At 33.7% G+C, this 72,089-nt stretch overlaps 2 non-coding genes and 1 pseudogene across 2 annotated transcripts; all 3 read left to right on the forward strand.

Annotated features, from left to right (window-relative positions):
• Window positions 1-22,610: 22,610 nt before the first annotated feature.
• Window positions 22,611-22,716, forward strand: LOC121225967 (small nucleolar RNA R71). Its single transcript, XR_005923870.1, has one exon. It is a non-coding gene; the product is annotated as a small nucleolar RNA R71 (small nucleolar RNA).
• Window positions 22,717-32,537: 9,821 nt separating this feature from the next.
• On the forward strand, window positions 32,538-32,644 carry LOC121225846 (small nucleolar RNA R71). Its single transcript, XR_005923750.1, has one exon. It is a non-coding gene; the product is annotated as a small nucleolar RNA R71 (small nucleolar RNA).
• A 21,272-nt stretch (window positions 32,645-53,916) lies between these two features.
• Window positions 53,917-60,969, forward strand: LOC107920829 (chromatin assembly factor 1 subunit FAS1-like; annotated as a pseudogene).
• Window positions 60,970-72,089: the final 11,120 nt, after the last annotated feature.

Here is a 72,089-nt window from a genome sequence, read left to right on the forward strand (position 1 = left end):
ATAAAAGAAGCCGAGGGAATCTAATAATAGATTCTCAAAACCATCAGAAGGGATCCTTCAAAGCAGAGTGGCAAAAAAGTTACAACTCCTTGAGTGGCAAGTACGAGCAGTGTGCGAAATACCAACTGGACCAAGTGCAAACAATGTGGTCGATGTCATTTTGGAGTATGCAAGGTTAATGACGAGACATGTTTTATTTTTGGATCCTCTCATCACTTTAAAAGGGATTGCTCGAATCAAATTGAGCCTAATAAAGATAATACAAAATCTGTTACTACTCTTACATGGGGTCGGCAACCTGGAAATAGCAATTCGGCTGGAGTTAATCGGAGTGGAGCTAAGGACAAGTTGAATAGACTTGAAGCTAGAGCTCCTATCAGAACTTATGCTATTCATGCACGAGAGGAGGCCTCAGCTCCCAACATTATTGTTGGTACCTTTTTTAAATGTTAGTGCATATGCATTAATTGACCCAGGGTCAACACATTCATATATATGCACTATGTTAGTGACAGAAAAGAATTTACCTGTTGAATCCACTGATTGTGTCGTCAAAGTCATGAATCCTTTAAGTCATAGTGTTATAGTTGACTTAATATGCAAGCAATGTCCACTGGAAATTCAAGGTTACAACTTCCCCGACGATTTAATGCTTTTACCTTTTAATGAGTTTGATGTCATTTTGGGAATGGATTGTTTGAACCTATATGATGTGGTGATTAATTGTCGATGAAAACGGGTTGATTTGAGATGTTCTGATGGTTAGAAAATTTCTTTTAGATTTGATAAAAGTGATGGTATTTCGACTATGATCTCGATAGTGAAAGCGCAAAAACTAGTACAGAAAGGTTGTGATGCATTTTTAGCTTACATTCTAGACACCAAAGTATCAGAGAAGAAGGTGGATCAAGTACCAATAGTATGTGAATTCTCAGACGTATTTCCTGAAGAGTTACTGAGATTGTGCTAGAGTAGGAAGTTGAATTTGCCATTGATCTAATACCTAGTACAACACTGATATTGATTCCGCCATATAGAATGGTACTGACTGAGTTAAAAAAGCATAAAGCACTGTGACACCCCAAACCCGACCGAGAATGGCACCGCATTACATTAGCCACCTAAGTGACTCACCGACTAACAACCACCCAAGACTCACCCTGACCTTATAACACCTCAATCTTATCTAAATATTAGTTATTTATTAACGCAAAAGCAACTTATGAGTCAATTTTAAACTTTTCCTAGGTAATTTAACCTAAAGGCATTTTTTTTCATTTTACCACCTATGGTAAAACTAACCTGATTTTAGATCTAAATGTTTACTGATCTTCTTTTAATCAAAATTATGCAAGCCTAAAAATTTCATCTTAAATTGAGTTCGTTTCCTATGTCTAATTCAAGTTTTACTATTATGGGCTAAATTGTAACAAATACAAACTATCAGAACCTATTCCGAGTTACAAATAAAGTGTGTTCCTATTGATTTTTACCCATTATAAGTCTAATCCTAAAATTTTACCAAGTTTCCTTATCATCTAGAGCTCTAATTAGACTAATCAATTTTCAGGACTAAATCGTAACTTAAACAAATTAGAATACCAATTTAAAAAAACTAAAATTCAAGCCCTAAAAACCCACACGGCCATGTCCCCCAGACTGTGTGTCATTAAAGGCCCATGCTCGTGTGTGATAGCTCCTGTTTCCACACGCCCGTGTTACTTACCCACATGCCCATGTGGATAGGCACACGCCCGTGTGAAAACCACTACACCTATTTTTGCGAAAAACATGTTTTAAATCCCGATTTTGCATATTTTAATGACCAATTAAACCTGATTTAACTATGATTAATTAACATATATATACATACACCCTCAATTGAATTTATAGACATCAATTACGCCTTAATTAAATAGAATTAGGCAATCAATTTCATGCATAAAAAACACCGAATAAATCAAACAAGTGGCGTACCTTAGTCACTAGTAAACCACTCCATGGAAGCTTCATTTAAACAATCGTTAGTATAAATTTCATGCGTCACACACCATGTTATCAAGCAACAAAAACCCGTAAATCATTCATTAATTAAACTCAAAATGCCTCAAAGTTATAATAAAATCATCCAAAATAAATGATCAATGTCCAAAGTCCAATTACAACCAAAATCAACTAATTCTCGAGAGTTCCACGATGCCCGACTATAGCCTTTAAAATGCGTAATAAAGTCTCTACCAAGCCTAGATTTCTTTGAACTCTCTTGCTTGGCTCCTTAGCTCCTCAATCCTGAAGATTATCTACACGAATGTGAGGGTATGAGTTTTAAAATTCTCAGTGAATGTTAATAAAAACAACAAGTAAATTAACATCCAATTCATGCTTAATTGACAACCAACCATTCACCAAATGTTAGCCAAAAATAATTAGACATGTCAATTTAATTTCTATAAGCGTTTTCAATACCAAAAATCAATTATTCATGATTTTCAATCATCAATTAACATAGTAACAATCACACATTAATATATTGGCATACACTTTTCATGGCATAATCGGGTGATCATATATCAGATAAATGGATCTCCAAACTCACACAAATATCAAATACAGTCCAACGAGTTGAGTGGGCTGAAGCACGTGCTCCCTTATAGCACCTCAAATAACCCATCGAGTGGAGACTCATGCTCAACACTCCCTTATCTACTCCCAAAAAATCAGCCCACCTAGAGTCATATGTTCACAATGTCACAAATAATGGTGAGTACCCACAAATTCTATAGCATGCCAACTATACTCAATGGATCCACCATGCATGTTGCCAATATATTTAGTCAAACATAGCATATAAATCAGTATTATTGTACTCAATTTAATAGGACAAAATAATTATGTATAACTTGTAACATAGCCATTTATCATGTAATTAAATCAAGCAATTCATTCATCAATTTCCCATATTCAGTTACCAATTGAAACATCAACATATCATGATAAAAAATTTCAGTACACATGCTTAAAATCATCCTTAAAATTAATTTAATTAAATAGCACTACACCACCCAAAAACTCACTTACCATTTGTTTTCAATACAAATTCAATTCTTTTTCACATTAATACCAATCTTACAAAATCAACCATTCATCCATAATTAATTAATTAACTTTAATCAATAATTAAGGTACTAATTAAACATAATTAAGGGTCAATTTACCAAATCGCCCTTAGAAACACTCACCACACAATTTTATTCTATCACAACAAGTGATCAACTAGGCAATTTCGAGCTTCAATTTCGGTTTTCTCGGTCCTCTTCAAGATTCGAAGCTTCAACATAGGTAAAATAGACATTACCACCTTTCTAAAGCTATATTAAACATAATTTTTAATTAAGTATGCTAATCGAAATTCACTCACAAAGATACCTTATCAAATTTGTAACATCAAGTCAAAAACTCAATTCCTCACAAAATAGATCTCTCTAGCCCTCCTAATCACTTCCAAACATCAATACTAAACCAAATACACATAAATTAAGCATCAATTTCACATTTAAATCAATTTCACAAAAATCTGGAAAATTAATTCAAGAAGATGATGAAATTAAAATTTCTTCAAAGTACCCTACAAATCATGTTTAAACTTGATAAATAAGACCAAAAACCTTTTAATAGATCCATTTTGAGTTGGAACATCCATTGATTTGTGGATTTTCTCTCAAAATTCAAGATCCACCATTAAAGCACCTTAAGCTTTTAAAGAAGATGACATTAATAAAAAAATCCTTTAACTGACTCTCAAATCATGTAAAAATGTTTCTAATTTTCATAAAAAAAAGTTTAGGATTGAATATTACCTTTGATTCGCTCTAAATTCATTGATTGAAAATCTTGATTTAAGAAGCTTAAGAAATTTCAGAATATTTTTGGCTACTTTTGAGAATAATTTTGAGTGAATTGAGAGAGTATTTTGAGAAGGAAATTACTTAGATTTATTCTCTAATGATAGATCTTTAAAACCATGCAAAGAAAAAAAAATTATAGCTCTCTAATCTGATGTAAATGGGGTGAAAAGTAGGCTAGATGTATTATTTTTAAAACTAAAACAACCCACTAGAATTTAAAAATTGGGGAATTTGCCTAATGGGCACTCCCACATTTCCCTTACTTTACCAATTGATCCTTTCCCTCTAGAATTCTGAATTTTAAAGTTTATTTTCAAAATAAATACTCTAAATTTTCCCTTATTTTACAATTAAATCCAATTTAGTTAATATTTAAATTTAGCCCAAATTAACCCACAATAAAAATTATTTTAAAATTATTTTTCGACCTAAATTAATTTTCCAAAAATATTTTATTTTTTTAGATTATTGTTTAATCGGTTTTAGATGAAATTAACCTCCTAAATTAAATTAAAAATTACTAGAAAGCCCATAAATTCCTAGTTTCACACTTGAAACCTGAAAAATATACCCAAAACTACTAGACTCGGTTTAGAGATATTATAAGCACTGTTACAAGAATTATTACACAGAGGTTTCATTCGGCCAAGTATTTCTGCTTGGGGAGCTCCAGTATTATTTGTGAAAAAGAAAGATGGATCGATGAGATTATGTATAGACTATCGAAAGCTGAACAAGGTAACAGTAAAGAAAAAATCCATTTCCTTATATTGATGAATTCTTCGATCAATTGAAAGATGCAACAGTATTTTCAAAGATAGATCTTAGATCTGGATCAGTTGCGGGTAAAAGATTGTGATGTACTGAAGACTGCCTTTCGAACACGATATGGACGCTATGAATTCTTAGTAATACCTTTTAGGTTGACTAATGCCTCAGCAGCTTTCATGGATTTGATGAACAAGTTTTTTAGCTTCAGTTAGAAAGATTTTTGGTGGTGTTTATTGATGATATACTGATTTACTCCAAAACAGAGACTAAACACACTCAACATTTGAGAACAGTATTACAGACCTTGGGTGAAAAGCGGTTGTATGCAAAATTCAATAAATGCAAGTTTTGGCTGCAGAAAGTTGGGTTCCATGGTCACGTGATTTCCACGGAAGGTATACGTGTGATTCTGAATAAGATCTCTGTCATTATTAATTTGAAAGCCACGAAGAATGTTTCTAGGGTACGTAGTTTTTTGGGACTGGCTGGTTACTATTGTCATTTTGTTAAAAAAATTTCTTTAATAGCCTTGCTGATGACTAGTTACTATAGAAGAATGTTCAGTTTGTTTGGTCAAATGAGTGCTAGCGGAGTTTTGATTAGTTAAAAAGAATGTGGACGAAAGCTCCAATTTTGATACAGCCTAAGCCTGGAAAGGAATTTGTTATTTACAGTGATGCTTCGTTTAGTGGATTGGGGTGTGTACTGATGCAAGCTGGAAAAGTATTAGCTTATGTTTCTTGTCAGTTGAAACCTCATGGGAGGAATTACCCGGCGTATGACCTAGAGTTGGCCGCCATTATTTTTGCTCTAAAAAGTTGGTGCCATTACCTCTACGGTGAAAAGTGTCACATATTTATATATTATAAAAGTTTGAAGTATTTGATGACATAGAGGGAACTGAATCTGAGACAGTAACGGTGGTTAGAGCTATTGAAAGATTATGACCTTGTGATTGATTACCATCCTGGGAAGGTAAATGTTGTTGCAAATGCTTTAAGCCACAAATCATTGTTTACTTTAAGAACAATGAACGCACATTTATCCCTAGAGAGTGATGGTTCTATTATAGCTAAGCTTAGGGCTAGGCCGTTATTTCTTCAGTGAATTTGGGAATTACAAAGTGATGACCTGAAGTTAGTAGCCAAACGAGAGCTGATCCAGAGTGATTCGACTATGGGATTCATTATGAGTGACAATGGTATGATGTATTTTCATAATCGACATAGAAGGAACTGAATCTGAGACAGCGACAGTGGTTAGAGCTATTGAAAGATTATGACCTCGTGATTAATTACCATCCTAGGAAGGTAAATGTTGTTGCAGATGATTTAAGCTGTAAATGATTGTTTGCTTTAAGAACAATGAACGCACATTTATCCTTGGAGAGTGATGGTTCTGTTATAGCTAAGCTTAGGGCTAGGTCGTTATTTCTTCAGCGAATTCGAGAATTACGAAGTGATGACCTGAAGTTAGTAGCCAAACGAGAGCTGATCCAGAGTGATTCGACTACGGGATTCATTATGAGTGACAATGGTATGATGTATTTTGATAATCGACTGTGTATTCTAGATAGTTCTGATTTAAAACGAGATATTTTGTCGAAAGCTCATAGCATCACAGTCTCCATTCATCCGGGTAGCACGAAGATGTTTAATGACTTGAAGAAAATGTATTGGTGGCCAGGTATGAAGCGTGACATTTCTGTATTTGTGACTAAATGTTTGGTTTTCCAACAAGTAAAAGTTGAGCATCAAGTACCGTCAGGATTATTACAGCCTGTCACTATTCTTGAATGGAAATAGAATAGGGTTACAATGGATTTTGTATCAGGTTTACTTGTGACACCGAGGAGAAAAGACTCTATCTGGGTTATAGTTGACAGACTTATGAAATCAGCTCATTTCATTTTGGTACGTATTGATTATCCATTAGAGAAGTTAGCAGAGTTGTATGTATCTGAGATTGTCAGATTACACGAGGTGCCATTATTGATCATTTCTGACAGAGATCCGAGATTCAACTCATGATTTTGGCGTAAGATTCATGAGGCTCTTGGTACTAAACTTAATTTTAGTACAGCATATCACCCATAGACAAATGGGCAATCAGAACGGGTAATTCAAATTCTAGATGATATGTTACGTTGTTGTGTTATTGAATTCAAAGGTAGCTGGGAAAGGTTTTTACCGCTGGTAAAATTTACGTATAATAATACCTATCAATCTAGTATTAAGAATGCACCGTTTGAGGCCTTGTATGAAAGAAAATTTAGAACACCATTGTATTGGTCAGAGTTGACTGAATCCAAGCTAGTTGGTACAGACTTAATTCGTGAGACTGAAGACAAAGTCTATGTGATTCAGGATTGTTTAAAGGCAGCATCGGATCATTAAAAGTCATATGCTGATCTGAAATGAAAAGATATAGAGTTTTTTGTTAGGGATCGATTATTCTTAAAAATCTCACCATGGAATAAGGTGCTTCATCTCGACAAAAAGGGAAAGTTGCGCCCGAGGTTTATCGGATCTTATGAAATAATAGAAAAAGTCGGTCCTATAGCTTACAAGTTAGCTTTACCCTCAGAGCTTGAAAAGATTCATAATGTTTTTCATGTTTTGATGTTGAGACAATAGAGATCAAATCCTTCACATATAATAGCTCCTTGTGAGGAGGATATTCAGCCTGATCTGTCATATTCTGATGAACCGGTCATGATTTTAGCACATGAAGTAAAGGAACTCTGAAACAAAAGAGTACGTTGGTTAAAGTCTTGTGGAATCATCATAGGGTTGAAGAGGCTATGTGGGAGACAGAAGAATTGATGAGTTCAAAATACCCAAATCAATTTTCTGGTAAGATTTTCAAGGACGAAAATTTCTTTAGGGGAAGAGTTGTAACAGCTCATTTTTAGTGGTGTCAAAAGAAGTGGTTTTGGGACCATAATTCTGACTAGTGAATTATTATTTTATTATTTATTTAGTGTCTATGGTATTATATTAAGGTCAAATTAAAATTTCGTTAAGAAATTTTTAAGTTTACATGGTTAATTAGGTAAAATAGACTAAATCGTAAAAGGTGTAAACCTTGGTTTTATTAGTTAAAAAGGCTAAATGTCTATGAAAATGAAAGTAAATGGACTTAAATTGTAAATAAACCATTTAATGGGTTAGTGGATAGTCATGGACATGGTTTAAGTGAAATTTTGATAGTTTTTAAAGGTTAAAATGGTAATTGAATATCTAAAACCAAAATTAAATAAAAAATTGATCTATCTTTTCTAGTCTTCTTCTCCACCGATTTTTGAAGAGAAAAATAGCCATTTTTGGGCTTTGAAGTTTCGGTCAAGCTAGTTTCTTGCATGTAAGTGATTTTGAGTCCCGTTTTTAATGATTTTATGTTTTTGAATATGTTTTAGCTTAATCTAGCTAGCCCGGGGGTTAATTTGTAGAACTTTTAAAGGTTGAGGGACTTGACATGGATTTTTGAATGTGTTTTGATGTTATTTTATAGATTATTAATCTTTGTTGTAAGATAAACATGTTTTGTTACGTGATATTTTATGAATTTTAGAAATAGGGATTCAATTGTTAAAAGTGTAAATCCATGGTTTTGTTGTGAAATGTGGGTAATAATGGATTGTTTCAAGGTTCTTTGTATCATTTTTTAAATTGGATTTTAGTTAAAATGGTTAAATTCCAAGTTATTAGTTTAAGGACTAAAGTGTGAAAAATTAAAATGTTAGGGGTAATCTCGTAATTTTGTATAAATATGAATTATGGATTAAATTGAAGTTTATAAGTACTCAACTGAATGAAACTATTGTTTTATATCACAAGCATGTTGACGATCATGGAAAAGAAAAGATTTCAGGTTAGCCCATGTACTTTCGCGATTACTGCAAACTAGTCCTATAGTTCGTTTTATGTTTATGTATAGTTGAATTCAATTCCTTGTTAGTGATTTAGTCTTTAAATTTTGTTATGTATTGATGTTTAAATATTGAATCGTATTGTTATTCAGGCTTAGTGCCTAGCAGGCTTAGTGCCAGTGTTATTCAGGCTTAGTGCCTAGCAGGCTTAGTGCCGATGTTATTCAGGCTTATTGTCGGTTTAATATATGTTAACATCCTTAGGAAATTTGGAAATTGATAGAAAATGGTTTGACTTATCGAACTTACTAAGCTTCTTCGTGCTTATTCGTTTAATTTTGATCTTGTAGGACTCTTGGAATCGTTGCATTGATTGGATCGGCTTGAAAGCTCACACATTATCATCTATACCTTGGTAGTCATTTTGTACTTGTTTCAATTTGGTTAAAGTGGCATGTAATAGGAGAATTCCTTAGTATTATGATGTTTTGTGATTGTGTAAATGGTGAATTAGTATGATCATACTTGTGAAGTTTAAGTTTGAACTTGATGAACTTTTAATGCTTGTTTAAAGTTTGGTCATTTTGACCATCCTTAAATACTTGTATATATGGATCTTTTGGTAAGTAAATGATGGTTTGGAATTGGTCTTTTATGGTCATGTAATGGTCAATTATGATATGTTTTGGTAGGTAATTGAACTAAGTTATATGCTTAAAAGAAGGAATTGTTGACTAGTTTTGATATGTAATGTTTTGGTATAATTGTGGTGCCTTTGAATGGCATATTGGTTAGGTGATTTAGGATGTTTGAAATGGCTCGTTTGTGCTTGTTTGAAACGCTTGATTGTATGCTTAAATAGGTGAATGGTTATGCATGAATTAGGTATGAAATGGTTTAATTTTAGGTAAAATTTTAGGTTCACACGGCTTTAGACATGGAACGACGGAAATGTGCAAGTGTACACAATCACAACAAGTAATAAAGTGACAAGTAAATGTCAAGTTATTGTACCCACAGGAACTGTGGAAAGAAATATTTATGTATGCTATTTAAAACACTTTGGTGAAGCAAATATTTTGTTTGAAGAGGGTGATTAAAAACTAAGATTTTAAACTAAGTAAACTAAATAAATAAATCTCAAATGCACGATTTCAAAATACAATTTTAATCATGTTTATATTGTTACAAATAAGTTCACGGCAACTCGATAATTTGCTAACTTATGAACATACTCACCTACCAAAATCCATTTTATCTCTTGACTATATCCCTATGTCAATTCAACCGATTAAACAAACCTTAATAGGTAAATATGTTATTCCACATACATACTTATTAAATCGAAATAATCTCTTGTACATATCCCTATGTCAATTCAAACAATTAACTCAATTTAATAAGCACATAAAATACTATGAGAGGTAACAAAGTATCCTTACCTTGAAACAGTTTAATCACAATAATCTTGCAAGTTATGCAAGGCAAATGTATCGTCAGATACCGTTGCTAATCTAACCCTCAGCTACCTTAGATGATTAAACTTGCATTGATTAAGTACTGTGCCCACTAATTACAAGTTCAATCGTTTAAATAATTAATTCACTAGTTACCTAACAATTGTAATGCAAGAATAACTTAGTCATGATTTTACTTAATCAAGCATCTTACCGAGGCCTATAACAACATAAACACAATTTTAATAATTTTAACAAACGAAATACAATCAACCTAACATGAATTAAATTCAAGCTAAATTGATTGAATTAACCATTCCAACAACATAAATATTCATAGATATGTTCAGCATAACATCAACAAAAATTAAAGAGATAGGGAACAAGAATCAAATCCGGTGTTTTTCTGTGGCTTGACTAGTTGCTCCGTTCTTCCTTCTCTGTTGTCCTTGTCGACCAAGACTGGTATGAACACTTAATTACTGCTCCAAATAGCTGATGAATGCCCTTTTCCCAAGAGGAGAAATTGGCAAGAGAGTAAGGGAATTTCGAATGGAAAAGAAGAGAGAAAGTGGAGAGAAGAGAGGAAAGATGTGAATGCTTGAGGTGTGTTTTTTAAGCCTAAGGGGGTTTTTATAGCTGAGGAGGGCTGCTAAAAATAGCTAAAATTATCAGCCAAAGAGCCCTCCCTTGGCCGGCCACACATGTGGCAAGGTTGATAGTTTCAACTTTGCTAATTTAGGCTTGGGGCAAATCTATAAAGCCACCAATTGTGGAGGGGTTTGAATGCAACCTGAACAAGTCTTCAAGGGCCTCTTTGCAAGCTTAAATAATCAGCTAATAAACTGATTTCGATCAGCTCTTGGGACGGTTTTTGGGCTGTCCATTTCTTGGTCGGTTTGGTTCACTCGGTTCAGTTCTACTGGACCACTTTTTTATAATTAATTAATAATAATTTATTAACCCAAATTAAATTGGATATAAATTAAAATTAATTATATTATGAATTAATAATATAATTTTGGACCGTCTTAGGCTGAAGTTTAGTTCGCCTCGATTTAAAATTGCTTCTCGATTTTGAGCTTCTAGTAGTGTCTATCTAGCCATTTTTTGCCCTTTGTGCAAATCTGTCGAAAATAACCAAAATTCATCAAAATTAATTATAACTAAAATTCAACATGTTCATATTTTAAGTGCACTTTAGTTATTTTGTAAAAATTAATTATTTTTTCGACAAAAATTTTATCGAAACTGTATGATTTTAAGTTAAAAAAGGTCTGTAAAAACGTGTAAATTTTTGTGTTTCCAAACCCCCAAGCTTGATTCATTGCTCATCCCGAGTAATGTACAAATTAAATAGAATTACTCAGAAAACACCTTTTGAAAAATTCCTTTAGAATAACATTCTTCCTAGAATTATGAATTTAATATACTTATGCTCAAAAACAAGAAATTTGATAGTTAAGCTACTTAAGTATTCATATCGTTCAAATTAATCTCAACAACTATTATGATAGCACAATTAGACTAAATGCTACCTTAACAAGACATGTTAACCTTTACCAATTTGATTTTATTTCCTTATTCAAGATTAAGTTAAAATCATTAAGTTTAACTTATGCCTTCATATGTTGAGCATAGCAATTTCTCTCCACTAATGTAGGTAGCATAGAAAACTTGAATCAATAGATCTTTAAAAAGGTTGTAACGTAGCTAGGCTAGAGGTAGGTAAAAGATAGATAAATTTAGGCTTTTAAACCCTAGACTCAGCTTCAATCAGACCTTTGGAATAATTTCCCTCAATACACCAACTTACTTTGCTTTCACATGCTCCTTTGTACATCTATTTTCTTTCAAGTACATGTGTTATTTTTTTTAAGCATTTTACTGTATGTACTACAATTTTTAGAGAATTTGATACTTCTTTCAACTCCCCCAAACTTATTTTCAAAGAATATTCTGAATAGTACTGAGTCTAGTGTGTGGGACAATTTAAAGATAATTAAGAGAGAAGTGATGACTAAATATTGCAGGGGTTCAAATAAAATTAGGCCATATAGTCTCAAAGTTGGGTTTCAAAGGATAAAATTTCATCAAGGTTGGCTTGAAAGGCTCAAACGGTCCAAACAAGAGTTGCCTAAATCATTTTCAACATTCCATGCTTCCTAGGATTTCTCCTCAAGAAAATACTAAGTCAATTCTAGAGACTTAAACTTTCATGCATGCCTACCTTTCTTAAAGAATTAAAAACTTTATGGTACGATTTGCATGCTTTATTAAAAATACATTTATATCATTATTTAGCTAACATAACAATTTATTGAAATAATATAACTTTATTTATACTGAAGCTTAGCATACTTAACAAAATTTCAAATTATTGAACAAAATATATCCTAATCATAATTAAAAGAACTATTTATTCTGAGTGGAAAAAATTTTAATTCGGTCCTCCTACCTAAAATGAACAATGTCCTCATTGTTTAAAGTGAATAGATACTATACATCAGGTAGGATTCTAGAAAAAAGGAGGTGAGTCAATTTAACTGCTTAAGTACCAAGCTCTTTCTAAATCCAATCCTAGACATGTATATATTTATTGCCACACTTTATACTTCGCGACTTGTTCAATTTTCTTAATGATTTCCATCTCTTGTTTTATTATGCAAAAATTCCTAATTAACTTTATCTTAAAATAACCTAAGAACATAAATAAAATAAAATCGAGATCCCCCTTTTATTTATTTGTAGATCCTTCCGAATTCGACTCATCTTTTGCTCCATCATTATTGTCTTTGCATGAATTGCTTCGCTCTTTTTTCAATAATGGGCTCCATGGTTCAAATGTAATCTAGAAACTTAGGCACAAAAATAAATGGGTCATTGTAAATATTCGTAAGAGCACTTCTCATCGAGTCATCCCTTATTTTTAAGTATTTCCAGTAAGCTTGTTGCTGCCACTACATATGTTGCATTATGTCCATTAACTTTGACAACTCATCTCGAAGATCTGGGCGAGGCGGTTGAGCTCTGAACATTGAAGTCTCGATATCAGGTTCAACTTCTGGTTCCATTGGTTCCACCTTATCAGAGACTTCAGCCGATTGCACTGGCTCGATCTCTGTGGGATCTTCTTCTTCTTCTTTTTCGGGATCCTCACTTTCTTCAACTCATTGCTGTAGAACAGAGTCTCCAGCTATTCGATAGAGGTCTCAATCTATGATTGTGCCCTGGCTATAGCCTGTCTTCTTTACGTTTGCAAGAATTTTAGCTTTCAAGCACAGAATTGTTATCGTAAAGGGAAAGTAAGTTGGGCCAGAATGTGAACGTCTAACGGCACAATTCTGCATTTCCCTCAAGATGATTTTTCCCACATCAATGGTCTTTCCCGTTATAATCGAGTATAATAAGACCATTCGTTCTAATGAGATTGTAGTCTCATGTGAGCTAGGCATAAGGCTAAATTAGATGAAGTAAAACCATACCTTTGCGAGTGGTGTCAAATATTCTCTTCGACAAGTGTGGATTCCTTGCTTTGACACAGTCCACTTAAAACTTGGAACTGTAAGTTCCTTGAGAATTTCTTTTAAATTTTCAAACTCTATATTGCTCATCAATGAGGAATATTCATCGTTTTTGAGATCAGGCAATTCAAAGAACTTATTAATAGCTTTTGAAGTTATTGGTACCTTGATTCCGCGAACTGGAACTTCTATCAACTCGCTTGAGGTTAAATTCGCATAGAATTCGCGCACAACTCCTCATCCACACTAGGTCTCTTCTCACAAAACAACTCTCAATTGAGAGTTTCAGTAACCTGACGAATACGCGCCATAAAACCAATATAGTTGCTTTCTTTCAATGTGAAACCTTTCTCTGGATGCATCTATTGATTCTTGAAGATACTCTCGTATCTTGCTTTATCTTCTTCATAGTGGAACTTGTTTCGTGATTTGTCAATTTGGGTAGATGCACGAGTTCTCTTACGAGGCATGATTAGCCTGATCATAAGATGGTAACAATTATTTTCTCAAAATTTTAATTAATATACAATATTAATAATTCAATAAATTGAAAATTTAGATAATTAAATTAAAATTTAGGAGAAAATTTGGTCTTACCACCTTTTTTGCAAAATTTAAGAGCTCTTAAGAAAAATAATTTTGAATCAAAAGATGGAAAATTAAAATAGGTTAAGGTGTTTTTGGCTAAGGATGGGTGAAAGGGTGGTGTGTCACTCAGGTATGCAAGGCAGCAGCGCGCAGCAAGGGATGGATGTGAGCAGTGTGTGGATCGTTGAGCAGGCCTGGTGTGGGCGCGCGCGGGGTGCTGCTGACTGATCAACTGGTCAATGCTGTGGCTAGGGAATTGTTAGGAGGTTTCGGCACTTAAGGGTTTTGGTATTTTTGGAGGGAATGGTATATGAATGAAAAAAATAAGAATAGATGGATAGAATTTATAGTGAAATGAGTAGGAGCTAGAGTAGTATTCTTAAAAATTCTAAGTTCTAATTCTACTCAAAGTAAATAACAATTAATAATTAATATAATGCATATTAAATTGTTATTCACTATTAATTTATTAAGATAAAACTTATCGAACAAAATATGATTAAATTAAAACTAATCCTAACTCTAAATAAAGTTGATAATAATTAATATATATTATAATGGATATAATTATATATTAATAATTATCATCTTTTTTTTCTTTTTTTATTGAACTAAAAACTTTTATTCTATATGCTTTTTGAAAATATTTAAAAAAAGAGGCATCTAATTTTTAATATTTACGAAAAAGAGCAACCAAAATTTTAAAAATAATTCAATTAAGTTCCTAGACTTAATGAAAATTCAAAATTAAGTTGCAACAGAAAACTTGGATCAAAATTGACCCTTTTATTTGAAAAACTAAAAATTTATTTTGTCATTTAGAGAATAATTTCTTGGGAAATTATGTTAAAATCAATTCCCAAGAAAGATTAGAGAGGTCACAAGCGGTCCCACTTAAGTTCCAATCTCCTAGATAAAATTTATTTAAACATACTAATCCCGAAAATATACCCTAAATCATTTATTCAAACAGAAGAACAAGAAAAATTAAATATCTGATAAAATGAACGAGATTTGATTCCGTTCAATTTTATCTCCCCAGTAATGTTTCAAGCGCTGAGCATTAACTCAAAAATTACCTCCCTTACCTTGAAGTTCAACAACTCCGTATGGATAGACTCGATGAATCATAAATGGACTGGACCAACGTGATTTTAACTTACCTGCAAAGAACCTTAATCTGGAGTTGAATAACAAGACTTGTTGACCTGCTTTAAATTCTCGAACTTGAATGTGCTTGTCATGCCATTTCTTGAGTCTCTCCTTAAGTAATTTGGCATTCTCATATGAAGACATTCGAAATTCTTCTAACTCGTTAAGTTGGAGCATCCATTTCTCTTTGGCACTTTTAAGATCCAAGTTGAGTCCTTGGAGAGCCCATTAAGCTTTGTGTTCTAACTCCAAAGGTAGATGGCAGGCTTTCCCAAAGACTAACCTATAGGGTGACATCCCTAAAGGTGTCTTGTATGTTGTCCTGTAAGCCCATAAAGCATCATCCAGTCTTTTGGACCAATCTCGTCGGTTCGGGCAAACTACCTTCTCAAGTATGCCTTCGATCTCCTTGTTTGCCAGTTCAGCTTGCCCATTCGTCTGTGGATGGTAACCTATAGCAACCTTGTGTTTCACTCCATATTTATCTAATAACCATTTCAACCACTTGTTCACAAAATGGGACCCTTCATCACTGATGATGGCTTTTAGGGTTCCAAACCTTGTGAACACATGTTTCTGTAAAAACTTTATTATAACCTTAGCATCATTTGTCGGATATGCCTCTGCCTCAACCCACTTAAGACATAGTCTATTGCTACTAATATGTACTTGTGACCAAAAAACGGAGGGAAAGGACCGAGAAATTCAATACCCCAAACATCGAATAATTCTACCTCAATGATGTTTGTTCGAAGCATCTCATTTCTGTTGGCGAAATTTCCAACCCTTTGACATCGATCACAACTCTTTATGTAAGCATATGCATCTTTGAATAATGTTGGCCAAAAGAATTAGTCTTGCAATACCATACCTATAGTACGTGTACCTCCAAAGTGTCCCCCACTTGGAGTTGAGTGACAATGGTATAAACACTTATGTACTTCATCTTCTGCCACGCATCTCCTGATCATTTGATCTGCACACTTTTTAAACAAATACAATTCTTCCCAAAAATAGTACTTCACATCGGGAAGAAACTTTTTCTTTTGATGATACATCTTATCAATCGGCATCAAACCACAAGCTAAAAAGTTAGCAATATCAGCAAACCAAGGTGTATTACGAACATGATTTACCTTCAGTATGTGCTCATCTGGAAACGTCTCTTGAATTGGTAGAAGAGGAGAGTTCCCTTCTTACGGCTCCAATCTGGACAAGTGGTCTACTACTTGGCTTTTCACTCCCTTTCGATCTTGAATTTCTAGATTGAACTCTTGAAGTAAAAGTACCCATCGGATCAGTCTAGGCTTAACATCTTTCTTGGCAAGTAAATACTTAATTGACGAGTGGTCCGTATAAACAATCACTTTGGTACCTATAAGATAAGATCGAAACTTGTCAAAAGCAAACACAATAGCAAGTAACTCTTTTTCTGTTACAGTGTAATTCAGTTGAGCTCCCGTCAGAGTCCGACTCGCATAGTAGATGGGATGAAAAAATTTGTTCCTTTGCTGACCCATGGCAGCTCCGATTGTAAAGTCACTTGCGTCACACATCAATTCAAATGGCAAATCCCAGTATGTGTGACTATTATGGGTGCCGAGACTAACCGACACTTCAAATCGTTGAAAGCTCTTAAGCACTCCTCATCAAATTTAAACGTCGTGTCCTTCTTTAATAATTTGCATAAGGGTTTGGAGAAGTCCTTGATGAATCTTCGATAAAAACTCGCATGGCCCAAAAAGCTCCTAACACCCTTTACAGGTATTGGAGGTGGGAGTTTCTCAATAAAATCTACCTTTGCTTTATCTACCTCGATTCCATGTCTTATTGTTCGATGTCCTAGAACAATACCTTATCGTACCATGAAATGGCACTTTTCCCAGTTAAGCTCAAAGTTTGTTTCTTCGCATCGTCTTAGTACCTTGGCTAGATTGGCTAGGCAATCATTATATGTATCTCCAAATACTAAAAAATCATCCATAAAAACTTCCAAATAATTCTCAACCATGTCAGTAAAAATAGACATCGTACATCTTTGAAATGTAGCAGGTGCATTACATAAACCAAATGGCATGCGCCTAAATGCAAATGTACCATACGGGCAGGTGAATGTTGTCTTGTGCTAATCTTCTGGTGTTACTGTAATCTGATTATACCCAAGGTATCCATCAAGAAAACAGTAATAGTTTCGCCCTGCGAGTTTATCCAGCATCTGGTCCAAAAACGGCAAAGGAAAGTGATCTTTCCTAGTTGCCTTGTTCAGCTTCAGGTAATCGATGCAAATTCTACATCCCATAACCGTTCTAGTCTGTATCAACTCGTTGTTCTCATTTTCAATGACCGTGATACCTCCTTTCTTTGGCACGCAGTGGACCAAACTTACCCATGAACTATTTGAGATGGGGTAAATTATACCTACATCTAACCACTTGATGATTTTTTCTTGACTACGCCTTTCATGATGGGGTTTAGTCTACATTGTCCATCAATCGTCCCTTTTTCGCCATCTTCTAAGATTGTAATGGCCCAAATTTAAGGTTATTGGAATAGTGGTTTCGTAATCACAAATTTGATTTAAAGAGAAATTATTATTAATTTTTATGATTTATCAAGTGATTAGATATAAGTATTAGGGTATTGATAAGAAATTTTATTGATTGCATGTCTAAATTGCCTATTAAGACTTAATTACAAAAGTGGGTAAATATGAGTTTTAGATGATAAAGGATTTATTTGAAGTGCATAATCAAAGTAGAGGTCCTTAAATAGTAATTAGACCATAAAACTTCCATGGACAAAAATAGGCATGCATAGATAAAAATAACTAAAGTTTTAATGAAGGGTATTTTAGTCATTGAATAATAAAAAGAATAAAAAGGGAAAAAGATGGCAAAAATATCATCTTCTCCAAAAAGCTTGCTGCCAAAATTTGAAAGACATCATAGCTAGGTTTTTAACACTTTCTCAAGCTCATAGTAAGTGATTCCAAGCCCCGTTTTTAATGTTCTTTACGTTTTTGAGATCCTGGTAGCTTAATCTAGCTTATTCTAGCAATAATTTAACCTATTTTATATTTGGAAAAATACCCATAGGTGAAAATTTGTTTATTTTGATGTTTTAAGGTATGATATGAAGCTAGAAATTATGTTAAACAACTTTTGCTAGTCAATTTTATGCAAAAACAATTAAAAGCCCATAATCGGTAAAATACCTAATGTTCATAAGTAGATGTTAGAGTGAGAATTTGATGTTGTCATAGAAGAGAAAATTTTCAGCATGTTGTAAAACATAAGAATAAGAGATGAAGTTTAATTTCCGACCTTTGGGCCAAAAGTGTAATTATGTAAAAGTTTAGGGGTAAAATTGTAATTTTTCAAAGTTAGAGTCAAGGGCTGTTTTAATGAATGTGAGTATTAAATAAATTAAATTTGCTATTATAGATCAAGAAGAACGGAATTTGACGTTAGATCAAGGAAAGAATAAGATTGAAGACTAAGTGGTAGATTTGGCTATATTTGGTACCGAGGTAAGTTTACGGTAAATAAATGCAATATTTTAATAATTATTATTAATGTTGTTATTTTCCAGCAATTATATATTTATTTCATGAATTTATCTAATGTTGAGTCAAGTATGAGATGACAGAGAATTAGTGATATAAGCCTCGTTGAAACATTAGGAATGTACTGGATACAAATGTCATGACATTTGGGTAAAGAGATCCCATGTAAGACCATGTATGGGACATGGCATTGGCTCCGAGACGAGAGGTCCCATGTAAGACCATGTCTAGGACATGGCGTTGGCACCAAGATGAGAGGTCCCCCGTAAGACCATGTCTGGGACATGGCATGGGCACCGATATGAGAACTCCCATGTAAGTCCATATCTGGGATATGGCATTGGCAGTACATGAAACATCCCATGTAAAACCATGTCTGGGACATGGATTTGGCATGTTATTATCAGAAAGAGACCCAAGTATCCTTATTATTCCAATGTGACTCAACGGGCTAGTAAATAACTTATGTTTATGAAAGTTCAGTTAAAAGCATAAATGGCAAGTTCAAGTGAGTTATAAGAGTCAAGTGTATATTATGTTACCCATTGAAAATCAATGTTTTAGCAAGAGAAAATTAAGTCATAATTATGAGTTATCTAAGTAAACAAGCAAGAGAACAAGTAAGGAAGTAAGTAAAGAGGAAATTAAAGATTATGTCAGTTGAGTATTGTTAATTGTGTTAAATGTTGTTATTTATTTACTTGTAAACTTACAAAGCATTATGCTTACTTTGTTTATTTTCTTTTTATATATCATTATTATTCAAAGTCGAGGATCCTAAAGACGTCAGAGATTTCCACACTATCAACAACAACAACTCGGTATTTTATGATGAACTATGTTTGAACTATGGCATGTATAGGGACTTAGTCATTTTGAATGTTTGTATTTATAATATTTCTAAAGAATGATGTGAAAATATTTTATGATGAATAGTTATTAAAATGGCTAAGTATGAAGGTGTTTGCTGTTATAAATGTTTAGGTGATAAATCATGCATAGAAATCATGAAAGAGTAAAAATTTGCAATGAAACAGATTTCAAATAGCAGCAGTGACGTGAGTTTGAAAAATCACCAAGGATAATATAAAGTGAATTAGAAGGTGAATGATATATAGAATGAAAGCTTATTGAGTCTACTTTCATAGAAAAATAACAATGTAACAAAAGAAATTTTATATTTTTAGATATGTAAATTTTGGTTAGACAGGGTCAGAACTATTTTTAGAATCCCCTGTTCTAAGTTTAGAAAATCATTAAAAATTATAAAAAAATGGTTCTAAGTTGTAATTTATATTTATATATTCCTTATTTAGTATATTTTCTGTAGAAACAAGTGAGAACACCATACGAAGTTTGTACAATGAGATAACTGAATTTTAGTGACAAGAGGTCAGGACAGCGAAGTAGTGAAACAGGGGAGACTTTAACTATTAAACTGTACTAATTGGTCAAACCAAAAATTCTGAAAAATTTATGGTAAAAAGATATATGAGTCTAGTTTTAGGTAAAATTACGAATTTAAATTTTGAGTTCCGTAGATTGAGTTATAAATAATTTAGTAACTACTGCGCGATTGGACAGATTTATTGTAAATAGTGAGATTAGTTTCAAAAGCAAATTTTTATGCCTCAAACTAGTAAGACAAGTAACGCCTCGTGCTAGACTCCGACAATGGTCTTGAGTAAGGGGTGTTACACAGATAATCTTGTGCATGAATACAAATGGACTAATTCTGTGAATATCGACTATGGTCTATCCGATAGCCTTCTTGAATTATTTCAACACCAGGATGAGTTTCTCTTCTTGCTCAGTAGTTTATTCTGCTGAAACAATCACAGGCAGAGTAGAAGAGTTACCTAAATAAACATATTTCAAATGTGAGGGAAGTACCTTCAGTTCTAATTTAGGTGGCTCCTCGATTGACACTTTTGGTTGGGCATAATCCCGTTTCTCTAACTCCAAAGATTCAAAGAGGGATTTCGGATTAAATCCCCTTTGATTAGCTTCTAAAAAAGCTAAGTATTTATCCTCCTCTTCATCATTTGGAGGATCTGATGTCAAAATTTGCTCCAATGGGTCCTCAACATGATTGAGTTCCTTCTCCACAATTAAATCCTCTAAATCAAACACTGCAGAACAATCATCAATTGTGTCAGGAAATCGCATGGACTTAAAAATGTTAAATGTTACCTGATCATCCTGAACACGCATAGTAAGCTCACCCTTCTGCACATCAATAAGGGTCCTTCCGGTTGCTAAGAATGGTCTTCCTAGGATGATTGGCACCTCTTTGTCTGCTTCAAAGTCTAGAATCACAAAGCCAATAGGAAAGATAAATTTGTTTACACATACCAATATGTCCTCGATTTTTACTTCTGGATATGCTAATGATCGATCTGCTAATTGAAGTGTAACCGTAGTAGGTCTAACCTCACCTATCCCCAACTTCCTAAATATCACCCAAGTCATATAGTGTCTTACCACAATATGTTGCTCCAATATTGCAAGGTATGGTAAAACATCTAGGATCCTTCAATTTTGGAGGTAGTTTATCTTGAAGATATGCACTGCATTCCTTCGTTAGGGCTACCGTCTCAAAATTCTCCAAGCCATCATTTTTTAGACAGGATATCCTTCATGAATTTGACGTAGTTCGGCATTTTTTCAAGTGCTTCAACCAACGGGATGTTGATATGAAGTTGCTTGAGTACGTCTAGGAACTTCTTGAATTGAATTTTCTACTTCTGCTTCTGAAGTCTTTGAGGGTAGGGTGGTGGAGGTTTCTTTACTGGAACTAGTTGATTCATTTTCTGTGGCAATTCTGCATCTAACAGAGTTATTAGTTTATCAGAATTAGCTGGTTCAGAAGTTACTTTGTCGAATTTTGTAGATTCAATTTCCAGTGAAACTGGAATTTCAACACTCGGTTGAACTTCCTCTGAGTCTTGAGCGTCAGCTGGCTCCTTCTTAACTTCGACGAAATTGGGCTCTAAAGTCTTTTCTCTCCTCAATGTTAACGCTTTACAATGCTCCTTTCCTAGATTCCTCAGATTCTCCGTATTACTAGGTAAAGCACCTTGTGATTAGTTTCTGAGTTCAGTTGCAAGCTGGCCCACTTGATTCTCTAAATTCCTTAGAGAGGCATCATTTTTCGCAATGTATGCCTCCAATAGATTGTATAAGCTATTGGATAGTTCAGCTTGGGTTGGTTTTTGAGCTTGTTGGGAAAAACTAGGTGGCTAGGTCGATCTAGGTTGGACATAATTGTTACTGGTTCCTGCTCCTTGGTTACTCCAGGAAAAATCCAGGTGGTTTCACCATGATGGGTTATAGAAATTGGATTGCAGCCCTTGCTTTCCTCGATTTTGGTTCTAGTTACCCATGTAATACACAGATTCTGGGTTTGATGGACATTCTTCGAACAAATGTCCTTCCCCACAATAAACACATGCTACATTTTCATATTGATTCAGTGGCTGTGCTGCAAAACTATTACACCCATTAGTAAAAATATTTTTTAACATTGAGGATATTGATGATACTTGAGATGCGAGTGAAGTAAAAGCGTCTACTTCATGTATTCCAGTGACTCGTCTTCCTGACACTACTTGATTGGTTGGCCATTGATAATTGTTGCTGGAAATCCTCTCAATGATTTCATAAGCCTCATTATAAAACTTAGAAAGGAGAGCGCCATTAGCAGAAGGGTCCACTACCATCCTTGTGTGAGCATTGAGACCATTATAAAATGTCTCAAGTTGTATGCAATGCAGGATTCCATTATGAGGGCACTTCCGTCATAATTCTTTGTACCTTTCCCATGCCTCATACAATGACTCATCATCCATTTGTTGAAAGCAGTGATCTCGTTCCTCAACTTAGCATTCTTGCTAGGCGAGAAATACTTCATAAGGAATTTTTCTACTAACTCTTGCCATGTTGAAATTGAGTTTGGTGGTAATGAGTTCAATCAAGCTCGAGCTCTGTCCCTTAGTGAATATGGGAACAGCTTCAATCGTAATGCATCTTCAGGTACTCCGGCTAACTTGAAAGAATTGCTCACCTCCATAAATAGTCTTAAGTGTAGGTAAGGATCTTTGGTAGGCATTCCACTAAATTGACCCACTGTCTGAAGCATCTGGAACATGACTGGCTTCAACTCGAACTGTTGTGCCTCAATTTCGGGTCTCCTAATACCCGACTTAAGATCATGAAATACTGGCATGACATACTATCTCAAAGCTCTATCTCTATCATCAGCAATATGGATAGGATTTTGAGCAAGGTTTGCATCATTTCCTTGATTCAGATTTTCGAAGTTTATCTCTTCAGTCCTTCTCTGACTTGCTTGTCTTCCTCGCTGTCAAAAAGTTCGTTCAATCTCAGGGTCTACAGGGAATAATTTGATGATTCGGTTAATACTCATAAACACTTGAAATGATCACAGAAAAATTAACTAAGTTAAAATTTGAACAGAAAAATAAACAAAAATGCAAAATTAACAACTTCACAAATAATGACTTTTTTAAAACACAGTCCCCGGCAACGGCGCCAAAAACTTGGAACGACATAAATGTGCAAGTGTAAACAATCACAACAAGTAATAAAGTGACAAGTAAATGTCGAGTTATCATACCTATAGGGACTGTGAAAAGAATTATTTATGAATACTATTTAAAACACTTTGGCGAAGAAAAATATTTTGTTTGAAGAGGGTGATTAAAAACTAAGATTTTAAACTAAGTAAACTAAATAAATAAATCTCAAGTGCACGATTTCAAAATGCGATTTTAATCAAGATGACATAATTGTGTTAGATTAATTACATTTCTTAACTTAGAATTATTAAACTCATGTTTATATTGTTACGAATAAGTTCACGGCAACTCGGTAATTTGCTAACTTATGAATATACTCACTAACCAAAATCCATTTATCTCTTGACTATATCCTTATGTCAATTCAACCTATTCAACAAACCTTAATAGGTAAATATGTTATTGCACATACATACTTATTAAATTGAAATAATCTCTTGTACATATCCCTATGTCAATTCAAACAATTAACTCAATTTAATAAGCACATAAAAGACTATGAGAGGTAACAAAGTATCCTTACCTTGAAACAGTTTAATCACAATAATCTTGCAAGTTATGCAAGGCAAATGTATCGTTAGATACCGTTGCTAATCTAACCCTCAGCTACCTTAGATGATTAAACTTGCACTGATTAAGTACTGTGCCCACTAATTACAAGTTCAATTCGTTTAAATAATTAATTCATTAGTTACCTAACAATTGTAATGCAAGAATAACTTAGTCATGATTTTACTTAATCAAGCATCTTACCGAGGCCTATAACAACATAAACACAATTTTAATAATTTTAACAAACGAAATACAATCAACCTAACATGAATTAAATTCAAGCTAAATTGATTAAATTAACCATTCCAACAACATAAATATTCATAGATATGTTCAGCATAACATCAACAAAAATTAAAGAGATAGGGAACAAGAATCAAATCCGGTGTTTTTCCGTGGCTTGACTAGTTGCTCCATTCTTCCTTCTCCGTTGTCCTCGTCGACCAAGACTGCTATGAACACTTAATTACTGCTCCAAATAGCTGATGAATGCCCCTTTCCCAATAGGAGAAATCGGCAAGAGAGCAAGGGAATTTTGGAATGGAAAAGAAGAGAGAAAGTGGAGAGAATAGAGGAAAGATGTGAATGCTTGAGGTGTGTTTTTTAAGCCTAAAGGGGTTTTTATAGGTGAGAAGGTCTACTAAAAATAGCTAAAATTATCAGCCAAAGAGCCCTCCCTTGGCCGACCACACAGGTGGCAAGGTTGATAGTTTCAACTTTGCTAATTTACGCTTAGGGCAAATCTATAAAGCCACCAACTGTGGAGGGGTTTGAATGCAACTTGAACAAGTCTTCAAGGGCCTCTTTGCAAGCTTAAATAATCAGCTAATAAGTTGATTTGGGTCAGTTCTTGGGACAGTTTTTGGGCTGTCCATTTCTTGGTCGGTTCAGTTCAATTGGACCACTTTTTCATAATTAATTAATAATAATTTATTAACCCAAATTAAATTGGATATAAATTAAAATTAATAATATTATGAATTAATACATATAATTTTGGGCCATCTTAGGCTGAAATTTAGTTCGCCTCGATACTTCAACTTGCTTCTCGATTTTGTGCTTCTAACAGTGACAGTCGAGCCATTTTTCACCTTGTGTGCAAATCTATCGAAAATAACCAAAATTCATCAAAATTAATTATAAAATTAAATAAAATTCAAAATGTTCATTTTTTAAGTGCACTTTAGTTCTTTTTTAAAAATTAATTATTTTTTTGACAAGAATTTTATCGAAACTGTATGATTTTAAGTTAAAAAGGGTATGTAAAAATGTGCAAATTTCTGTGTTTCCAGGACACGGACATGTGACATAGTCGTGTGAGGCACACAGCCTAGCGATATGACTGTTTGTTATCTGAGAATTTTCTTAGGGTCCAAGTCAGTAAGTTATATGGCCTAACACACGACCTGACACACGAGCGTGTGCCCGTGTGACACGGCCGTGTAACTCTACTCAGTGAGTTACACGAGTAAGGACACGAGCTGGGACACGGCCTCAGAAAATTCCACATGGCCTGGCAACACGGTTGTGTGACCCCTGTTTCCATTTTTTGTAACTTTTTCCTACACTTTCCAAATTGTTTCAAGTTAGTCCTAAATTGCTTCTAAGCTATTTTTAGGATAATGAAGGCTCGATTTAATTATTGAATATTATGTAATTTAATTATATTTTATTGTAAAATAATGCTTCGTAACCCTAATCCGAAGATGGAGACGGCTTAGGGGTGTTACACAATCCTTGGAAATTATGTGTGTCATGGCAAAATGAACATGCTCAACTAAATATCTAATGAATCCTAAATTCTTAACACACCTCCAAACCTAAGGGATGCATTGTCCTCAATGCATGCACAGACTTGAATCATGAATGCAAAAATATGTTTACACTTCGAATGTTATGGCAAAAATATGGATGTTATAACGCAATAAAGGGAAAAGAATTCCCCTGGCTCGAAGCTTGATTATCGTTGCTTCAATTTCGATGCGTGGACTTTCATGTCAAATGCTTATAACATATTTTCCTTTTTAGTGATTGAAGTGGCACGTCCTTTTCGTTGTTGGACTTGGTAATCTCATCAATGATACGATTGATTTTGTAGTCTTGTTCAGTCATTTTATTGGAAGATGTAGGTGAGATAGTTGTAATACTATCCTCTAATGGTGTCGGTGCAGAGGTTGCTTCTTCAATCCCCTCGTCATTAGTCTCTATGTAGACTGATTCAGTCTTTTCAATGTCTTTGTCAGGTGATTTAGTTTCTTTCTCTTCAACAAGAAGGTTGGTGGTTCCTGGCTCTACTTCGGCCATCCCTTCTTCGACAGATTCCTGCAATTCCTTAGGAAATTCAAGGAATGTAGGCATAGGCTTGGTAAAGTTCTTCTGAAGAGGCCTCTTTAGAGTAGCATCTCTCTTCTCCACATAGGCCTAGAAAATTGCCATTCTTTCTTGCGTCTTTGCCAAGTATACAGCAATTCAAAGTTTTTAAGTCCCAAAGAGATGTTGTTTTTGCAACCTCTCAAATGAGCTGAGCACCGACTGCTCAAATAGACTGTTGGAAGTAGAAGTGGTTGCTATGGCAAACATTGGTGTAGAGGATGTAGAAGTTGAGTCAGGTAGTTGTTGCTGTGACAAGGCCTCTCTAGATATCTTGGCTAACCCTTGTGATTTCCCCTTATATGGGGTTACATCCACGCTGGGCTAGACTTGGACATTGACACGCTGGCAAAGTGCAATGATTAGGGATGGAAAGTTGAAACCCCTTGCATTTTTTAGCACACAATAGTGGACTTCATTGAAGATTATTTTGCCCATAGTAATTTTTCTACCCATCATTATGGAGTGGAGTAACAACATCTGCTCTTTAGAGACTGTAGAGTTATGGGTAGAAGGGATTAATCACATATTTAAGAAATGATACCAAACTCTACAATTGGGCTTTAAAGATGCCCTTTTAATTGTGTAACGGTCTTGTCTAGATACTGTTTATTAAGTTCTCTCACCACAAAGGTCGTGCAGGACCTGATTCAACCCATTAGAGGTGACGGTTGTAGAGAATTGAGAATACTTATTTTGTACATCGGAGAGCCCATATTGAGTGTTGATGCTGTCCTCATCAAACAACACCAACGTTCTTTGAACATATATGAAAGCGTTATTGGGCGAAGTGATGTGAACATAAAACTCACAACAAGCTTAGTCAAAACATCCTCAAGATGAAAGCAAAATATTTGCCAACCATGTTTTTCTACCACAGGTAAGATGGAGACGTTATACCCCATAAAAGGTTCATCTTTGAAAAGAAAGCCTTTTTCGAGTCAAAATGATCTCTTGGATATATTGTTCTTATACTTCTCCTCTATTGCAACATTGAAGAACGTTCGTGGTGGTACAACAGCTATTTGGGAGGTAATTCGTCTAGCCATTGTTGCAAGTTATGGACAACGTCGATTTAGAAGAGAAAGGGGAAAAATTGTAGTTGTTGAAGAGGCACAAGTAGTTTTGAGAGATAAAAGAGTTAGGTAACTGTAAGGAAAAAAGATGGGATTAAGGTAAAGGTAGAAGTAATTAGAACAATGTAAGTGGTAATTAGGGTGTGACATGGGTGATACGATAGGCAGTAATTATGGCTGGATGTGGTTGTGATGGGAATTGGAGGGACATTGAAAAAAAAATGAAGGCCTAATGTTTGAGGAACAATTTCCATTGGGCCAACTTGGTAAGTAGAGAGCCCAACCCCTCTACTATCGTCAAGGAAATAGAAATACATACTTGTATGCAAAGTAAACAAAAATTATTAAACAAATTAAACGAGAGAGCTAGGAGAATTTTAAAAACAACAAAAATAAACAAAATTATCGAGATGCTGAGGTTAAACATCTCGGAGATCAATGGACTGTTTGTCCTGATTCACATGAGCACCCCAATAGTGCTTCAAGTGCTGGCCATTAACTTGAAATGTGACCTCCGTTTTCATATCCTTAACATCAATAGCTCCATTAGGGTATACTTGGGTTACTTCAAAGGAACCTGACCATTGGGATTTCAGTTTGCCAGGAAAAAACTTTAACCTTGAGTTGAATAACAACACCTGTTGTCCTGGTTCAAATTTTCATGGTATAATCTTCTTATCATGCCAATACTTGGACTTCTCCTTGTATAATTTAGCATCCCCATGTGCTTGTGCCTTGAATTCTTCCATTTCATTTAAATCCAGTAATCTTCTATTGTAAGCAGCTTTCTAATCCATGTTCAATTGTTTGACAGCCCAATATGCCCTATGCTCTAACTCAACCAAAAAATGGCATGGTTTTTTGTAGACAAGCTTGAATGGTGACATTCCTAATGGAGTTCTATAAGCAATGCAATAGGCCCATAAGGCTTTGTCCAATCTTATGGACTAGTCCTTACAATTTGGGTTAACAACCTTCTCTAAAATCTGCTTAATTTCTTTATTAGAAATTTCAGCTTGCCCATTCGTTTGTGGATGATATGTCATGGCAATCTTTTGTTTTACACCATACTGTTGTAAAGCATTAGCAACTAGCTTACAATCAAAGTGAGATCCCTCATCACTGATAATGGCTCGAGATGTACCAAATCTTGTAAAGATGTTCTTGTGCAGAAACTTCAGCACAGACTTGGCATCATTAGTAGGTAAATTCGTGGCTTCTATCCATTTGGAGACATAATTGATTGTCAACCAGTATGTATAAATTGCCAAAGGAGGGTGGAAATGGACCCATAAAGTCTATCCCCCATACATCAAATAATTCAATCTCCAAAATATTTTGCATCAGTATTTCGTGTCTCCTAGATAGATTGCTTATCCTCTGACAACGATCGCATGACTTATAAAATTTATGGACATCCTTGAACAAATTTGGACAATAAAAACTAAATTGGAGTACCTTAGTTGCAGTTCTGACTCTCCAAAATTCCATCCATAAAGAGTTGAATGAAAATGTTGCAGGATGTTGTGTATTTCATCATCAAGGACACATTTCCTAATTATCTGATCAGCACAATTCTTGAATAGGAAGGGTCATCCCAATAATAATGCCTGGCATCATGAAGGAATTTCTATCTTTTTTGGCTATTGGGATCAGGTGGCATCAAACCACTTACTAAGAAGTTCATTAGATCGACATACCAAGGTAATGCCATGGCAATTAACAGTTGCTCATCTGAGAAGTGTTCCTTAATCAGTTTGGCATTGCCATCTTTATTTCCAACTTCTAATCTTGATAGGTGATCAGCCACTTGATTTCTAGTCCCTTTTCTATCTCAAACTTCTAAATCAAAATCCTGTAGCAAGAGTATCCACCGAATTAATCTTGGCTTAGCATCTTTCTTGGTCACCAAATACTTAATAGCAGAGTGGTCTGTGTAGACTATGGCCTTGGTACCAACTAAATAAGATCGAAATTTATCGAACACGAATACTATGGCCAATAACTCTTTTTCAGTGGTGGTGTAGTTAAGTTGTGCATCCATTAGGGTCCTACTTGCATAATAGATTGCACGAAATACCTTGTCTTTCCTTTTTCCTAACACTGCTCCCATAGCATACTCGCTGGCGTCACACACTAGTTCGAAAGGCAATGTCCACTATGGAGCTATTACAATCGGTGATGCTACCTATTGTTTCTTCAATTCCTCGAAAGCTATCAAATAAGGTTCTTCAAAATTAAAAGGTCTATTTTGCTCAAGCAAGGCATATAAGGGTACAAATATCTTCGAGAAATCCTTAATAAATCTTCTATAAAAACCCACATGTCCTAAGAAACTTTAAATACCCTTGACACTAATAGGAGGCTGCAATTTTTCTATCACCTCAATTTTTTCTTTATCAACTTCAATCCCTTGCTGCGATACTTTATGCCCAGAACTATGCCTTCACGGACCATGAAATGACATTTTTTTCTAATTCAAGGCAAGATTTGTTTCTTCATAGTGGCAAAAAACTAATTATAGATTTTTCAAATAGCCCTTAAAGTTATTGCTAAAGATAGAGAAACCATCCATAAAGATTTCGAGAAAATTTTCCACCATGTAAAAGAATATTTCCATCATATAACACTAAAATGCTTTCAGGGAATTACATAACCTGAATGGCATTGTCTAAATGCAAAAGTACCATATGGACAACTGAAAGTTGTCTTCTCTTGGTCATTGACAGCTATAACAATCTGATTATACCCTGAATATCCGTCCAAGAAACAGTAGAAGGCTTTCCCAGCTAATCTATCCAACATTTGGTCAATAAAAAGTAATGGGAAATAGTCCTTCCGAGTTGCCTTGGTGAGCTTGTGATAATCCATGAGCACTTTCCATCCTGTGATAATGCAAGTTGGTATAAGTTCGTTATTATCATTACAAACCACCGTAACACCACCCTTCTTGGGTACACAGTGTACAAGTCTTATCCAAGAGCTATTTGAGATCAGGTAGATAATATCAGTATCAAGCCACCTGATTATCTCTTTCTTAACAACTTCCTTCATAATAGGATTCAACCTTCTTCTTTGTTCAATAGAATTGCCATGGCAATCCTCTAATAAAATTTTAAGCATGCATAAAGTAGGGTTAATTCCCTTGATGTTAGCAATTGTCCATCCTAATACCTTCTTAGATAACCGTAGAACTTCCAACAACTTGACCTCCTGATCAGGTGTCAATTTCGTAGAAATAACTACTAGCAATGTGTTGTTGTCTCCCAAGTGCAAGCTGATAAATCCAAGGACTCAAACTTTTTCCTTAGTCTGTACACAATCTGCTTTGCCTCCATGGACTCACTAAATTCTTCCAAAGTCTCTATTTCATTTTGCTCAAGTGAATTGTATCACTATCAGAATTGTTGTGGCAACATTTTGCAAACTCTTCCTACATTGTTGTTTCTATCAAACCAATGGTGTGGCACTATTCATTCTCATCAGCACATTTCAGGGCATCTAATACTTTGAAGGTGATCTACTGATCATTCTACTGATCATTCATCCTCATAGTCAGTTCACTTTTTTGCATATCAATCAATGTTCTACCTGTAGCAAGAAAAGGTCTTCCAATAATAATCGACACATCTTTGTCAGCTTCACATTCTAAAATAATGAAATTGGCAGAAAAAATAAGTTGATCTACTCTTACCAGCACGTCTTCAATTTTACCTTTCAGATGTGCATAGGATCGATCAGCTAGCTTCAACGTGACCGTAGTAGGTTTTACTTTTCTGATTCCAAGCTTCCTAAAGACAAACATAGGTATTAAATTAATGCTCGCTCCTAAGTCACACAATGCCTTACCAACATAATGATTTCCAATTCAACATGGGATAGTAAAACTTCCCGGGTCTTTCAACTTTGGAGGTAATTTATTCTTCAACATCACCGTGCACCCCTTAATGAGAGCAACAGTTTCAAATTCTCCCAATCTTCGCTTCTTTGACAATATATCTTTCATAAAGTTCACATAATTAGGCATTTGCTCCAAAGCTTCTACCAACAATATGTTGATGTGGAGTTGTTTCAAGACATACAGAAATCTTTTGAACTAGAAATCTTGTTTACAATTATGGAATCGTTGAGGAAAATGAAGAGGTGGTCGTCCTTCAGGTTGTTGAATTATTTTGTTATGGAATTTTTATTGTGAACATGATCTGATTATACTGCAACAATCTTTTGTTTAGCCTTTTTAGTTGTAGTATGCTATTTAGATTGTTCTGAATTCTTTCTATGGTTGAGACATGATTTGTCCTCTTCTACAGTTGCATATTTAACAATTTCATTTAGTTAAGTCCCAATTCTGAGAGTGATTGTCTTGCGATTCTCTTTCCCTTGTGATCTCGAATTCTCAGTATCACTTGGTAGAGCTCCTTATGGTCTCGAATTTAAAGCATTTGCTATATGCCCCACTTGATTCTTGAGGGCTCGTAGGGATGCAGCTTGACTCTGTATCATGGCATCATTGTTGGCCATATATTCTTTTAGTAGAGCTTCAATAGATGAAGAAAATAATGCTTGACCTTGTTGGACATTTTTTCGCAGCATGAGTTGATTATAAATAGATGATACCCTATCGACATTCTGTCTAACAACATTGTTTGAATTCCCGTACCTTGATTATTCCAACCAAATTTTGGATGTTTCTTCCACCCTAGATTTGTAAGTGTTAGAATAGGGATTGTTATTCCGGTTTACCCTTGTAGTATACAGATGTTGGGTTTGATGGGCATTCATCAAACACACGGTCTTCACCACAATAAACACAAGATAGCTCAGTTGATTTTATCTCATGGACTTCAGCTGGCCTCTTCATTGTCTTGATCATATTAGCTAAAAAGGATACATGGGCTGTCAATGAAGTGATTGCGTCAAGCTCCATGTGCTAGCAGCTCTTCTGCCAGTCCCAACTCGCGTGGTAAGGTTGCAATCCATTCTAAAATCTCATATGCTTCATTATAAGATTTATACAATAAAGTACCATTGGCAGATGCACCGACTACCATCCTTGTATGTGCATTCAGCCCATTGTAAAAATCTACATCTACGTCTAGTGTTGGAACCCATGCATCAGACATTTTCTAAGTAATTCCTTAAATCTCTCCCAGGCTTCGTAGAACGTTTCATTCTCTGATTGTCGAAAAGATGTTATGTCATTTCTGAGCTTGGCATTCATGTTTGGTAGATTATACTGTAACGAAAACCTCTGGCACAGGTCATTCCATGATGCCACTATTCCCAACGGTAAAGCATTAAGCTACGCTCTTGTGCAATCTCTCAAGGAGTATGGGAACAATTTGAGCCACAAGGCGTCTTCATGAACACCCTATTGTCTAAACGAGCCAAAAACCTCTAGAAAAAGTCTCAAATGTAGTCTCGAATCTTTAGTTGGTGACCCATTGAATTGTCCAATAGTTTGTAGCATCTGAAACATTACCGATTTCAACTCAAAATGCTGAGATTGTATGTGTGTTCTTACTAACCCTGGATTTAGGTCATCTAAAATTGGAATGATATGCTCTTGAATTGGCCTATCTCGGTCATCTATCACACGGCGAATAGGAAGATTAACATCCCAACCATTTGGATTTAATAGATCATTCAAACCAATATCATTCCTTTCACTAGCCATATTATGTAATTCTCTTCTCCTTCTTAACAGAGTTCTCTAAATTTCTAGGTCAAAAGGATACTCTTCTTCTACAGGAATGTCTCTTCTCATGCATTAGTGGCAAATCTGTAGAAATTAAATACAACTAAGTTAGCTAAAAGTAATGAAATAAAATAAAATAACAGAACCAAATTTCACCAATTACCAATTACCAATTCCCGGTAACAACGCCAAACACTTGTTGTGTGTGAATATGATGTGCAAATTGTGCAAGTATACACGTTGAAACAAGTAATAAAGCGGTAATTGAATATCGTCTCCACAAGGATTAGATAGTTATAATTTGGTTGAGTTATTAAAGTGAAGTTTGATTAATGCTAAGCAAAATAACAGTGAGAATGCAGTGGCAAAATGAGATAATGATGATATATAAAATGTACAAAACAAATAAACGAAACAATAATGTCATGACAAATCCACTATACAAAGGAAGATTAAAGAAATGTAATGTTGATTAGGACGGTTGGGATTACTAATGCATCTACCTGCTCTAACTATTAATGCCACAGCAAAGTCTTGAACATTCTACAACTCGACAGGTTTCTATAGCAGTCTTCTTCTTTCGAGAGCAAAACCTTGGGTTACCTCCCTTAAATAACTATATGTTTATAGACTTGAGTTCGGTTACCACTAATATTTTCTACCTTCTTTCGTATGAAGCAAGGCTCTATGTCTAGAGGTTGCTGTGAATAAATAATTTATTATTCATTCATATTATCTAATGTCTACCTAGTTAACCTAACCCTATCAGAATTAAGTTTTATCTTTAATAACTTGCTGCACATTTGTCAATGCATAGCCTACATATAACATGAAATACCATTGAATAAAATAGCAGAATAATTCCAACTCAAATTGTAAACATTAATAGAAAATAAAGGGTTCAGTTAAGTAATCTTGAGCCTAAGAGATTTAGCTTATAGCTGGGCAAATCATGTTCAAGTTTAACTCAACAACCAACATCATCAGTAACACATAAGTTTTAAAAGAAGCACGATAAGAATCAAAGGAGAAAATCTGAGATAATAGCTTTTGCCTATCCAGCTTTCAATAGCGGCAACTAATGTCTTGTAGCTGCCAAAGATGATGCAGTCATTTTCTGCTTCTTTAGTCGCATTCCTTCTGTGTCCTTCCCCTTTCTTTTCTGTCAAAAGCTACTCCTCCTCTCTTTCTCTCAAAATTTCTCCATTTTTAAGGGTTCCCCATTTGGCTTTTATAAATTTGACCTTTTAGGGTAGGTAGCCTATAATCATTTCTCTCTTTTTCAAGTGGATTAATCTGGTACAAATACAGCTAAGGCTGAGAACGGTACTTATTGAGTGCTGACTAGGCATTTTCTAGGCATTTCCATAACATTTGTGTTGGAAATCTATCCAAAATTTGTCACAGTAAACCTTCAATCCTTTACTCATTTTCTTACACTCTACACCTGCCAATCAACCACCAAGCAAGTTTTCCTCGTAAGCAATTAAAAGCAACATGTAATAACTCTTAAGTACAATTCAAGCTCTTTAATGCAATCCTCTAAAAAATACTAATGCAATATCCTAAAATGCAACTAAACTCACCTAAGTATAGGTAATTAACTAAGCCTAAGGGCATGAAATATAACTCTTTTCAAGTGTTATCACAAGTCTAATGTATTATTTTATTTTTAAATAATTTTCTTTATTTCTTTAATAATGAGACCTTAGATAAATTAATAAGAAAAATGTTTTAAGTCAAGAGTATACATTGATTCTTTTTGAAAATTTTGCTAAGTATTATGTGAAGTATCACCCGAGATCCTGACCAAGAGATTCTGGTCTAGTTGAGGGCATTACACTCTGGTTATGAATTCTACTATTGTTAATGATGTTACATACTACAAAAGTTGTATACCCAACGCACCAACTTTCAGTTCCTTATCTATTAAAACTTAGGCTTTTACTTACCTCAAAGTATACAAATCACACACACATAGTCCATCATCCACTCAGAATTAAGGTATGCCACATTATGATCGTCATATGTGAATAAATCCATAAACGAATTTAAGATCTACTCCACTTGGGTCCTATCCGTTGTATTGTTAGTCTAGTCAACCACATCTATGTCTCTATCTTCTGGAAGTCACCCGTTCTGATGCCCAAGACAAAGCATCTCCCCAATTGGACTTGATAGATAACATATTAGTCTTTCAATTGGTTTGCTCATTTTCGATTAGACTAAGGATATGTTTAGGTTCATTTACTAATATAAGCTATATTTTCGTATTACGATCTGACCACGTAATACAACTTAGTATTAGTTAAAAATTAGATAACCAGTGAGATAATATTTGCTTCTATTTTGCTTTATATGTAAAAACTATGTGATGACACTATTCAAAGGGTATATATGTAATTCATGAATAATAACTAAACTGTTCGTAAAACTTATAAGTGTACATAAACAAAAATACTAAACTTAAGGCACCAGATCTAACAAATTCATCATCAATTCATATCACATCTCTTTTATCAATTCATTTTATACTCATTTCTAGTATTTTCAATTTAGTCCAAATCTTGACATTCAATATTAATAAGTGTTAACTGAATCATACAATAGTATTATGTGTACCTAAATAGGTAGTATTGTATCAAACATATGTGTATATATACATATGTATATGTGTTTATGTAATGAGCTCGAATCATAAAAATACAAATTGAAATCGTCGTCACTTGTCAACGACTCTCGCCTTTCCTTTCCCTCTCGATGTCCCAACGTCATCTTTAGCTGTGTTTGGTATTACATAAATAAAAAATATTAGATTTCATCCAATTAATATCCAAACACATAGCCACTCATATTTTACATTTTATTCAATTTAATCCTTATACTCGAGATATACATATTTTTCAACATCTAGCTTCAAATCAAAATCCGATTTCACATTCTTTCATTAGAGACTCTATACTTTCTATTTACAGCATAACCTTATGAAAACTTTCAATTTATTCAATTGTGTCCCTAATGTTTCACTGTTATCTAACAAGCTTAATTAACTTTACAATTTAGTCCTTATCGTGATCTAAGCTTAATATTTATCAATTTTAAGCCTAATTCATCATTTTCTCTATAATGGTAACTTGCTAAAAACTTGAAATTGAAACAAATTGATATATGGGTTAGCTAAATCAAACTCCCATGATTAAAATTCCATAAAAATTAGAGAAAAGTGACTTATTTTCTATTTAAACTTGAATTGATGACCAAAATTTTAATAAAGCTTAAAGTGTTCTTTTCTATTTAACAATGGTCGACGATGTGAGGAATGGGGACGATGATGAATTCTCCACTATCTAATATATATTTATACTTTAATTAGGATTTTATTAATCTAGATTAATTAGTATAATTAAGCTTTGATTATACTAATCTTATTATTAATTAATTTAAGTAGAAACATCATCAACATCCACTATCTCATATTATGAATTGGTTTATTTACTTTATCTTTTGGATAATTGCTATCTAGGTCCTCAAGCATTTTCTAAATTAAAACTCAATAGCGATTGGACTTTTACAATTTAGTCATTGAGTTTTAATTAATTAAATTCTTAGTTAAATTACTTAACCAAACTTCAATATATTTTCATACTAATTTCCTCAATCTTGATTTTTCCTTACGGAATCAATTTACAATAAGGTTTCAGAACTGTGTTTTCCAACACCATTAAAATTTGGGTCATTACAATGCAAATATTGTTAGTAGCTTAATGTATGTTATGGTATGTACAAGACTTGATATTTCATAAGCAGTTGGGGTATGAGTAGGTATATACATGATCCAGGAAAGCAGCATTGGCAAGCTATGAAATGAATATTGTGATATATCTAGAATACAATGGATATTGGATTGATTTTTAAGCATGAAGATAATTAGGGTGTGGTTGGATACTGTGATTTCGATTATGCTAGTGATTTGGACAAATGACAATCAACTACTGATTATATCTTTACTCTTTTAGAGGCACTAGTTAGTTGGAAGTCTACTTTATAGTCAACAGTTACTTATCCTCTATAGAAGTAGAGTATATGGCAATTTAGCTTCAAGGGGTGCTTGGTGAACTAGAAATTAAGTAGAAGTATGTCAAAGTATATTGCAATAGTCAAAGTGCTATTTAGTTAGCAAATAATCAAGTTTATATGCAACGATGAAACAAATTGATGTTCAGTATCATTTTGTTTGAGAAATTCTGGAAGAAGGTGGAGTAAAGATCTAGAAAATGTAATAGCCCGATTTAGGGCTTAGTCAGAATAGTGGTTTCGAGACCACAAATTCGAAAAGGAAAAATTTATTTTTACTATATTTTTTATGGTCTACAATTTCATAGTAAGATTTAATGAAAATTTCGTTCGAAAATTTTGACGTTTGGGCACTCAATTTAGTCAAAAGGATTAAATTGTTAAAAGTGCAAAAGTTGAGTTTTATTTGTGTATTTAATTGTTATGGAATTATAAATTAAGGGTCCTTATGTGGTAATTAGACCATTAGTTAGTGATGGACAAAAATGGATAAGAAATAAGTGAAATAGGATTTTTTTCAAAAAGGGTTTTTTGGTCATTTAGTAAATAAATAGAATTAAAATGGGAAAAAGATGTCAAAAAGGGTGTTATCATATTTGTTTGCAGCTGAAACTTGAAGGACTCCATAGCTAGAATTTTGGCCACTTTCAAGCTTGATTGTAAGTGCATTTTAGCCCCGTTTTTAATGTTATTTGTATTTTTGAGATTCCCGTAGCTTGATTTATCTATTTCTACTGTTATTTTGAGCTAGGGTTAAAATTTGAAAAATTACCCATATGTGAAAAGTATGTATTTTGATATTTTATGGAAGAATATCAAGCTAGAATTTATTTTAAACAACTTTTACTAGTTGATTTTAAGTGAAACAGAGCAAAAGAACATAATCGGTAAAAATATTTAATGTACATAAGTAAGAGTTAGAGTGAGAATTTGATGTTGTCATAGAAGGGAAAAGTGTTCAGCATGTTATAAAACATAAGAATAAGGAATAAAATTTAATTTCTGAACTTTGGGGCAAAACTGTAAATATGCAAAAGTTTAGGGATAAAATTGCAATTTTGTCAAAAGTTGAGTCGAGGATTATTTTGATAAATGTGAATATTAAACAAGCTAAATTTTCTATTATAGATCAAGAAAGACGTGGAATCAACAGCGATAAGGGAAAGGAAAAGATTGTGGATTGAATTGCAAAATTCTTATATTTTGCACCGAGGTAAGTAATATGTAATTACTACATTATTTATAACTATTTCTGATATTTTGTTATAATATATGAGAAATGGTCGAATATGAAATAGTTATATAGCAATTAGAAATTTAGAATTTATATTTGAATCGATTAAAATCTGCTTGAATTGTGGATATATCATTGACAAGTAATAAGTGAAGTAGTTGAATTGAATTATTAAATTTGTTATGGGATTGGACTGAATATTGAAATTGTGATTTGTGTACGGATAAATTGTAAACCCTTGAAAAGTAAAAATCTCTATGGGACTGCCGGAATAAGAAAGGCTTGAATAAAGTGCCTATAAACACGTGTGTAGTACTAAGTGCAGGTTACTACGTGTATCGATAGATAATGGTCACATGTTTAGTACTATGTGTAGGCCACTATGTGTACCGGAAGGCTTTGGTAACGTGTGTAGTACTATGTGCAGGCTACTACGTGAACCGGAAAGTTTGATCACGTGTGTAGTATTATGTGAAGGCTACTACGTGTCTCGAATGATAATAATTACACGGGTGGTACTATGTGCAAACCACCGAATATTCGCTATTATACCGACGTGTTCAACGGGATATGAATATTGATAAACAAATATGAGTATGTGATTGAAGTGTGCAAAATTTTCTAAAGAGTAACTGGAGTGATGAAGTTTCGTATTATGCATACAAAATAAATTGTTGTAATGTTATGTAAATGAGTGAAATTGAAACAGAATAGATTCGAACAGTGGAAGTAATGTTAGTTTGAAAAATTACCAAAAATTTTAGAAATTGAGTTATTTATTGAATGAGCTATGGAATTAAAGTTTAATGAGTCTACTTTCATATAAAAGAAGCAGATCAAGCAAAAGAGTTGTATACTTTGAGATATTTGGATTTTAGTGAGGCAGGGTCGGATCGATTTCGGAATCCCCTATTTTGACTTGAAAAAATCATTAAAAATTGTACAAAACTAATTATGAGATATAATTTATATGCCTAGAATCCTTAATGAGTCTGTTTTCAAAACAAATAAACAAAAATATCATTAAAATTCTGTACAATGAGATAATTCATTTTTAGTGAAGAGAGGTCAGAGAGGTCGAGCAGTGAAATAAGGGTGACTTTAAAGAATAAACTGTACTAATTTTCCAAGTAAAAAATTATTAAAATTTTATGATAAGACGGTATATGAGTCTAGTTTCAGGAAAAATTTACAGAACTTAATTTGGAGTTCTGTATCTCCAGATAAAAATAATTTAGTGACTACGACACAGAAAAATAGTTTGCTGGAATTTGAATAAATATCAAATTTATGGTTGATTAAAATTATGTTATCTATGGAAACATGTTTTAAATTTGTTTATCAATTACATACGTACTTACTAAGCTATATGCTTACTTCTTTTTTTTTCTTATTTTATAGTGTTATAAATCATCTCGGAATTCAGATAGAGTCGAGGATCATCTACAATATCTACATCTTTTGGTATTTTGAAACCAATATTTCTGAATTATGGCATGTATAGAAGACTTAATGTTAATGTGATGTATATATACTAATTACTACTTAGCTTAAGATGTTAATGTACATTAATTGATAGGTTGTTTTTTTTAAATGCTAGCGAGGTTACTTTGAATGTCGTGAATGAGTTAATTATGTTTAAGTATATAGCTGTATTAGTTGAAATATTGAATTGATTTGAGATTGCGTTTTGAAAATTTGCAGGAGGGATTAGACATTTGTAAAAGGGATTATGTCAAAAATTTTATAAAAAAAAACTCCGATTGTATGAAAATATGTATTTTAGGTTTGATAATACTTTTTACCCTGTTTCAGTGATGAACACAGGTAAGAGGTGTTACATTTTAGTGGTATCAGAGCTACGGTTTAAATAGTTCTTGGACTAACAAAATATGTGTGAAAGTCTATCTATACATGCCATAAATATATTGTGATAGTGTGATGATTCTGACAATTTAAAATTGTGTTTTTATATAGTAAATGGATCCCGACCGAGCTGTAGCGGATGATGTAGAAACTAATGCGCCGGCTCCCGCGCAAGGGATCGCGCCTGAGGAAAGTAGACATAGAACTGAAACACATAGTCAGGATGAGGCTCGAGAAGCCTTCCTTCATATGATGAATAATTGGTACAGAGAGTTTATTTGAGCAAATCTGAATGTTCAACCTCCTCCACCCCCTCCTATTCCTCAACCGATTCTTGTAGCTTCACAAGGTGTTGAATTAGTAAAACCGAGTAAACCCCCAGTTGATAAAATCTGAAAATAAGGGGCGAAAGATTTCAAGGCTAACATAGATGATGATCTTGAGAAGGTAGAATTTTGGCTTGAAAATTCTATCCGGGTATTTGATGAATTATCGTGTACTCCTGAAGAATGTTTAAAATGTGTCATATCTTTACTGAAAGATTCAGCATATCATTGGTGGAAAACATTAGTATCTGTGGTTCTGAAAGAAAGGGTTACATGGGATTTCTTCCAAGAGGAATTCAGAAAGAAATACATAATTCAACTATTCATCAATCAAAAACGTAAGGAATTTTTCGAATTAAAGGAGGGTCAAATGTCTATGGCAGAATATGAAAGAGAGCTTGTTAGACTTAGTAAATATGCTCAAGAGTGTGTACCCACAGAAGCTATTATGTGTAAACGGTTTGAAGACGGGTTAAATGAAGATATCAGAATGTTTGTTGGGATGTTGGAACTGAAAGAATTTGTGGTACTAGTTGATCGAGCTTGCAAGGCTAAAGAAAAGAATAAAGAAAAGAGAAAAGTTGTAATTGAGGCTCGGGATGCAAGAAAAAGACCAATGAATAAGTCATTCCAAAATCAATCAAAGAAGTTCAAAGAAGTGAATTCTTGATCGACTACGTCAACTGGGTATTCTTATCGAGATCGTGGGAGATCATATTCGAATCCGAAAGCTTAAGCTACTTCAATAGCAAGTGTAGGTAATGTGAAGTCTAATAAACCTGAGTGTCAACATTGTGGAAGGGAACATCTTGGTGAGTGCTGGTTAATTAGCCGAGCTTGTTTCAAGTGTGGTTCTCGACAACACTACATTAAAGATTGCCCTGAGAAAGTTGAAGAAGAAAATTTTTAGAATGTTAGATCGGGTGATACTATTAGCAGAGGTAGACCACCGAGAAATACAGGAAACAGAGCTAGCAGTAATAGTGAAATGAAAGATATAGCTGTGAGACCAGAAACTAGAACACCTGCTAGAGCTTATGCTATACGTACTCGAGAGGATGCATAATCTCCCAATGTGATTACTGGTACATTTTCTCTCTATGACACTGATGTTATTGTATTGATTGATCCCGGGTCTACTCATTCTTATGTTTGTGTGAATTTAGTATCTAATAAGAATTCGCCTGTTGAATTTACTGAATTCGTGATTAAAGTGTCAAACCCTTTAGGCAAATATGTGTTAGTCGATAAGGTTTGTAAGAATTGTCGTTTAATGATTCAATGTCATTGTTTTTCGACAAATTTGATGTTGTTACTATTTGATGAGTTTGATGTTATTTTGGGGATGGATTGGTTGACTTTGCGTGATGTCAAGGTGAACTGTAGATAGAAAATTCTTGAATTGAAATGTGAAACTAGTGAAATTCTTCGGGTTGAAATAGATGAATCAAATAAAATGCCTATGGTGATTTCGCACATGTCTGCCCAAAAATATTTGAAAAAAGGGTGTGAAGCTTATCTTGCTTATGTGTTAAACACTGAGATGACTGAGTCGAAGCTTGAATCAATACCAGTAGTCTTTGAATTTTCGGAAGTGTTTCCAAAGGAATTGCCTGGATTACCTCCAGTTAGAGAAGTTGAGTTTGCTATTGATTTGTTAACTGGGACTGTACCGATCTCTATTGCTCTGTATAAAATGGTTCCAACCGAATTAAAAGAACTAAAATCTCAGTTACAAGAGTTAACAGATAAGGGATTTGTGAGACCAAGTTTTTCTCCCTAGGGTGCTCCTGTATTATTTGTGAAAAAGAAAGATAGTTGTATGAGACTTTGTATTGACTATCGTCAGCTTAAGAAAGTGACTATAAAGAACAAGTATCTGTTGCCAAGAATTGATGACTTGTTCGACCAGTTAAAGGGAGCAACAGTGTTTTCAAAGATTGATTTGAGATCAGGTTACTATCAATTGAGAGTTAAAAAGTCAGATGTGCCAAAAACTGCTTTCAGAACGAGATATGGACATTACGAATTTCTAGTGATGCCTTTTGGTTTAACTAATGCCCCAGCTATTTTTATAGACTTGATGAACCGAATTTTCCAACCGTATTTGGATAAGTTTGTGGTGGTGTTCATAGATGATATTTTAATCTATTCTCGAGATGAATCCGAGCACGCCGAGCATTTGAGAACTGTGTTGAAGATTTTGAGAGAGAAGTTATTTGCTAAATTTAGTAAAAGTGAGTTTTGGCTTCATGAAGTCGAATTTTTGGGACACATAGTTTCAAGTGATGGTATTCGGGTTGATCCGAGTAAAAGTTCAGTAATTGTTAATTACGAGCCGCCGAAAAATGTATCCGAGGTTAGAAGTTTTCTGGGCTTAGCCTAGTATTATAGAAGTTTTTTAAAGGATTCTCAATGATTGCTTCTCCTATAACTAAGTTATTGCAAAAGAATGTCAAATTTGAATAGACTAATAAATGTCAATAAAGTTTTGAGAAATTGATGGCGTTATTGACTGAGGCGCCGGTGTTGGTGCAACCTGAGACAGGGAAAGAGTTTATAATTAACAGTGATGCATCGTTGGATGGTCTTGGATGTGTGCTAATGCAAGAAGGTAGAGTAATAGCTTAAGCTTCGAGACAACTGAAACCATATGAGAAGAATTATTCGACGCATGACTTGGAATTAGCTGCTATCATTTTTGCTTTAAAAATTTGGCGTCATTATTTGTATGGTGAGAAATGCCGAATCTTTACTGATCATAAAAGTTTGAAGTATCTGATTAATCAAAAGGATTTGAATTTACGACAACGAAGATGGCTCGAATTAATAAAAGATTATGAGTTAGTTATTGATTACTACCCAGGAAAGGTAAATGTAGTCGCTGATGCTTTGAGCAGAAAATATTTGTTTTCTTTGAGAACCATGGATACGAGTTTAGCTTTGTCTAAGGATGGTTCAATTTTGGCTGATTTGAAAGCTAGAATGTTATTTTTGTAGTAAATTTGTGAAGCTTAGAAGAATGATAGTGAATTACAAGTCAAGAGATCTCAGTGTGAATCAGGTTGTGATTCAAATTTTCGAATTAGATCAGATGGTTGTCTAATGTTCCGAGATAGGATATGTGTACTGAAAGATGATGAGTTGATTCAGAAAATTTTACATGAGGCACACAATGGTAGTTTATCAGTTCACCCAGGTAGTACGAAAATGTATAATGATTTGAAGAAATTGTATTGGTGGCCGGGCATGAAAAAGGATATTTCTAAATTTGTATCAAAGTGTTTGATTTGTCAACAAGTAAAAGCTGAACATCAAGTACCTTCAGGTCTACTTCAACCATTAATGATTCCTGAGTGGAAATGGGACAGAATCACGATGGATTTTGTGATGGGTTTGCCTCTGACTCCTAGGAAGAAAGATGCTATTTGGGTAATCGTTGATAGATTGACGAAATCAGCTCATTTTATAGCGGTACTTATTGATTACTCACTTGACAAGTTGGCGAAGTTATATGTTGCTGAAATTGTGAGGTTGCACGGGGTGCCTAAGTCCATTATTTCGGATAGAGATCCGAGGTTTACTTCGAGGTTTTGGAAAAAGTTCCAAGAAGCCTTGGGTACAAAATTGAACTTTAGTACTGCATTCCATCCACAAATTGACGGACAATCTGAAAGAGCAATTCAAGTTCTTGAAGACATGCTCCGATGTTGTGTCTTAGAATTTGAAGTCAGTTGGGAGAAATATCTACCATTGGTTGAATTTGCCTACAACAATAGCTATCATCGAGTATACAAATGGCACCGTATGAAACATTATATGGACGTAAGTGTAGAACCCCTTTGTATTGGACTAAGCTCAGTGACAAACGGATTCACGGGGTTGACTTGGTGAAACAAACTGAAGAAAAAGTGAAAGTAATCCGTGATTGTTTGAAAGCTGCTTTGGACCGACAAAAGTCATATGCGGATTTAAAGAGAAAAGAAATTGAGTTTCATGTGGGCGATAAAGTATTTTTGAAAGTATCTCCGTGGAAGAAGATTTTGAGATTTGACCGTAAAGGTAAATTGAGTCCACGTTTTATTGGGCTGTATGAAGTTATTGAAAGGATTGGACCCGTGGCTTATCGATTAGCTTTGCCAGCAGAGTTGGAAAGGATACATAATGTATTTCATGTGTCAATGTTACGACGATATCGCTCTGGTCCTTCGCATATAATTTCTCCAACAGAAATTGAAATTTGATCGGATATGACTTATGAGGAGGAACCGATAAAGATTCTGGCTCGGAAAGTCAAACAGTTGAGGAATAAAAATATACCTTTAGTGAAAGTGTTGTGGCAAAAACATGGAATGGAAGAAGCTACATGGGAACTAGAGGAAATTATGAGAAAACAATATCCAAACCTCTTTTCCTGTAAGATTTTTGAGGACGAAAATCTCTAAAGGGGGGAGAGTTGTAACAACCCGATTTAAGGCTTAGTCGGAACAGTGGTTTCGAGGCCACCAATCAGAAGAGGAAAAAATTATTTTTACTATATTTTTATGGCCTACAATTTTACGAAAAGATTTCGTGAAAATTTGGTTCGAAAATTTTGACGTTTGGGCACCCAATTTAGTCAAAAGGACTAAATTGTAAAAAGTGCAAAAGTTGAGTTTTATTTGTTAAAGGTTTTTGATTGTTATGGAATTACAAGTTAGGGGTCCTTATGTCGTAATTAGACCATTAGTTAGTGATGGACAAAAATGGATAAGAAATAAGTGAAATAGGATTTTTTAAGTAAGGGCATTTTGGTCATTTAGTAAATAAATAGAATTAAAATGGGAAAAAGATGTAAAAAATGGTGTTATCATATTTTCTTGAAGCTAAAACTTGAAGGACTCCATAGCTAGGGTTTGGCCACTTTCAAGCTTGATTGTAAGTGCATTTTAGCCCCGTTTTTAATGTTATTTGCATTTTTGAGATTCTCGTAGCTCGATTTATCTATCTCTACTATTATTTTGAGCTAGGGTTGAAATTTGAAAAATTACCCATATGTGAAATGTATGTATTTTGATGTTTTATGGAAGAATATGGAGCTAGAATTTATTTTAAACAACTTTTGCTAGTCGATTTTAAGTGAAACCGAGCAAAATAACATAATCGGTAAAAATATTTAATGTACATAAGTAAGAGTTAAAGTGAGAATTTGATGTTGTCATAGAAGGGAAAAGTGTTCAGCATGTTATAAAACATAAGAATAAGGAATAAAATTTAATTTCCAAACTTTGGGGAAAAATGTAAATATGCAAAAATTTAGGGACAAAATTGTAATTTTGTCAAAAGTTGAGTCGAGGATTATTTTGATAAATGTGAATATTAAACAAGCTAAATTTTCTATTATAGATCAAGAAAGACGTGGAATCAACCTCGATAAGGGAAAGGAAAAGATTGTGGATTGAATTGCAAAATTCCTATATTTTGCACCGAGGTAAGTAATATGTAATTAACACATTGTGTATAACTATTTCTGATATTTTGTTATAATATATGAGAAATGGTCGAATATGAAATAGTTATATAACAATTAGAAATTTAGAATTTATATTTGAATCGATTAAAATCTGCTTGAATTGTGGATATATCATTGACAAGTAATAAGTGAAGTAGTTGAATTGAATTATTAAATTTGTTATGGGATTGGACTGAAATATAGAAATTGTGATTTGTGTACGGATAAATTGTAAATTCTTGAAAAGTAAGAATCTCTGTGGGACTGTCGGAATAAGAAAGGCTTGAATAAGGTGCCTATAAACACGTGTGTAGTACTAAGTGCTGGCTCCTACATGTATCGATAGATAATGGTCACATGTGTAGTACTATGTGCAGGCTACATGTGTACTGGAAGGCTTTGGTCACGTGTGTAGTACTATGTGCAGGCTACTACGTGAACCGAAAAGTTTGATCACGTGTGTAGTACTATGTGAAGGCTACTACGTGTATCAAATGATAATAATTACACGGGTGGTACTATGTACAAACCACCGAATATTCGCTATTATACCGACGTGTTTAACGGGATATAAGTATTGATAAACAAATATGAGTATGTGATTGAAGTGTGAAAATTTGCTAAAGAGTAACTGGAGTGATGAAGTTTCATATTGTGCTTACAAAATAAATTGTTGTAATGTTATGCAAATGAGTGAAATTGAAATAGAACAGATTCGAACAGTGGAAGTGATGTTAGTTTGAAAAATTACCAAAAATTGTAGAAATTTATTTATTGGTTAAATGAGATATGAAATTAAAGCTTAATGAGTCTGCTTTTATATAAAAGAAGCAGATCAAGCAAAAGAGTTGTATATTTTGAGATATTTGGATTTTAGTGAGGCAGGATCGGATTGATTTTAGAATCCCCTGTTCTGACTTGGAAAAATCATTAAAAATTGTACCAAAATAATTATGAGATATAATTTATATGCTTAGAATCCTTAATAAGTCTATTTTCAAAAGAAATAAACAAAAATATCATTCGAATTCTGTACAGTGAGATAATTCATTTTTAGTGAAGAGAGTGCAGAGATGTTAAACAGTGAAATAGGGGTGACTTTAAAGAATAAACTGTACTAATTTGCGAAGTCAATAATTCTGAAAATTTTATGATAAGACGGTATATGAGTCTAGTTTCAGGAAAATTTACGGAACTTAATTTGGAGTGCCGTAGCTCCAGATAAAAATAATTTAATGACTGCGACTTAGAAAAACAGTTTGCTGGAATTTGAATAAATATCAAATTTATGGTTGATTAAAATTATGTTATCTATGGAAACATGTTTTAAATTTGTTTATCAATTACATACGTACTTACTAAGCTATATGCTTACTTCTCTTTTTTTTTTTCTTGTTTTATAGTGTTATAAATCATCTCAGAATTGGATGGAGTTGGGGATCATCCACACTATCTACATCTTTTGGTATTTTGAAACCAATATTTCTGAATTATGACATGTATAGAAGACTTAATGCTAATGTGATGTATATATATACTAATTACTACTTAGCTTAAGATGTTAATGTATATTAATTGATAGGTTGTTTTTTTTAAATGCTAGCGAGGTTACTTTGGATGTCGTGAATGATTTAATTATATTTAAGTATATAGCTGTATTAGTTGAAATATTGAATTGATTTGAGATTGCGTTTTGAAAATTTGCAGGAGGGATTAGACATTTGTAAAAGGGATTATGTCAAAAATTTTATAAAAAAAACTCCGATTGTATGAAAATATGTATTTTATGTTTGATAATACTTTTTACCCTGTTTCGACAATGAACACGGGTAAGAGGTGTTACAGAAAATTTCAACTACTAAGATCCTATTGATATGATGACTAAGGTTGTGATTGTTACACCCCAAATTTGACGAATGCAAGTTTAAGGTTTAGAGTTTTGAGGCAACAGCCCGGTTTTAGCTAAATCGGAACAATAGTTTTGGAACCACAAATCTGAGGTCATAAAATTATTTTAATATTATATTTGGCATTTACAGCATGTGAATTTGATGGTATTAAATTTTCGTGATTTAATTTTACCGATCGAGTGTTTAATTTGATAAAAGGACCTAATCGCGTAAAATGCAAAAGTGGCATACTAATTGTTTAAGTGCTTATTTTTTATGATTAATTAAATGTAAAGCCCTTATATGTAATTAGACCATAATTTTAGTAAATGGACATGGATGGACATATGTTAGTGGATTTTAAATGAATTAATAAAGGTTAATATAGTAATTTATGAATTAATGTTAATAAAGTAAAACAAAACAAAATATAAGTGGTGTTCATCTTTGTTTTTGCAGAAAATAGAGAAGGAAAGAGTTCATCCATGACTATTTAGGGTTTGGTCACTTGGAGCTTCAATTGGTATGTGATTTTTGTTCCGTTTTTGATAATTTCTATGTTTTTGAGATCGTTGCTTTGTATTCTAGCTAGTCCAAGCTTTAATTTTTGAATTTGATGATGATTTTGTGAAATTCCATTGATGACTATTCAAGATTTTTGTTTTTTGATGATAAAAAATAAATATTTGATGTTAGATTATCATGTTTTATTAAATGATTTTTGATAAAAAAGCTTATTAGGGATTAAATTGAGAAATGTGTAAATTGAATGGTTGAAATGTGAAATAAATGCAAATTTTGGGCTTTTAGGGACCACTAATAAATTTGGCTAAGCATGGGAGTATTGAAATTTTGTGTAACTTGTGATTTTGTGAAATAAGGACTAAATTGAATACATGTGAAACTTTAGGGGCTAAAGTGAAAAAAATGTCCAAATAGATATTTTTGAATGAAATTGAATGAATAGGTGATTAAATGAGCTAAATTTGAATTCATATAGATCAAGAAAGAAAGAAATCGAATTTAGATCGGGGGAAATCGAAAGTTAACGAGTAGTCAATCTGATCTGTCGTATATACGAGGTAAGTTCATATGCAAATAAATACCTTTAAATTGATTTATATATGTTTATTTGTTATTGAATTGCTTTAGATGCTGAATATTTGAATACGAGAAAGTATCAACTGAATTACGACGTCGAAAAGTCCCGTACAAACCATAGGAATAGTATAGGATACGTATGTCATGACATTAGGATTTCGAGGTGTGATTTCGTGTAAGACCATGTTTGTGACATTGACATCGTATATGATTTCGTGTAAGACCCTGTTTGGGACAGTGGCATCGATATATTATAACATGTAAGACCATATCTAGGATATAACATTGTACGAGCTTTATGAACTATCCATGTATCCTTATCAATTCCGAACGGTTCAACAGGCAATGTTGAGAAATGGATGAATATGAGAATGAGTAATTAATTCAGGTATGTATGATGTTATATAAAAATTGAAAGGTTAAGGTAAGTGATGCTTATGAATCATTAACAAGTGAGTTAGATGAGGAATGTGATATTTATACATGTGATTAGCCATGATTTTTCATTGATGAGTTGGTTATATTTACTTCATGTATTATAAGTTTGTTTGTATATGCTTACTAAGCTTTTAAAGCTTACTGTGTTTATTTTTCACTATTTTATAGATTATCGAAGCTAGTTCGGACTCGGGAATCGTCGGGAAACGTCATCACACTATCGATCATCTTGTTGGTACTTTTAAAGCTTTGTATATATGGTATATGGCATGTATATGCTAATGAACTTTTGGTATGTTTTGAATTGTAATTCTGGCCATATGAGTTGGCTTGGAAATGGTATATCTTGTGTGATGGATGGTGGCAATTCGATTTGTGTGATGATAAGATGTTGTCCATTTTTTAGTATATTAATGTTGTCCACATTGATGCTTAATTGCTGTCCATTTTTGAGTATATTAATGTTATCCAAATTTATGCTTAATTGCTGCCCATTTTTTAGTTTATTAATGCTGTCCAAATTGGTGCTTAAATGTTGTCCATTTTTGTACAAATCAATGCTGTTCGAATGTTGTTATTGCTGCCCAAGATAGGACATGTTTCCTATGATTACCTAGTGTAAATGCTTGTTTAATTGGAGTATAAATGATGTCCAAAACAGGGTAGGTTACCTATGTTTTGTCTTATTTTACATGCTTAATGTCCAAATGTGTTATCATTTATGTGGTTTTATTTAACTAACTAAGCTGTTAAAATGTGTTGATTTTCACTGACCAGTTGTGATGCTATTATGCTGCTATATTATGTAATTTAGTAGCTATCTAAATGGAGGAAAACTTATTGACTTAAATACTATATGTTGCTAATGTTTATTGAATTAACTGTGAAATGTTAAGTACTACTCGAAAAAAAATAGGGATTGTCTGAATGTTGAAATTTTGACATTTTTCTTTTGATTATAATGTGTCACTGGGTTAGTATGGTTTGGTATGCGAATGTGCATAAGTTTATAAAATAGAATGATTAATAATTTGTTAATGAAATAAATGTATGCAAATGGATGTTTTGGCATATGCTCAGTATATGAAATGTAATGATATATGCTTGAATATATTTTAAGTATACGAATGTCATGAATTTGATGGTAATGAAATGGTTGAATTTTGAAGCATGATTTGAAAATGTGATTTAATTAGTAAAGCCTGTTTGTTTAAATTAGTTATGTGTTTTAATTATGTGTTTTATTAATATGGTTAAATATTAAAATAAAGTTCAATTATGTGAAATGATTAATAAGGCATGATTGATTTTTGGTTGGCTATGAGAATCTAATAAGCGAATTTGGTTTATGCGAATAGGAGAATTGAGGCTAATTGAGTTTAGAAAATTTTGTAAAGAAGTGGATATAACTTTGTGCATGAAATGTGATAAATAATTGTGCTTAACTATGTTTTGTTCGGTAATGCCTCGTAACCCTAATCTGACGACGGATACGGGTTAAGGGTGTTACATGTGAAGTTATCTATTTGGCGTAGTATAGTTCATCTTGTTATAGTTTTCTGGCGAATGAGAGTGTGGTGTATATTAGCTAACGTATATGTGAATAAATGTTTTAGGTTATTCTTATTATGTTATTTAAGAGAAGGGTATATCAAGTGAAGTATAAGGCGAGTGAGTTACTGCCATATGCATAGTATACCCAGTTTGCCTGAGTACTGTATTAGTTAGGTTCTGTAATGAGATATAGTTAAGAGTCAACTATATTGAGTAGTCAAATATCAATTACACAATATGCTAATTTATGTTTCTCTCGGAACCTGTAGGTCATTAAGAAGGACAAATTCTAGATACAATCGACACTTGTCAAGTTCAAAAAAGAGAAGTTGGTTATATAAATGTGGGTGAGAAGGGTTTAGGGGGAAGTTTATTCTTTCTTCAGTATTACTTTCTGCGTCCTTGTTCTTAAATCTAAATGTTATATTTTTTCTTATTAAACTGTAATCTAAGGTTCTTAATCTAGTCAATGGTTGTTTTACCTCGTGGTAAGTATTATACCTTTGCATGTTAAGTTTTTGAAGGATTAAAAATGTTAAGAAGTGTAGGAACAGTAAATTATGAATGCAAGGTCTTGCATGGAGGTTATTTAGGATTGAGATGTTAGTAATTGGTATAAATGAGGGTTGTAATGGAATCTATGTTCGTTAAGCAATTGTTGCTGCTATTTCGAAAAGGATGTCTGAGTCTGGAACTTCTAGCTACTAAAGGTGAGTGTTAGGTGAGTCTTTATTTTGACTTCTGCATGTTAATTGTTCAAGTAAAGACATATATATAATGATAAAACCTCAGATAATGGGTAAGTTTGTGAAGTATAGTAAAGATGTTATATATGTATAATGAAGTTATGCATAAAATACTGTATGAATATAAAGTGATTATGTAAGTAAAGTCTAATATAAGGAAAATTTTGAATCGGTCAGGTGTGTGAACAATCTGGTAAGTGAATTATGAGTAATGCCCCTTTGTGAAACCTTTGGTAGGGCAGTTATAATGCTAACCAGACTGGCAGATCACATTACGAAAATAAGTGTAAGACCATGTGGTTTAGACCCATGGAAATGTATGATATGAAAACACTCATGGTGTAACCTCCAGTAAGATGAAGATTGGACTGGTAGATTATGACATGAAAGTGTGTAAGCCTATGTGGTTGAAACCCATGGCATAATATGATATGATGATATGACTGTTCATAGTGAAGCCTTCGTTAAAATGTAACCGAACTGACAGATCACAACATGAAATTTGTATAAGTCTATGAGGGAGAAACCTATGACATCTTCTGTGAAATCCATTGAGACAATAAACACATGACCCTTTATGTTGCCTTTGAGTATATTTTGGATGTTCCTTGTTAGATAAGTCTGTGTTAAGGACATTATCTGTCTGAAGTTTTTTTGGTTTGACAAGTTCTGTGATGAAATCGAATGAGTTTTAAAGGAAATTTCTTTAAAAAAAAGTATGGATTTGTATGTTCGATGAGAGTATCCGTCATGGTTATCTGTCAATTTAGGAATGGGAGTAATCTATCTAAGTGTCTATTGGTCTAATTTCGTTTGTATTTTGTAAGGTTGGAAGTCAGGGATGTTCGATATCCGCCATATATGAACAATGTCATATTTCGATTATGGAAATATATATATTTACGCTTATTCGTGTTTGTTTTCAATAAAATTTTGTGTTGTAATTGAATGATGATAAGTCTGATGTATATTATTTTCAAATACCTTTCTTTGTTTCTTTGAAATTGAGTCTTTAAATAAAATAATAAGAAATATGTATTAAGTAAGGGGTATCCTTCAACTATTTTGAAATTTCGTTAATATGTGTAGTAACACCTGAGATCTAGACTAGGTGAATCGAGTTAGGTTGAGGGCGTTACAGTGACTGCGGCCAAGTTCCAATTATGTTTGGACTTGTTCAATGTTAAAACTTAAAGTTGAAATTTGAAGACAATATCAAATGCTGTTTTGCAAGGAGATTGAATATGTGGAAATTTTCTAAGGTCGAGATTTGTTGAAATAACACAATCCAATATCTAAAAAATACAAGGTTGTGGAGTGTTTGTACTATTATAAACAGAGCTTGTTTCTCCACTTTTAAATCATTTCAAAATTTGTCATTTTCTTTATAAGACAATTTCATTCTTCTTATTTGTAATTTTTCGTTTATATTTTTTGCAGTGAAATATATTTGGTAGTGTTTGAGGACCTAGTTGTAATTTGCTGAACCTCGTTAAATTTTTATGTTTTTTATTGTTTTTATTTATCTTTCAATATTTTATAGGATACAATTGTAGTAATATATTGTGATATTAAATTACATTGTAGAAAAATCTTATCTAAAAAGTTAAATTTTTAGTAGGACTCGTTTGTGCCCCTCTAATATTTCTTGAGAATTAAACCTAATATAATTTTTTAGTACAATAATTTTTATCATTTACCCTATTTGTAGAATAATGTATCTGTTCAACATTCTAACTTGAGGATTCCAAAAGTCCAAAAATGTCCTAAGGTTGATATAGATTAAACCTATAATTTTAAATAAAATATTTTAAAAATCTACATCATTATGCCGTTAATAAATTAATAAGATAGTGACTAAAAAACGAATTTAGATAATTTAATGATTAAAGTGAAAATTTTTATAATTTACTGATGAAAACAAAATAAAAATAATGATTATTAAAGCAGTTAACCTTTACATAAATGTTATGTTGTGACCGCTCACTCCAAATGTTAACGCGCCAAATGTCATTAAATGTGTTTCTTTTTTACCACACTTCGGGCGGGAAAAAAGAGGTAGAAAAGAATTATTTAAAGATTAATATCTTTATTACTAGCTACCATCCTGCTTCATTTTCTTTTTTTCTAGGTTTGGATTTGGGTCTGTATTGGTTCTAATGGCGGTTTCAGTGCCGGTAATCGACGTGGATGATGATCCGAAAGCCCTCAAAATGGACGGTCAAGATCAACACAAGAAGGGTACGAAGCGAAGGAGAACGTCATGGTATTCAGAGAACTTGAGCGGTGAACAAAGAGAGGCCCAGATCAAGGGATTGAAGCAAGAAATGGAGGGGCTTTTTGGGTTTTACAAAGAAATGATGGAGCAGAAATCGGGTCTCGGGATGGGGTACGACATGGGGTTGGTTGAGTCCGGTTGTTCACTAAATTCAGTGGTTGCGATTCTGATGGAGGAGAGCGACTTGCCGCTGTCGAAATTGTTGGAGGCAATTCATGAGAAGGTTAAGGACAGAATGGGAAATGTGAGTTTGGCCGCGGTGAAAAGCGCTGTGCTGCTTGTAGGGCAGAGAGTGAAATATGGATTGGAGAACGAAGAAGCTGATATTTTGGAGGATGATTCCCACTCTTCTCTTTGGTGTTGGGAGGTACATTTTCTTTGCTTTTTATTGTTTTGGATTTTTTTTTGTAGTGTTTACAGTTACACACATACTTCCCTGACAGACAAGAGATGCAAAGTTGATACCAAAAGCTGTACGAGCCACGTTAAGAACTCGGCGTACCTGTAGAAAGAAGATAAATGAGAGAATTACTGCTGTTTCTGGTAGGAAGAAATCTCACTGATTTCTTTGCTATTAAATTCTCTTGATTCTTGTTTCGTTACTGAACTGAATACTGTGGTCGCAGTGGAATAGGTGTGTCTGCCTTAATCTTTTTCTTAACCATTTGTTTGGTTCTTTTAGGCAATTCTTCTAGGCAACAAGTTTTGCTGAATCCAGTCAATTGAGGGGCCCTTTTCTTCCAACTGGTGTTTAGAACTTTGGCCTTAGATTAATCCTTTACTCAAACGTTAACTTTTGTCGATTTCATCTCTATCAAAACTCGTAACATTGGTCATACTTTATAATCTCTTCTCTATACATATGTTTTTTCTTTGGTTCCGCTCTCTACTCAAGCTTTTGCGCACTTCCAGTGTTCTAACAGCTTACCTTGTGTTAATTGGGAAAAAAGTACTCTTACGTTTCTTATGTTTATTGCCTTATTATATTCCGTGTTGGCATCTTTCCTGCAAACATGTGCTTTGTTTTTAACTGAGGAATGAGTTGTTTAATTGATTTTCGTATTGAAAAAAATAATCAATTTGATGTTTAATTCTTTCACATATGTTCTTGCATGGAATGTGACGAGCAAATTTTCAACTTTAATACCTTAATTTCATGCTTCAAGTGGTTAATGATATTTATGGTTCATTGCAGCAATGGTAACTCTGTTACAGAAGTCGGAGAATGATCATAGCAACGAGTATGATTTCGTGAAAGTATCAGAAAAGCTTGCCAAGGTATTAAGTGAGGCAGACATTCGCTTGTTAATGTGTAACATGTTGCAGAAGACTGGTGCAAAGATGTATGTATTTATGTTGTTCTATAGATTTTGTGCTTGAATTAGTTTCTTAATAGTAAAAGCTTTTGTCTGTTGCCAAAGGGCTGAGAAAGAAGCAAAGCGAGAAGAAAAATTGTTAATAATGCAACTGGAGAGAAATAAAAGGGAAATTGAGAAGAAAAAGAAGAAAGTGGACCGCGAGCTCCAGAAGGAAAAGTTGCAAAATGTATGTGCAACTTTTTAAAGTTTGTCCATGTGTGAATTATCAAATTTTAGTTTTGTGGTTGTGCTATTGGAATGTGTAAATCTGAATTACTCCCAGGACAGTGATTGTGTTGGGTATGTCATTTGCAGTTACAATCCTTTTTTGTTTCTCAGATTTTCATGAACATAGTTTATTTCAGGAAAAGGAGAGAAAGCGATTGCAGGATGAAGCAGAAAGGGATGAAAAGCGTTGTGAAAGAGAGGAGGCTGAGATGAGGAAGCAGCTGCGGAAACAGCAAGAGGAAGCTGAGAGAGATCAACGACGGCGTGAGAAGGAAGATGCTGAACTGAAAAAGAAACTTTCAATACAAAAGCAAGCTTCAGTTATGGAACGCTTCCTCAAAAAATGTAAAACATCACCATGTCAGATTGAGGAAATAACTAAGCCAACCATATATTCCCCATCCACCGAAAAAAGTGAAAATGTGCCTGAATCAATCATGCTCTCCATGGACAGGGCTCTTTCATCTAAGGAAGAAACTGATGCTGATGATCTTCGCAAGTGGGTTTCTTTGTTTTCTTTGACTTGTATGCTTTTACAGGCTTTGGTTTTATATTTCAAGTTCACATTCTATTATTTTACTTCTCAGGTTACACTTATCTTCTTGGCGTCGCTTAGGTCATTCTCTTCATTCAAATCATAAACAGTGTTGGGGCATGCGTATGAATCCTAGGACTGAATTGTTTAAGGAACTTAAGTTAACCGCTAATAAAGGGTTATCCCGCGAAGGCTTGACCCTTGAAAGGCATGTAGATGGATGGGTAGAACAGAATTCTGATGATAGATCCTGCCATAATGATGATGTTTCAGTTTCTGATGTTAAAAATTGTTGTGCAAGGAAGCAGTTGTTGCAGTTTGATAAGAGCTACAGACCTGCATTTTATGGTATTTGGCCTAAGAAAAGGTAGACTCCTATTTCTTGCTTTTGCATCCTTCTAAATAAGCATTCAGCCTAGAAGATTAGTATCTTGTGAAAGGTTAATTCTTCTTGTATAAAAGAACGTCAGACCTGTCAATTTTGACCCCAACTGGAAAAAGAATGATCAAATCAACCCAAACCCAAATCTAGCCCAATCCAATTTGATCATAAAAACCAACAATTTTAATCCGAATTGACTCAAACCCAAATTGAACTGAGCTTGAGATTGTCCCAAACCCTAAACACCCAATGGGTAGATCTAAAGAAAATGCACTGTTGTATCAGAATTTGTGGAGTTGGCTAAGCATTTTATTTGAACAAATCTAAAACCATAATGGACGGTTTCATGCCTATTACCTGTGTTTCCTTCCAGGTTAAGACCGATCTTTCAGATAGGTGGGGTTAAAGTAATGAATTCAGAAATTAATGAACTGTATAGAAGAGTTATCTATTGAAATAACACTCTATGCCAAGGGAATTAATAAAGTGTCAGGAAAAATTGGTACAAGAAGCAGTGGATACACGTTTGAATTCTACTTCTCAACTACATTCTTTTTTTCCCCTTGAAAGTTCGATAATTGCTTCCTATAACTAATTAAAAATATGCCTTGGATAAATTAATTTATCAATTTTAATCTTTGTTTGCTTAAGGTAGCGTGTCTGATTGCACAAGCTGTATGTGTAGAGTAAGTGCTCATTCATACTCCTTAAACTAGCTTGGCTAGAGTTCATTTATGAAGCTCTGTGAACAAGTAGTAATACTATTTTTAGGCTTGATCTCAAAGATCTGAGTTTGCACATTTGTAAGTTTGACTCATTAATCTTCACAAAAAAATCCGATAAACCTTTCTTTGTGAAAATACTCAGATAATAATGTGTTTTATACTTGTAGATTTGACTACTTGAAGCTTTAATATTATTCATATTTGGCCTAAGGTCATTGAATAAAATGCAGTATAGATTGCACATAATCTATTATTTTGGAAAATGCTACTTCAAACTGTATACTTTTTTCTTAAAAATGAAGACTTAATATAGTTAGGGACATTGTAAATGTGGATATATGTTTTTATTTTTTTTGTGACCCCCTCCTCTCCTGCTTTGCCAATCAAATTGAAAGGCATCTTGCAAGTATAAGGCCACATTGAAACTGTCCAGGGCCAGTTAGACTTTTTGATATTTGGCCTCCAAAATGTATGGCTTCTAAACCTTTATATATATGTATGTATATATATCAAGGACATTGAGTTTCAAGCTTTACGTCATGGTATGAGCTGCTTTTTGTTGTTTAAGCTGAGATCTTGGAATGTGCTCTTGGTTGGCTTGGGGCTCTGTTAACTAAGCTTTAATATTTTTCAAGCTTGCGTAAATTTAAACAACCGAAGTTTGATTGAGGAAAAAAATCCTGCATGGTTCTTGGAATTAGCTCTGGTTGGCTTGGAGCTCTGTTAACTAAGCTGAGAGGAGTTAGGAGTTTCAAGAACTTGATGGTTTTCAAGCTTGTGTAAATTTAAAGGACTGAAGTTTGAGGAAAAGTATCCTACGTGGATTATCTATGAGAACTCCTTTTCTTCAATGTTCTGTAATATTGTGTACCAAGGAGAATACCTTTCCACCAGAGCAATTAATTTTTTCTTTACCTCTTGCATCTTTTCAGAATTCGTAGTAATAGACAATCAACAAATTTGGATCACCTAATGCTTTCTGTGCTTTTGTTAAATTAAGTCCCAGCGGTAGAGTTTTTTCAACAAAAAATAAAATAGAAACCCAAGTGGAAAGTTGTTTAAAAGTTACCAATCTCTTTGTTGACCATATGTTCTGTTTCCAGGTGATTGCATTTGCAACATTCTAGTGTATTTGACTCCATATCCTGTTCTAAGCTTCATTCAAGTGTGCTTCATTGCTCCCATTACTTTTATGATTGTACTGTAAAAATATGAAAATTAGTTTTTTTTTTTAATCTCTTTACGTTTCCGTGGTATCTTAAATGAAATGGTATTAAAAGGCAATAGTGCTGATAATGATTGGGACAAAAATATTTGATTTCATTTAGTTAGTATTCTTTGTGAAGTTGTTGCATTGATGTCGCGTTGCTTTCAGTGTTGCAATTTGTCAATAAGTTGTGTTTTGCTGTATTTTCAGTAATGTTGTGGGAGCTCGTCACCCATGGAGGAAGGACCCAGATTTAGACTATGATGTGGATAGTGATGAAGAATGGGAGGAGGTACTGTAAGTTATTCAGACTGAAAATTAGATGTAAACCTGGAAATAACCTTTTCACTTGACAGGAGGAGCCTGGTGAAAACCTCTCAGATTGTGATAAAGATGAAGAGGAGGAAAGTTGCGAAGGATGCTCCAAAGCCAATGATGAAGATGAAAGTGAAGATGGCTTTTTTGTACCAGATGGATATCTCTCGGAAGATGAGGTAAAAACTTGGAAGATACTCCACCTTGTTAACTTCTGAACTAAAAAAGAATCACCTACCATTACTCGAAAACCACAGGCTTAAAGTGCTTATTTGAGGCTTATATACAGGGTGTACAAGTTGACAGGATGGAATCTGATGTTCCAGTTCAGGATATCCAAAGTTCCCATATCAGTGAGCAAGATGGGTGGAATGAGGAGTTTAGTGCATTGCTTCGGCAACAGAAGTGTCTAAACAATATAACTGAGCAAGCACTAAGGAAAAAATCAAGTGCTGATTATATTAAATTTGTTGCATGAAAAGGCGTCATTGCTAATGGCTGAAGATCTTAATGGTACTCCTAAATTGGAGCAGACATGTTTACAAGCCCTGAGCATGCGGGCATATCCTGGTGGCCATTCTATAGAGATATCAATTGATAGCAAGGTACATGACAATCAAGAAGCTTGTTTGTCATGTGTGAAGGCTGGAGTAACACCGGTCCTATCTTTGGTACCAATTCTGGACTCAGATTTGCATCTTATCGTAAGTTGCACTTCTAACCACAGTTTAATGTAAAACATCCTTTGGTTATAATGTTCAGGAATATATTCTCCCTGCTATTCTTGAATCTCATCATGATAGTAGCAGCGAGGTGATATTATGACATGTTAGGTGCTTGAAAATTAATTTTTGTTAAAAATTCTAAACTGCTGTGGTTTGCTGCTAATTTTGATATTGCTGGTTTTAGGTATCTACAATCCAGTCATGCTCCCATGGTATCAAAAGCTTGGTAGAGTCTTTGCAAGAGAAGTTTCCTTCAATTCCAAAGTCTCAGTTAAAGGACACAGTGCATGAAATTTCAGAATTCTCAGATAATCGTTGGCAGGTTAGTGTCTCATTCCTGAATTTAGATCTCGCTCTTTGCTAGTGGCATTTATTTCTATATTTATTTTGGGGTGCTTACATGGATGACATTAGGATCGCACCCCTTTTTGAAAATACTATTGTACCATGCTTGGTTTAAGTTGTTGAATTAACCTCTTAACGAAGTAGAATGGATATGTTAGACCAGGGAAATGTGAAATTAATGATTTAATGCTTGAAATTCATTTTCATGAATTAGTTAGCTGAATGTTCGGTGTTCCTTTTTTGGTCTTACCCTTCAGTAAATTTACCTTCTCTTGCCTTCTCAACAGTTGCAAGGGTTCTGATTAATTTTGACTATCCCCAGTCCTTGGTAAGAGGGTTAAATTATAGGCCATGAATTTCCAACAAGCTGATGATTACATAATATTCCAAGCATGCCTTTATATCAAGCTGCAACTGTCATGCCTTCTGATACCACACCGCACCTAGTTTACTTCATCAACCAATTCCATGCCTGTCTGTGTTAAAATAGCGATGTAAGTTATGCTTTGAGTCTGACACAAACTATTTGTTTTACTGATATGAATGATCTCTCTGCAGGTCAAGAAAGAAATCTTAGTGAAGCTTGGCTTGTCAGTTTCACCAGGAATTTATGTGTCTCAACTCAACAGGTTTAATTTTAATTTTCATTGACTGGACCATTTCTTTTATAAACCTGACAGAGAAGGGGGGTGGACAAACCAAAAGTATTGCTGCTTTTTTCTCGAAAAGGTGCTTGCCTCCTGCTGCAAAGAGTGTTTGCAGCCCTACTACCACTGGATCTTCTCCTCAGCAATTACTGAAACCAGGTTCTGCTGCCCATGAGCAACAGGGTTGTACATTCAACCATACATAACATTGCCTTCTGTTACCCTTTTTTGGCTCCTAAGCGTGGGTACAAATTGCAAGTTATGTTGTAAAATCTTGTTAAGATGATGGAATGAAGGGGTGGGTATTGGGACTTGTGTACGAAGTTTTTTGATTGTGAGCAACACTGATACAGGAGAGCCACCCTTAAGATCTCATCTGATATCATGTTCTTAATACGCTACTCAGTAGTACCCTTTTTAATTCTAGAAAAGTCTTTTCGGTTAAAAATTTGGGTAGCCGGTTATAATTTTAGTTTAGAACTTCAAGATAAATATATATCTGAAATTTGACCGGGAACTAATTAAATTATTATGATAAATTAGATAAAATATAAAATTGTCTAGTTTTTATCATTGCCAATGGATGAATGGTGGTATTTAATTTTATTTAGTGTCATTCTTTACGGCTTGGGATTGGGGCTGGCCGTTGGTGTTCTCAACGGTGTGCTGGTATGCTTGGAAGTGGCGAAATGTGGCGTTTGTGGGCTCGTCGCAATATTGATGGCAGTTGGGATCGTGAGGGTGAGGGCAGGGCAGGGGCAGGGGACGTGCTTGGGGACAGTAATGGCACTTGGTTTGTGGGTTTCTCAGCCTTTTGTGGAATCGAAACAATAGTCTTGCTGAGTTATGGGGCATTTATCATGGTATTCAGGTCGCTTGGACGGCAGTTAGGAGAATCATTATTGAGTCGGATTTAGCTACGTCTGTTGTTATGATCCGTAAGGGGTGAGCCAATTTCACCCTTACTTTCGGTTTGTTGAATCAATTCGGGCATTGTTAGGAAATGAATGGCTATGGGAGCTGGAGTATGTCCCTCGATAACGGAATTTTGTGGCTGAGTGGTTGGTAAAGAATGAGCTACTCGAAACTAGAGAGTTGTGCGTATTCGATGGACCACCACGAAGTGTCATTGACTTGGTTGTTGGCTGATGTTGAGGCTGTTCCTTCACCCGTAAGATTCTTGAGTGACTGTTTAGGATGTTTCCCTCCTTTGTTGTTCCACAAAAATAATAAGATAATAAAGATATGATATAAAAAATAATTAAAATATGAAAACATAAAAAAGTAATTTCAGCATGACTCAGAATGTTAAAATTTACATAAATGAGTGGCATAAAAGTTCATGTGGATCTATGTTACTCGAGTATACAAATGTAAAATGTATATCACCGCAAAGATTCTCTAAATTGAATCACTATAATAACATTCGAAATATGTGATGAGTTTATGTACAAATTGGTAGGGGTATAATAAATTACATACAAAATGCTAGGGTAAGATTGAGTTCTAGTTTACTTGTTCAAAGTTCAAAGTAAAACAATTCATGATGAAGTTACAAGCTTATGTGCAAGTGTAACAATTTAAATTTCAATGATGTCAGAAAATGCGATTTTAGAATATTATTTCGATAAATCGAATCTGTAAATATAAAATAAGAATATTTATGGAGTTAATATAAAATATATATTGAAATTCGGTTAAGTAATTTAGTTGAAAAAATAGTTAATTAAGGCTCAGAGACTAAATTGTAAAAGTCTAATAGCTATTAAGTTTTAATTAAGAAAAGATTGGAGACTTAGATAGTAATTATCCAAAAGATTAAAATGATTAATAAACCAATTTTAGTTAGTAGATAGTGTTGGAAAAAATCTGATTCGAAAACGGTTTTCTTGCACAGCGAAAAATAAAAATTTTGAAAATTGACTCAGTTTGTGATATTTATAGCAATAAACCCTAAACCGAATTTGCACCTGTATTTTCAGGTAGACGAATCATTGTCATTCTCGACTTTCAACCAAACGGTATTCTCCGTGTTAGAGTATGCCTAAAAGACCAATCATAAAATGATTGTAATTACATACTCGTTTTACCTTGTTATTAATATAATGCATTGCCATTGTTATTTCAATTTCTATTACTGTTTGTATAAATAAAATGATCAATAATAAAGTCCTAAGAATAATATGATTATTCTTAAAAGGTCCTTAGTCAAGTATTATTATGGGCTTGAACAATAATAATGCATTGAGACTAATGTGTAGTTGATTGATGACAAAGTATTGTCATTGACATAGGGACGTCAAAATCAATACATGAGTATGTGTTAGAGAACAACATATTAGACTGACCTACCATGAGTATGTTGACTGCCTCTGGATGCACTAACGTCAAGAGTGTGAGTATTGCAATAAAATATAGAATTACGAGGCAGTATCCACAAGTATACAGGTCTAGTTGTAATATAGTTTTACAATGGAGTGGGTGAGTACTTCAAGGATCGTACCCAAGGGAGGCGAGCGCTAGATCAATACTAACCTAAACACTAAAAGATCTAATTAGTACTTTAGATTCAATTATAGTACGAAGAATATAAAATAAATTATTTTTGAGGTTTTTATAATGATAAAAATAAAAAAACATAAAAAGAAAATTCAAAAGATTAAAAAGGAAGAATAAATCAAATCTGATTATGGGTGATTAGCTCACTTCGGTAATCTCCATCAACTGTCATTTCGGGTTCCTCGTCAATCAACTAGCCACTACCCTAGCAGGATCTTCCGATATTCCACTAACATAACGAGCCAGTAAGAACTGCTTACCTTTCGACCTCACATTTAGATTGGTTTGAGGTTAAGGTTTTCACGGATGGGTAATACAAATTTTGGATTAATTCCCACCTTGATGACTTCTTGGGGTTGTCAGGGTTTGTTTCACGTTCTCCATTTCCCAAACAGTTGATCTATTGAGTAACCCTACAAAACATTTAACAGATCATACCTCCTCTCGCTAATCCCCCATAGAAGGATTAGTTCATCTTGATGCTCATAAACAATATATAATCGATGCAAAGAGAAAGCATGCTAATTAAATCGAGAAGATAAAGTAAATGAAAGTGCCTGATTGTATTGATATTAAACATTAATCTACAGAGTTGAATGATTCCACAATTCAGATCTATTGAAAGAAAACAACGAACAAATAAACTAAACTCTAAAAACCTAAGAAAGAAAGAAAACGAAACTAAATCTAAAGAAAGAAACTAGGTTAATGAAAAGGTGTCTATAACATGTGCCAAAGAAACCTATTTATAGCCTTCAGGTGGCCGTCGTCCTTAACCTTAGGTTAGCTAACATTCCCAAGCTTTAAGTTTGATTGTGCAGACCAAAACGCTCCTAATTCGTGTTTAATTTTAGTTTTAGAGTCGATGTCGCGACACACCAGGACTTATGTCGTGACATAGCAACCATATGCTCTTCTATAACTAGCTTCAGGGGTATGTCACGACACCCTCAGTCTGTGTCACAACATCAAAGGCAGACTTGAATTTTCTTCATTCTGTTCCATATGTTGCGACATAGCGTCTAGTATCATTCTAAAATGCCTTCTAATGGTCTCCTACATAGTCACAAAGTAAGTTAGCTCTCCCTTAGGCCTTATTCGACCTTTAGGGTCAATAAAAGTCTAAATTTGCACATTTTATTGAATATAAGTAAAACTAAAGAAACTTAACTAAAATGTAATGAAAATTCTTGTATTCAGGCTCCTTAAGTGTGAAAACTAGTTTAATCAGCTACACCGAGTTTCAACATATCATATGTTTCTTGGATTATTATGTAATAGTCACAGATATTACTCATAGTGATAAATATGTATATGATCCTCGGACTTTAGATCATAATTTTCCCAACATAGTGAGTCGTATATTTTGATATAGTTAATCATTTACCGTAACAGGTTGTACTATAAAGACTGATGTTAGATATACCACAATCTATGTAGTGGGATATAGTTGATCAAGATATGATTTATCTCTCCTACATAATGGGAGTAATATCTTGTGCCACTTGACGAACTAAGACTAGAAATGAATGGCCATGATCAAATAAGTTGATATGAAATATCAAACTTATTTGTTTAACAAAGTTTACTCAGAATATCAAGAAATATGGGATTTGACTATACAAGTGTGACTATTCCATGACTTGTGTTCAATATCGATATTAAGGATAAAATGATATAATACATGAAAAAAATTATCACAGAAAGGTAATGTCGAATCACGACTTTTTTGTAACTTGAGTAGCAATGATGCATTGCTAGATGCCACTCATTGCTTGTAATATTAGAAACGTTCTAGTATCACTACTAATGTTACAAGAGCCTACAGCGTTATATGCTATAGTTGAAGCGAACAGAAACCAAATACATTCGGTATTGTATTTAGCTATCACATGAATTAAATTAATTGTTGAATTAATTTACTTTGATAGTTAAATATTGAACACATTATATGTACAAACTTGTTGTACACAAATAGAGAACATAGATAAAATTAATATATGAATTTGATTCATACAAAATATTAATTATATATAGTTTACCGAAATTATTAATATAAGCAGTTATAATAATTAATTTCGGTCAAAATATAAAAGACATGGAAATTGATATTCTTTAGGAAAGAATATAATTTCTTTTTTGACTTTCCATTTGTTTCTCTAATAATAAGGGAATAATCCCATTTTTTTTTCTGATATGTGATATCAAAGAAAATAAAAGGAATATAATCCCTTAATGTGTTAGGGTTACTAAGAAAAAGAAAATCAAAAGGTCTAACAATTGTTTTTTATTTTTCTCTTTGAACAATTGAAGAGATATTTTTGTTCGCTCTTTGAGTGGGTGAATTATATAGAGGCCAAGACGTTATTGTTGCAGCTTGGAATCGAAATCTCCGAAAAGGATCCTATCAACAACGTTGTTCGTCACTTTTTAGTTTTGAAAGGTATATTTTCAACCCTTGTTTCAACTAGATTCATTCCTTGTACATGGATCCATGATTGATGGGCGTATCAGCAATCCAACACTCCACTATTCTCATACCTCGAATTACTTCGAGTGTGGGCTCGAACAATTCGAATCAAAACACAAAACTATAAATAATATTCTTTGTTTTAGTGTGAAAAAAAATCTTTTCAAATAGAAACTGACGTAAATTGTTATTTCGAAAAATAAATTTAATAGTTGAGAATAAATTCTCTCTATTTTTGGTCATAGTAACAATATCTTCTAGTTGTGTAAATAGCCCTACTAGTGCCATCTATTTATAGAGAGATAAGGTAGAACCATTGTTGAATTGTAGAAGTTTATTTCAATTAGAAAAACAAACTCCTAGCCTGTTTAAGAGTGTAGGGGGTGCAACCCTAGTTAATAATACTAGGGTTTGTCGTTCCCCTTATTAAAATGAGGGGCTTTTGAGCCTCTGCTATATCAGGCACAATTACAAGTACTTCTCGGTCTTTTAACCCAGTACTTTATAATTTGATCCAACCCGATATTTATTTTTCTATTTCCCAAAATAAACATCTCAATATATTTCAATTAAATAATCTTTTCAACCCAATTCTAATTTCATTAAAATCATGACGGCTTTATCGTAAAAGAATTTATGAAAAAATATATTTAATATTTCTACATTCAACTGGTTCACTTTGATTAAATGATTTATTTTCATTTTCAAATTTCATTTAATTTGAAAAACATAAATTCATTTCCAAGTCATTTTCATTTTTTATTTTCATTTTGGATAAACCCACATTCATTTCCAAATGATTCCATTTCTCCATTTTCATTTTCATTTTGGAGAAAATCATAATAATTTCCAAATATTTCCCAAGTCTCCATTCTCACCATTTCTATTCATTTCTGTTCATTTGATTCAACATGCAATTCATTTCTAGTTTTAACGAGCTAACAGAGGGATCGATTGGACATATGCAATTGAGGCTAAAATGATTTATAATTAATTTCCAGCTTTTTTCCTATTAATTATAAACTCATTTAGTCATGAAGTCATTCCACTATAGTATCGTGACTGAGCTCTACACAACGACATACCATTACAAAAACAACTCAATCAGTGCTTGTTCAATGACCTTGTCATAAATGTATTACCCTTATATAATATCCTTAATCTCTTTGAGATAATATCCATTCTCCCAATATGATCCTATTTTATCTCATGGTAACCATTACATCTTTCTTTATGAAAAGTCAATTACTATCCAATAGTAATTAAGTTATTCATCAAAAAGACGAACAACCCGTGGCTACGTTTACTTTTCATCAACCATGTAATGACAATGAGTGGATACCATTTACCCATGTCTCAGGCTATGAATTCTACTGTTGTGAATGACGCTACATACTACAGAAGTCATATACCCAACGCATCAGCTTTTAGTTCCTTATCTATTTAAACTCAAGCTTTTACTTACATCAAAGTATACAAGTCATGCATACATAGCCTGTCATTCAGTTAGGATTTAAGTATGCCACACTATGAACGTCACAAGTGAATAAATCCATAAACAAATTTTACATCAAAGTATATGAGTCATGCATACATAGCCCGTCATTCAGTTAGGATTTAAGTATGCCACACTATGAACGTCACAAGTGAATAAATCCATAAACGGATTTAGGATCTATTCTTCTTGGGTCCAGCCTAATGTACTGTTAGTCACATGTATGTCTCTATCTTCTAGGATTCATCCACTTCGATGCCTAAGACAAATCGTCTCCCCAATTGGACTTTATAGATGACATATTAGTCTTTTAATCGATTTTCTCTTTTTCGATTAGACTTATAATATGTTTAAGTTTTTCTACTAATACAAGTTGTCTTTTTGTATTAGATTCGACCACATAATACCTCTTAGTATTAGTTTGAACATTAGACAACTAATAAGCTAATATTTGCTTATATTTTGTTTTGTGTGCAAAAACCATATGAGGACAATTATACAAAGTATATTAATGTAATTCATGAATTTTTTATTAACCAACTTGTTTGAAAAAATTACAAGTTTATAAACGAATATACTACACTTACGGCACCAGATCCAATAGTCTCTCACTTGCCCAGTGAAGTAGATGTGTAATATTCTGCATTCCTATGCTCTTCACGTGTTCCTTAAAACTCATAGCTAGTAGATTCTTGGTAAACGAGTCCACAAGGTTGTCCTCAGATGCAAGCTTGACTACATTCACAATTCCATCTACAACTATCTCCCTTATGATATGATACTTGGAAACACTAAAAGAAATAGACCTTTTCAATTCTTTCTGAACATTAATTCATGCAAATTCCATGTGTTTTCTATTGGATTTTGTGCTCATAGTATAAAATAATTAAATTAGACATGATTGAAGATAAATATTTAATATTAGTTATTTTGATATTAAATTTATGTAATTCTGCCAATTTTGAGCAGCTTTGTGAAATAAGGACAAAATCAATTTTAAAGGCACCTTAATAAGATCAAATTATTGAAGCATTTTTCAGAAGCATTTGTTACACAAGGAATGCCGAATTTTCAACAACCATGGATGCCCAAGAAAATTAATTTTGGACCTCTACATTTTAATTAACCTAGTTCTTAATTGGGGCAATTAATTTGGACAACTTGAAGTAGAGAAATGGGCCCAGAATATCTAATTGAGAGAGGATTGATCTAAAAGAGGAGAGTAGCGAAAATCATCCCAAATTGCTTCCCACATCAACTAATTTGAGCTGATTCCAACAATTAAAAAACAACCCTTAAACTTCTTTTCATTACGATTCCAACCCCTCCATTTTTCAAGCCTTCCATTTTGAAGCACCTAGCTAATTTTAGTAAACCAATCAACCCCTCTCTTCAATTCATGGTTGGCCATTTGAAGGGGAAATTCAAGGCTCCTAAATGCTAATTTTATCTAGCACCAACTAGTATTAATAGGACCCTCATTTTCCTTTCAAAGCATCACATTCAATGTTCATTTTCTCTCCACTAGCTTTCTCTTTTCTTTCTTCTCCATTTCCTTATTTTTTTCTCTTGAAAAAGAGTTCTTGCACAACCTTGAGAGTTGCCGTATTCAGCTTTATTGAGGGTAAATTGGCTTATTTGTGACGACAAGACAAGAAGAGTAAAGGAAGGAGCGATCAATTTATGCCTTGGGAGCATCCAGAATCAACTAGAGTTTCTTCTTCCCTTTTTAATCTTTTGTTTTGTTCAATTCATAAATATGAGTTCAATTAAGTGTTTGCTTTTCAATAATATTATGATTTCTTAAATTCATTGGTGTTAGAATGATCTGATTTCCTTAGTTCGTTTTAATCATTTCTGTTAAAAGGTGTTTTGTGCTTTTTGATCTATTTATTCATTTAAGTAAAATCATGATTAAGTTTTTGTTGCATGATAAGGGTGAAGAAATGTATGAATTAATTAATTAATTAATCTAAACAATGTTTTAATTAATTGACAAACTACTTGTATGGTGTAATGTTTAATCATGTAGGGATTAAATCTATAATAATACCAAAATTATTATTACCTTACATAACCCTATAATATGTTTTGCTTATAAAATTTTGAGTCTGTTGAATATAGGAATACGTGAAATAGGTTTAGTAATTAATTTATTTTGAGTCTGTTGAACATAGGAATATGTGAGATAGGTTTAGTAATTAAGTAAGTTAAATATTTTACTAAATTCAGTTAAGGGTTAATACATGATCAATTTAGCCATGGAATTCTAGTAACATCTTTTAACAGTTTGAATAATTCTAAGCTAGGAAGGATGATCATTTTGACACAAGCATGCCATTGTGATAAACTCTTAAGATTTGCATAATTTTTTTGTGATAATTTTAATTGCATACTTAGGTATTTACTAGTTTGATTAATTTAGTTAATTTAATCTTACTCATAAAAATATTATTTTCCACCACCAATTTGCTAAAAGTCTTTATTTCATAAATTTGCACCTTAATAGTCCTTGTGGAGACGATACATGATACTTATTACTTTATTATGTGTACACTTGAAAATTTCTGTCATTCTAAGTTTTTGGCATCATTGTCGGGGACTGTTAAAAAGACATTATTTGTGAAATTATTAATTTTACATCTTGGTCTATTTTTCTGTTAAATTTTAAATTAATTTTTTTTCTTTTCAAGAGTTTATGAGCATTGATCAAATTATTGACTTACTCCCAGTAGATCCCAAAATTGAAAGAACTTTTAGACGAAGGAGAAGACAAGCAGCTCAAAGACGAATCAAAGGGATGAATCTTGAGAACCAAAATCAAGGAAATATAGCAAATGATACTAAAAATCCTATCCTTGTTGTTGATGACAGAGATCGAGCCTTGAGACATTATGCCATGCTACTTTTTCATGAGCTTAATTCGGGAATTAGAAGGCCTGAGATCGAGGTACAACAGTTCGAGCTGAAGCCTGTATGTTTTAAATGCTTCAGATAGTGGGCCAATTCATTAGAATACCTACGAAAGATCATCACCTTCACCTCAGATTGCTTATGGAGGTGAGCAACTCCTTTAAGCTGGCTAGAGTACCCGAAGATGCACTGAGGATGAAGTTGTTCCTATATTCAGTAAGGGATTTAGCTCGAGCCTAGTTAAACTCGTTGCCACCCGATTCAACTAGAACATGGCAAGAGTTGGCAGAACGCTTTCTAAATAATTATTAGAAAAATACCCTCATCATAAAAATTCGCATTGCATTCAACTGGAGACATTCTAAATGGACTCAACACACGTACAAGGATGGTGGTGGATGCTTATAACCTCCCAAACTCAGCTTAGATATTATGGCTGAATTATGAAAGTGACATGGAACACCTAAACTATGAATCTACCCTATCAATGGTTGAAAACCTTAGACGCGCTCTCTTTTTAATAAAACAGTGGTTACCTTTGTTATGTTGAGAAAAATGTTCATTATTAAAATCCAATCTTTATTAAGTTAGGTTCGTAGCACTAGCGTGGTTTTTGAGTATGAGAGTAAAATAAGAAATATGTTTAGGGTTTGTAAAATAGTAAGATAAAATAAAAAAAACAAAGAATTAAGATTACAAGAGATAGAGATAGATAAAGTGAATCAAATCTGAGGATGGGTGATTAGCTTGCTTTGGTGATCTCAATTAATTATTGTCTCCGGTTCCTCGTCAACCAACTAGTCGTTACCCTAGCAGGATCTTCTGATCTTCCACTAACATAATGAAGTAGCAAGAATCACTTATCTTTCGACCTCACAATCCAGACTGACTTGGGGTAAAGGTGTTCACGAATGGGCAATACCAATTTTGGGTTAATTCCCACCTTGATGACTTCACAGGGTTGTTATGATTAGGGTTTCTTTCATGTTCTTCCTTTCCCAAACAGTTGATCTGTAGAATAACACTACAAAATAGTTAAGAGACCATGCCTCCACTCGCTAATCCCCCATAGAAGGATTATTTCCTCATGGCTTTCATAAACAACATGGAAAGAATGAAATAATTAATCATAGGGAATAAACTGAAATAGAGAGTTTAAGAAAGCCTGATTGATATTGCTGAATAGAGTGAATCCACAAAAATTGATCTCCTTTACAATCAGATCTCTTGAAGAAACAATTAAAATAAAAACCTAAGAAACCAAAAGAATAAATCTAAAACCTAAAGAAAGAATCTAAGCCAATGGAATGGTCTCCATAATGTATGCTAAAGTAGCCTATATATAGCCTTCAGGTGATCATTTTCCTTAACCCTAGGTTAGCGACGTTCCCAAGCTTTAAGTTTGATTGCGCACACCAAAACGCCCCTACTTCGTGTTTTATTCTCATCACAGAGTTGATGTCGTGACATAACAGGACTTGTGTCATGCCATAGCAACCAATATGCTCCTTTACAACCATCTTTAGGGGTATGTCGTGATATCCTTAGCTTGTGTCGTGACATCGAAGGCAAACTTGAATTTTCTTCATACTGTTCCCTATATTGTGACATAGCGTCTAATATCATCCTAAAATGCCTTCTAATGGTCTCCTGCACACTCACAAAGTACGTTAGTTCTCCCTTAGGCCTCGTTTGGCCCTTAAGGTCAATAAAACACTTGATGTCCACATTTTATTGAATGTAAATAAAAATAAAGAAACTTAACTAAAACATAACGAAAATGCTTTTACAAGTTCCTTAAATGTGAAAACTAGTTTACTCTGCTACATCGAAACTCCCCCACACTTAAGTCATTACTTGTCCTCAAGCAACATAAATAAAGATGGTAAATAAAAATGATAACCCTTGAGCAAGTATGATACAAGTATTGATTTCGGAGCATACGACTTAGGCATGCTTGTTAACAATGTCAACATGATGAGTAGTTGCCTTACTACTTTTGATTACAAGCATCGAAGTTTAGTATGTTATAAAATATACAAGTATTAGGTTATCACC

The sequence above is a fragment of the Gossypium hirsutum genome, chromosome D13 (genome assembly GCF_007990345.1).
Source record: "Gossypium hirsutum isolate 1008001.06 chromosome D13, Gossypium_hirsutum_v2.1, whole genome shotgun sequence".
In the NCBI taxonomy this organism is placed as follows: domain Eukaryota; kingdom Viridiplantae; phylum Streptophyta; class Magnoliopsida; order Malvales; family Malvaceae; genus Gossypium; species Gossypium hirsutum.